Below are 72,089 nucleotides of genomic sequence, written 5' to 3' on the forward strand. Positions count from 1 at the left end.
AAAGGGACTGTTTGTGCAATTTTTCGAAGCGTTACAAAACGTGCGGATCCTTCCCCGAATCGGGTCACCGCGCGGGTTACTGAGGCTAAACAGGAAATACGGCACCATTTTAGAGCCACTAAAACATGCCTAAAATAGTGTCGTTTTATGCACAATATAAACCACTTAAAACCCCTAAAATAAGAACACTTTTTATTTACATTAACTATCAGGAAAAAAACTAAACCCTCTCTGCCCTCTGTCGCTTTAGCGATCTGAAACTCTGCCCGACTCCGATTGCGACGGAGTAGGCAAAGCCAAGTAGATTTCTCATCTCCTAACTCTTCTTTTCTTTTTAATATAAGATTAATAAAAAATAGAAAAGTAAAAACATAACGAAAAAATATAGAAGAAAAAGTGAAAAAATCACCTTCTTTAAAACTTTTTGATTTCTCTTTTTCCCTCCCTTTACACTGATTTTTTTCTCTTTACACTGACTTTTCCCCTTTACACTGATTTCCTCCCTTTTTTATGAATACCGAAATCCCCCTATAAAACAGAAACTCGGGCTCTTTTTATAGCCCAAAAATACAACTTATTTTTTATTTTTCTCTATTTTTACACTGTGTTTTTGTTGCTATTGGAATCTTTTTTATTTGTTTGGTCTATTTTAATTGAGGGCCCGAGCTGAAATTGGGTATTAGAGCTGCCCCTCTTTGCTCGTTATCGTGTAACAGGAACAGAGCAAAGACTTTAGAAATGACCAATTTTGCTCGGTCATGCTAGACTTTGGTGCGCTTCTTCTTGAAGCAGCCTCATTCTAACCTACTGCATCTTCAGAGGTATAAGAATTGGTGCTTCGATCCACTCCACTACAACATCAGGGAGATAGGATTTGTAACCCGTAGCTTTTTAAGAGAACAAAATTTGCTATCTTCAGTCTGCTCCACTACAACTTCAGCGAGATAAGACTTGTAGCGATCTTCTCTACTGCAACTTCAGAGAGATAAGATCCATCATTTTGATCTGATTCACTGCAACTTCAGAGAGATAGATTTTTGGTTTTAATCTGCTCCACTGCAACTTCAGGGAGATAAGATTGGTTTATTTCGTCTGCTCCACTGCAACTTTAGGAAGATAAGACCTGATGCGATCTGCTCTACTACAACTTCGGAGAGATAAGATCCATCACTTTAATCCGCTCCACTGCAACTTCAGAGAGATAGGATTATTTTATTCAATCTGCTCCACTGCAACTTCAAGGAGATAAGATTGGTTTATTCAGTCTGCTCTACTGCAACTTCAGGGAGATAAGACTGGATGTGATCTGCTCTACTGCAACTTCAGAGAGATAAGATCTAGCATTTTAATCTGCTCCACTGCAACTTCAGGGAGATAGGATTATTGGCTTCAATCTGCTCCGCTGCAACTTTAGGGATATAAGATTCACCATCTTTAGTCTGCCCCACTGCAACTTCAAAGAGATAAGACTGGATGCGATCTGCTCTCTACAACTTCAGAGAGATAAGATCTATGTTTTAATCCGCTCCACTGCAACTTCAAGGAGATAGGATTGGTTTCTTCAATCTGCTCCACTGCAACTTCAGGGAGATGAGACTAGATGTGATCTGCTCTACTGCAACTTCAGATAGATAAGATCTGTGGTTTTAATCCGCTCCACTGCAACTTCAGGGAGATAGGATTGGTTTCTTCGATCTGTTCTCTGGGGAACATGACCTGTAGAATTCATTTTATGAACCTAATTATGCCTAGTGATTAGGATATCATGATTAAAATGAATCAAATGCTCCCAACTAGACATGGATGACTAACATTTGAATAAATGCAGAATGTCATTTTTCTGAGAATGATCCCTCTTTAACACTTAGGTTGTCATTACTCAAAGTTTATTAAGGTTTTATCGCTGACGTGCTACAACACCTTCTTGCCCGACTGGCGTCTCCAAAGAAATACTTAATCAGATTGCCCCTACTGTAAACTTCAAATTTCAATCCATTGGGACGTAAAATTTATATCATCTTTCTCCCACTGTAACCCAAGGGTAGAAAAATCTAGTTTTTTTCTCAATCCTCTCCTATTGCAAATCAATGATACAAACTATGAAGCTCTTTGGTTTTTTACCCCATTCCCAAGGTGTCATACCAAATGCTTATGGACCAATGAAGAATTCTTTTTTCCAAGGAAACCTCTTCTTATTGCTTGGTAATTATTGCTTGCTTGTTCATTTAAGCTTTGTCACCAACCTGTCATCTTGTCTTTTTGTTCAATCAATGTTTTTGACAAAAAAATCCAAAGAGGAAATCCTAATTTAGACTCTTCCTTCTTAGATTTCCAACCTTTAAACTTGGTGCGTTCTAAACAATAGTCTTGTTTCAGGTTACTGTATTATTTAGAAACTTTTAGAGTAATATACAAAACTTCCCTTGTGAAAGTGTTATTAGTCTATTAATCATTATTCTAATGCAACATGCTTGCAAAAAGAACAAAACTATGGATAAAATAGAATTGATTTGAGAGTGTGGCTTGAAATGCATAAATTATCAAGAATATCGAGAATAAAAGAGGAATTGACTCGTATCTTGAAAAAGAATGAAGTATTCCAAGAACAAGTAATTCAATATAAATAGTATGAAGACTAGGTACCCCAGATATCACAGCTTGAACTTCTCTGTACAAACTTCCTGAAGACTATTCTGAGTTTGACATGTGTTTAAGAGATCTATAGTACTCTGTCAATGCCCCAAGATGTCCCATACCCCTTATTGATTCAGGTATGTCGAGACCACCACATGCCCCATTCTGATCAATATTAGAGCTGCTCTAATCATCTCATGCCCTATTTTGATCAACATTTGAGCCGCCCTTTTTGGGTTTTCAACTCAAATCCCCTTTGGTCTCAAGGCGCCCTTTGCGGGTTTTCACCTTGGCCTCTCCATTTTTTTTCTTTATTTTTTATTTTTATCTTTTGGACTCAAAGCGCGCTTTGCGGGTTTTCACATTGGTCTTTTTTTTTAAGGACTCAAAGTGCCCTTTGCGGGTTTTCACCTTGGTCCCTTCTCCTTCTTCAGGTGAAGTATTTTTTTGACTGAATCTGAGTTTACGTGATTTGGAAAATTTTTACCATCCATCTTACTCAAGATCAATGCTCCTCCAGAAAAGGCCTTCTTTATGACATAAGGACCTTCCCGATTTGGCATCTATTTTCCTCTAAAATCCTTTTGTATTGGAAAGATCTTTTCAACACTAGGTCCTTCTCGTGGAATTCTCTTGGACAAACCTTTTTTGTTGTAGGCCCATATCATTCGTCTTTAATACATCTGACCATGCTGAATAGCTTTTAACCTTTTCCTAGATTCAACTGATCACATCGCGATTGGATCCATTCTGCTTCATCCAACTCTAGCTCAACTAATACCCGAAGAGAAGGGATTTCAATGGGTAAAACTACCTCTATCCCGTAAACGAAAGAGAAAAGTATTGCCCCTGTAGAAGTCTTGATAAATATTCGATAAGCAAGGAGGGTAAATGGTAATTTCCCATGCTAGCCCTTGTAAGTCTCAGTCATTTTCTTGCAATCTTCTTAATATTCATTTCTGGGTGATACAACGATGAATCGTGGTGTCTAATTTTGAATTAATTACAAACCTCAGCTATCGCGCTATCATTCAAGTTCAACGCGTTTTCCGATGTTGTTTTCTCTAGAATTTTATATCAGCATATGATCATATTGACGTATGAAGCAGCCTCTATCCATTTGATGAAGTAATTAATGATCTCAACAATGAAGCAATGCCCATTAGAAGCCTTCGATGATGATGACGTCCAGACCCCATTTTGCTCAAAATTTGAGTTGCCCTTTTTGGGTTTTCAACTCAAATCCACCTTTGGTCACGAAGCGCCCTTTACAGGTTTTCGCCTTGGCCTCTCCTTTTTCTGTTCTTTCTTTTTCCTTATTTTTTTCATTTTCATTTTTGATTTTGATGACTTTTTATTTTGATTTTGATGTTTTTTTCTCTTTTTTTTCCTTTTTTGATTTTTTGATTTTTTTTTATTGAATCTGAACTCATAGGATTAGGCAAGTCCTTGTTATCCCTTTCAATCAGAATCAATGTTTTTCAGATAAAGTCTTTCACATAAGATCTTCCACTTTCATCTTGTATGCGAAAGATCTTCCTTGATATCAAATTTCTCTCATAGAACCTTCTGGGGCGAAACTTAACTATGACCAAAAAACTTTGGACCTTCCTATTCAATTAGGATGAAATCCAACCAAAATTCGAAGAGATAGAAACTCGACTTCAATGGGCAAAGCTATGATAGGTCAAAGAGAAAGGCATTGCCCCTATAAAGAATTTTCACTACATTGTTCATTATGTTAATCTTGAACATACTGCAAATTTCTGATATCGTGCTGTTGTTCAGATTACAATGTTAGTGCTTAACCCGGGCATATCCTATTATGACCATGCGAAGACATCTTTGAACTCTTGAGGTAACTTAATGAGGTCTTGCTTCGTCTTTAAGGTAATGTTAATTCCAATGTCCACCGAGCTCACAATCTCCAACGATTCCTTATGAAGTAGGATCTGTCTATCCTCTTGTTCTACCATCCTCAACAAGTCCGGTCATCTTCAAAGTCATGAGATCCCTCTAAACACATGCCTCGCTCAAAAGGAGATTCTAAGTCTGTAGCAGAGTTACTCATGTCATTGATATCTAGGGACCTATAATAGGTACCAAGAAATATACAAAGAATGTATGAATTTATGAATACTTATTTGTACAATATGATTATGAATAAATAAAAGAATGATGTGGAAGAAAATCCAAAATAACAAAAAAATAAAAAATAATTACTCGTATGGAAAGAATGAAAGAATATTTGCTCAAAAGAATTGCAAAGATGTACTTCTTTAAAATAATGACGTTTAGACATGAGCCTATTCCATAAAGGAGTTCTTATTGCCTTTAGGCTAAAAGTAACAAGTGTGTTCTGAATATTACTCTGAGTAAGCTCTAAATACTACAGAGATTTCTTCTGCAGTCCAATTATTTAGAACACTCCCAAGTTTATAAGGGTGAATATCTAACAAGGTCCCTTTTCCAATTGCTTTCATGTATGGCATTGATGTGAACTTTTCTTTTTTTTATTACCTCTTTACAAAGCTCCATCTCTTTATTGTCCATCATCTCTTATCGGACCTTAGCTAACTGCTCTTGCATTTGTAGTTGTAGTTGGTCTTGCCTCTCCCTTCAGAGTTGTCCAAGTTTTTCAAATATTTGGTCCATGTCTTTTGTTTTTTGCTCGGGTACTGCAATGGTGTTTGGTTAGTAGGTTGGTTTCCAAATTAACCGAGGAATGATTTTAATCAATTAGGATCTTTTAATATTTTTTAATGCATATGATGCGATGCAAATGCATGAAATGAATGCAAAAAGGTGTTGATTCCAATTTAATTCCATTTAGAAAACTTTACTAGAAAACAAATTTCTTTACATAAAACGAATGCATGTACAACCTCGCCCTCATACTCCAAGAGGCTACGTTAATCTTTTTCTTCATCTAGATGTTTTAAGATAAATCTCGCAAATTTCTAATGGATGCCACTACTAGCTCCTTTTTGCTTGATCCTGATCGCGACTCCTTGCTCACTCATGCTTATTAGCTTCTTTAAAAAGGTTGGGATGTTTGACGACTCCTGAATAATCTTTGTCAACTTGAATCTTCGGGCAACGCAGCAAAGTCGTATACTTCTCTATAACCCTTCTTTTGTCGTGTTTCTTGGAATATATTCGGGCAGCCGTATTTCTTCCACTTTATCAAGAAATTCGTTTTCCATGACAAGCTCTCTAATTTACTAATCAAACTTGAATCAACACCCTTTTTTTAAAGATGAAATGTCATGCAGTCAAAATACCGTGCAGTCAAAACGAAACACAACAAGTTAGTATCAGGTATAAACATAGAATCTAATACAATCAATAAATAATAAAACACCTATTCGGGTATCTACTAGGGCTTGGCGTAGTTCTACCTAGGGCGAGCTCCTAAAGTTCACTATATGAGGTTTGGATTCTAGGGCAAAGGTACTCGAACTAGTAGATTCCTCGATCCTCGCCCATTATAGGCTCATATGGACTAAGTTCAGTTCAGGGGAATACATTTCCCTATGGCTGCACGGAGATAAAAATCTCATGAAGACATAGGTATGGATGTATCCCGAAAATGATCCACTATCTTGCACGGAGGTGAAAACCTCACGAAGGACTAGTTTCTCACTCCCACTTAGAGGGGTAAAATTGACCAACCTATGCAATGCAAAATGCAAATACACATTAACATATTTGGACCAACCAAACAAATATATTATGATCAAAATCATGAAAATAATACATAAAGAGGAATCGTGATTTTTAAAAAAAATTTGATTTCTCGACCAAAAACCAAAAATTAATCAATTTACGGCTCGACTCTCTAACCAGTCCTCAGTGGAGTCGCCAAGCTGTCGAAACCATTTTTATTTTACAAAAACGGGGTCGACTTTTAAAACAAAAAAAATGGAGCCGCCACAGATCTTTTATTGAGGTGTGATCGGATCACCTTTAAAACGATTTTAGGTCTACGAATTTTGAGAAAATAGGTTCGGGAGTCGGTTAGGCACGAGGAAGGGTTAGCACCCTCATAACGCCCAAAATTGGTACCGAATTGATTTATTAGTGTCTTAAAGTCGAACGTCAAAAATTTGAAAAGATTGGAAACGATTCCCCTTTTATTAATTCCATATTTTAAAACAATGCTTGGATAGACTTGAACGAATGTGAAAGGGTTTCTCATCCCGAGGCAACAAGATGTCGTATCCCATAAGTTAGGATGTAACGTTTGAATTCCCGAGCATAAGCTAACCTTTTAAAAATCTTTATTGAAACTTTGTCATTTGAAAACTAAAATGTTTAGTCGTTTTAGTTCGATGAGAAAATCGAAACCCCGTAAGTTGGACCACGATTTCTCATCGTTCCAAAGACGACATATTGCAAACTTCATTTTCCCTTTTTTTATGAAATTGGATCAAAGCGAAAGTTTAATGCAATATTAACAATGATATAAATTTGATTTATTCGAAATGAAAAGAAATGAAATAATCAAATTTTGGGAAATAAATCAGAAATTTTAACTATGATGTAATGTTCGGAACTGAAAAGCAAATGTATGAACATGGAATAATATGCATGGGTAGAATACTAAACAATATGCACGTACAAACCCCAAACACACATAATAATTATCGAACTTGAAATAATATATAAAACAAACTTAATTCCAAAGAAAGGGTACATAAACAAAACAACATGAAGTAATAGGCTAAAAAATCTATTATGCAAATCAATTTAAGATAAAATGAATACATGAAATGAATTGAAATAAATCATTTAATAAATCATTTAAAACAACTAATAAAACATAATATACAAAAATATTTAAGCAAATAAAGTATGAAGAAAAATTAAAATATACATTATATAGAAAAATAATAAAATAATTAAAAAATAAGTAATATGTATAATTCAAAATAAATAGTATGTATATGGATGAAGTTTAAAACAATACATGAATTAAAACAAATAATATATATGAATGTACAATTTAATACAAATAATATCTACAATTTGAAATGAATTGGATAATTTACAATAAATAATATATAATAAATTTGAAATAATAATACATATAAAATTTAAAAATTTTGATGATGATTCTAGAATAATCATACATGATAAATCCAAAATGATAGTATATAATAAATTTAAAAATATTAATGATAAATTTGAAATAAATATACAGGATAAATTTAAAATAATGTTAACGATGAATTTAAAATAATAATATTGATAAATTACAAATAATAAAACATGATAAATCTAAAATAATAATATACAATAAACTTAGATAATATTAATGATTAATTTAATGATAATAAGTATAAACATTCAAATAATATCAGATTTAAATTTTTTTTTTTAAAATAGCATAATAATCAATACTTAAATAAATAAAACACAAGCAAAGTAAATCAAACCAATGAGGACTAAATTGAATTTAAAGCAAAATTAAAAGGAAAAAATGAGAATAAAACAAAAATGAGGGCCAAAATATGACGCGCGGATAACATGAGGACCGAATGGGTAATATTCCCTTCCCTCAAAACGCAACATCTTGACACGGATCAAATTGGAATGAAACTTAAAAAGCGTGACCAATTTTAAATGAAATAAAAGATTCGACTTGAAATACCCTGCGAAAGAAAAGGGACTGTTTGCGTAATTTTCCGAAGCGTTACAAAACGCGTGGATCCTTCCCCGAGTCGGGTTACCACGCAGGTTATTAAGGCTAAACAGCAAATACGACACCGTTTTAGAGCCACTGAAAGAGGCCCTAAATGGTGTCATTTTATGCATAATATAAACCACTTAAAACCCTAAAATCAGAACACTTTTTATTTACATTAACTATTAGGAAAAAAACTAAACCTTCTCGCCTCTCCGCTTCAAAGAATCTAAAACTCTCGCCCAATTCGATTATGATTTGAGTAGGCAAAGCCAAGTAGATTTCTCATCTCCTAACTCTTCTTTTCTTTTTCATATAAGATTAATAAAAAATAGAAAAGTAAAAACATAACGAAAAAATATAGAAGAAAAAGTGAAAAAATCACCTTCTTTAAAACTTTTTGATTTTTTTTCCTCCCTTTACACTGATTTTTTTCTTTTTACACTAACTTTTCCCCTTTACACTGATTTCCTCCCTTTTTTATGAATATTGAATTCCCCCTTATAAAATAGAAAATCGGGCTCTTTTTATAGCCCGAAAATACAACTTATTTTCTATTTTTCTCTATTTTTACACTATGTTTTTGTTGCTATTGGACTCTTTTTTATTTGTTTGGTTTATTTTAATTGCGGGCCTAGGCTAAAATTGGGTATTACAATAGATATATTATGGCTGCAAACACCAATACACTCTCATTGCGATCGATCCTTGAGAAGGACAAATTGAATGGTTTGAACTTTCTTGACTGGTTTCGTAACTTGAGGATTGTCCTCAAACAAGAACAGAAATTATATGTCATTGAACAACCACTTCCTAATGAACCACCCCCTAATGCCTCGAGAGCTGATAAAGATGATTACAAGAAGCATCTCGATGACATGGTAGACTTGGATGTCTTATGCTTGCCACTATGAATCCTGAGCTTCAGAAGCAACATAAGGACATGGTTGCTTATGATATGATCGAGCACCTGAAAGAACTTTATCAGGGGCAAGCACGGCAAGAGAGGTTCGATACCTCTAAGGCCCTATTCCAATGTAAGTTGGCTGAAGGAAGCCCAGTAGGACCTTGTGTCCTTAAGATGATTGGCTATATTAAAAACCTGTCTAAGTTCGGGTTTCCATTGAGTCAAGAGTTGGCCACTGATGTTATTCTGCAATCGTTGCTGGATAGCTACAGCTAGTTTGTCCTCAATTTCAATATGAATGAAATTGACAAGACTCTGCCACAGTTGCTCAGTATGTTACGAACTGCTGAAGGCAACATGAAAAAGGTTGGACCTAAGCCCATACTGATGGTCTGTAACAACAAGGGCAAGGGAAACGCCAAAGTTCAGACAAAGCCCAAGGGCAAAGGTAGGCCCAAGCCTGGTAAAGGAAAGAATGCACTGAAACCTAAAGGCGGGGTGTTTAAGGAAGAAAACTGCTTTCATTGTAGTGTGACTGGATATTGGAAGCGGAATTGCCCTATTTATCTTGAAGAAGTCAAGAAGGCCAAAACAAACGGAACGTCTGCTTCAGGTATTTTTGTTATTGATATTAATTTATCAACTACTACTTCTTGGGTATTAGATACTAGTTGTGGTTCTCATATTTGTACTTCTGTAAATGGACTAAAAAGGAGTATGACTTTAGCTAGAGGAGATGTGGACCTACGAGTTGCAAATGGAGCAAAAGTTGTTGCATTAGCTATGGGAACATATACTTTATCTTTGCCTAGTGGACTTGATTTATGTTTAGAGGATTGTTATTTTGTGCCCAGTTTGACTAAAAATGTTATTTCAATTTCTTGTTTAGACAAAATTGGTTTTGAGATAATTATTAAGAATAATTGTTTTTCCTTTTATCTCAATAATGTTTTCTATGGTTTGACACAATTGATTAATGACCTCTATATGTTAAATCAAATGAATCCCATTTAAAACATAAATACTAAAAGATCTAAAATAAATGACTCAAATCAAACTTATCTATGGCATTGTCGTTTGGGCCACATAAGTGAGAGACGCATATCCAAACTCCATAAAGATGGTCTCTTGGATTCATTTGTTTTTGAACAATTTGAGGTATGTAAATCTTGCTTATTAGGAAAAATGACTAAATCTCCTTTTACTGGTAAAAGTGAACGAGCTAGTGATTTATTAGGCCTAATACATTCTGATGTATGTGGACCAATAAATACACAGGCTAGAGGTGGATTTCAATACATCATTACTTTCACTGATGATTTCAGTAGATATGGGTATGTTTATCTCATGCGCCATAAGTCTGAGTCCCTTGAAAAGTTCAAGGAATTCGAAATGAAGTACAAAATCAACTAGGCAAAACTATCAAGACACTTCGATCTGATCGAGGTGGAGAGTATTTGAGCCTAGAGTTTAATAATCTTTTGAAGGAATGTGGGATTGTCTCACAACTTACTCCTCCTGGTACTCCTCAATGAAATGGAGTTTCTGAGAGAAGAAATCAAATCTGTTAGACATGGTTCGATCCATGATGAGTCATGCTGATCTACCGACTTCCTTTTGGGGACATGCACTTGAGACAACTACTTTCACACTAAATCGTGTTCCATTTAAATCGGTTCAAAAGACGCCATATGAGATGTAGACTGGGAAACGTCCCAGTATGTCTTTTATGAAAATTTGGGGTTGCGAAGCTTATGTTAAACGTCAGACGTCTATTAAGCTTGAACCCAAATCTGAAAGGTGTATTTTTATGGGGTATCTAAAAGAAACCAAATGATATTATTTCTTTAATTCCACTGAGAACAAAATGTTTGTTGCTCGGACTGGTGTCTTCCTAGAGAAAAAATTTGTTTCTAGAAAAGGAAGTTGGAAAAAGATTGAACTTGAAGAAATTCGAGAATCACAAGATACCACTAAACCAGAGATAGAACAACAGTAAATTCCACAAAAAATTGAGGAACAAGTAACTGCTGTAGAAACACAACCACGGCACAGATTTTTAAGAGAACGCCATGCACCTGAGAGATATGGATTTCTCATTACAACCATGGTGACGTTCTTCTTATAGATCAAGATGAGCCTAGGACTTATCAAGAAGTAGTGATGAGCCCAGAATCTGAGAAATGGCTTGAGGCCATGAGATCTGAGATGGATTCCGTGTATGAAAATCAAGTATGAAATTTGATTGACCCACCCGAAGGGGTTAAACCTATAGGGTGCAAGTGGGTTTTCAAAAAGAAAATCGACATGGATGGTAATGTACAAACATACAAGGGGAGATTAGTCGCTAAAGGTTTTCGCCAAATTTATGGTGTTGACTATGATGAAACCTTTTCTCTTGTAGCTATGTTTAAATCCATCAGGATTTTGCTCGCCATAGCTGCATTTCATGACTATGAAATCTGGCAGATGGACGTCAAAACAGCTTTCCTTAACGAGAAACTTGAAGAGGATGTGTACATGACACAACCTGAAGGTTTTTTCAATCCAAAGGATGCTAGAAAGATATGTAAGCTACAAAGATCCATTTATGGATTAAAGCAAGCTTCTCGAAGTTAGAATCTTCGTTTTAATGATGCAATCAAAGAGTTTGGTTTTATCAAAAATGAAGATGAACCATGTGTTTACAAGAAAGTTAGTGGGAGTACTATGACATTCTTAGTACTGTATGTGGATGACATACTTATCATGGGAAATGACAGTCTATTAAGACTTGGTTAGGAAGTTGATTTTCTATGAAGGACTTGGGCGAAGCCACTTACTTCTTAGGAGTCAAGATTTATAGAGATAGATCAAGACAACTACTAGGTCTAAGCCAAAGTACATACATAGATAAAGTACTGAAAAGGTTCAGTATGGAAGAATCTAAGAGAGGATTCCTACCTATGAGACATGGTATTTCACTTTCGAAGGAAATGTGTCATTCAACTCCACAAGAGAGAGAATGCATGAGTAAAATTCCATATGCTTCAGCTATTGGATCTATCATGTATGCCATGTTATGTACTCGTCCAGATGTCTCATATGCCTTAAGTATGACGAGCAGGTACCAAGTAGGTCTCGGTGAAAGTCACTGGACCACAGTCAAGAATATCCTTAAGTACTTAAGAAGAACTAAGGATAAGTTCCTAATATGTGGAGGTGAGGAAGAGTTAAGTGTAAAAGGTTACACTGATGTTAGCTTCCAAACCAACAAGGACGATTCTCGATCACAATCAGGTTTTGTGTTTTGCCTTAATGATGGTGTTGTGAGCTGGAAGAGTTCAAAGCAAAATACAGTAGTCGATTCTACAACAGAGGCTGAGTATATTGCAGCCAGTGAGGCAGCAAAGGAAGCGATTTGGATCAAGAAGTTCATTACTGAACTAGGGGTTATGCCTAGCATATCAGATGCTATAGAACTCCGATGTGATAACAATGGAGCCATTGCACAAGCTAAAGAACTAAGATCTCACCAGTGATCCAAACATATACTTAGGCGCTACCATCTTATTCGAGAGATTATCGATCGAGGGGATGTAGAGATATGCAGAGTACCTACAGATGATAACGTTGTTGATCCCTTGACCAAGCCTTTGACACAGTAGAAGCATGATCGTCACACTAAGTCGCTTGGTATTAGATATATGAGTGATTGATCTTAGTGCTAGTGGGAGATTGTAAGAGTATGCCCAAAGATCAATCATGAGATGATTATAATAACATACTTGATTTACCATGTTTATTAATATAAGACGTTGCCATTATTATTTTAGTTTCTTTTCTGTGTGTATAAATAAATTGTTTTATAATAATGTCCTGAGAATAGTATGATTATTCTTAAAAGATCCTTAGTCAAGTATTATTGTTGATTAGGACAACAATAATGCATTAAGACTAACATGTAGTTGATTGATGATAAAGAGTTGTCATTAATATGGAGTGTCAAAATCAATGCATGAATATATGTGTTAGAGAACAACATATTGGACTGATCCGCTATGAGTATGTTTCTTGGATTATTATGTAATTGTCACAACATTACTCATAGTGATTAATATGTATATGATCCTCAGACTTGAGATCATCATTATCCCAACATCGTGAGTTGTATATTTTGATACAGTCAAACGTACACCGTAACTGGTTGTTCTATAAAGGCTGATGTTGTATATACCACAACCTATGTAGGAGGATATGGTTGATCAATATAGGATAAGCCCCTCCTACATAATGAGAGTAATATCTTAGGCCACTTGATTGAGTGAGACTAGAAATGCATGACCATGCTCAAATAGGTTGATATGAGATGTCATACTTATTTATATCTCATAGTCTACTCAAGATATCAAGGAACATGGGATGGACTATGCAAATGTGACTATTCCATGACTTGTGTCCATTCCAGAAATAAAGGACTTAAGGATTAATGTATGAAAGGTTAATCACAAAAAGTTATGTCGAATCATGACTTCTTGTAACTTAGGTAGCAATGATGCATTGCTAGATGCCACTCATTGTTTGTAACATTAGAATCGTTCTAGTATTACTGCTAACGTTACAAGAACCTACAGGGTCACACCCTATGGTTGAAATGAACGGAATAAAACATAGTTGGTATTGTGTTTGATTGTCACATGAGTTAAATTAATTATAGAATTAATTTAATTGAGAAATCAAATATCGAACATATTATATGTACAAGGATGTTGTACACATAATGAGAACATAGTTCTATTAATATATGAATTTGGTTCGTATATAAATTTAAATAAATATAGTTTACCGAAATCCTTGTTATAATTAATGTAATTATAATTTTCAGTTAAAAAAATTATTATATTTATTTATTTTTATTATGTTCGGATAAAAATTTTATGAATTATGATTCATTATATATATACCAATTATAGAAGGGTGAATGAGTGAGAGTTTTTTAAAAAACCCTAAAAAAAAAGAAGAAAATTTTACTTGTGAGGTCTAGCAGTCGTCAAGCAAAGAATTCTCCAAAAACAGTTTTGTAGATTTTTTTCGTTCATTGTCAAACTGGGTGGATTACGTAGAGGTCGGAATCATAAAAGGTTGCGGCTTGGTTCGATAGTAGATCAGAATTCTCATTGCCGAGGTGTTGTTGTCTACTCAGATTGAAATTACGGTAATTTCAAAACCATTATTTCACCCCGATTCGTTCCTCGCACATGGATCCATAGGTTGGATCACCGGAATTATTTTTTGATTATTTTTGCTGCGCCATGGGGTACCGGCATTCCAACATGAATGCCATGAATTGAATTATTTGACATATGTTAGCATTTAATTGTAAAATTGTTTCTGTTATGAAGTTAAATGTTATGTTTTGCTCGGAACATTTCATAACTCTAATTCGGTAATGGAGACGGGTTAGGAGTGTTACAAAATCAAGCCCCCATGAGCATATATCTATAAAAATTTGAAGAAAAAGGCTTATTACCCTTTGTAATTGATGGTCGAACGTTTGAATCAGCTTAAACATTTATTTATTTGTTTTTCTTAAACATGGATGGTTGAATAGTTGCTATCTAGGTTCTAAAGTCTTTTCTAAAATTAAAACATAAGAGCAATTGGACTACTAAAAATCGGGTTGTTGCATGGCAAATAACTTCCACTATGCTCCTAACCTTGGCTCCCACGCTATTGGCTCTGCGGTAGCTTAATCCAGCCCAGACGAACACTACAATGTCGGCATCACCACTTGCAGCACACAATTGCAACTGGGAGACATGATTTCTGGCTCTAAAACCAATTGATATGGACCTTTAGTAAACCATAACCCAAAGGCTAGCTATTGAAGTTGGAGAATCTAGGTCCATATAAACCTCACTAGAAAATTTCATATTTTCTTATGTGGGATCCAAGTCCCATACCTTACAGTTGACACATAACAGAGCCTTCTTCAAAAATGACCAAACAAAACTTGAGCTCCTTAAGTTTTAAAATCACCTGTCTACTAAAATGAAGAATCATTTCCCTGAATGGGTCATCACCGATGAAAGTAACAGATCAAAATCCTAATGTTTTTCTATATTTTTCTGGTATAAGAATATGCTTTGCTAATTTCAGCATATTTATTGATATCTATTGGATATAAGAAACCAGATTTCAGTCTCCAGGATTGTTGAAAGGTGTTGAATTGAATTCGGGTTCATCTTGTAGACATTTTTGGAAATTTAATTGAATTTGGGTTCTTCTGTTTGAATCTGCTTTGCAAAATTGAAGGAAAAGAAAATTGAAGAACGTAAAAAACTAGGTTCATTTTGTAGTTACGTCTGGGAATTTAATTGTAAATACCAATACATTTCCAACATAAAAGGGAAAGAAAAACGTTACAGGCATTAAAGAATTGAACTGGTTAGTTCAATTTTGGAGTTAAATTTTTTGGAGAACATAAAAATAGAAGGAAAAAGGAAAAACATTTGAAATTTGAGAATATAAAATATCAGTATTTGTTTCTGTTCTTTTCTTTTCTGGTAGAAAATATTAAGGGTTATTTAATTTCTGGTCCCTAATATATTTTAAATTATAAAAATTGATAAGTGATCCGTGTCACCATTTAAGTGACTCAAGTGTTCTGTTAAGTTAAAAATTAAAACTATTAGCCATAAGGTACATATTAATAAAAAAACTAAAGCTTTAAGTAACAAAATTGACTTTTGAAAGTTTAACTATCACATTAAAAATTTATAAAATTCAGATAACAAATATAAAATTAAAATTATATTTATTTTAAAGTTGATTAAAATGAAAAATAGGTGGCCTGAAAATAAAGTCGATTGAATCCGCATTTTGCTAACCTAAATAAAAATAGATTATGTGATGAGTTCAATACTCTATCAGATTTTGAAAATAATGGTGAAAAAACCACGTTCTTTCTCTCTCTGCAAACCATTTGTTTGTTGTTGCATAGCGTCAAAGAGAAATCAAATTTAGGGTGTTTTCATTCTTTTCTAAATTCTTTTGGAGATAAATCGATATTTTAAATTCTGAAAAAAAATCGTTTTTCATAGTTGTTTCGACGGTTATTTTTCTCGCATGTTTCAAAATCGAGGAAATTACTCTAGAGCTGAATTTGAACCCTCTATTTTAATGATTCTTAGCAGTAGTAAATGGCTGGATTTCACTTTCGTTTATGCTTCTCGTTAAGGGTGAGCATTCGATTGAATCGAATCGAATCGAATTAAAAATTTTCGAGTTAATCGAGTTTTCGAATCTCATTTTATCATCCTAACTTTATTTAAAGTTTTATCGAATCGAGTCGAGTGAGATGGAATTCGAATCGAATCGAATATATTTGTTCGAGTTAAATTTTAAAAAATAATTTTGGGTCCTTGTAACCACTGTCACCCATCATAATAAAATTTGTCCACCTTAATCAATTTTTTTATTAACTTTCATCACCTCATAATTTATTTATTAATTTTTTATATATTGGTTAGCTTCTTTACTTACTTAGTTGTTTCAATTATCTTCAGATTCTTGTCACTATGTATTTTGGAATTAAAAAGATATTAAATGTAAAAATATTATTTTTTAATAAAAGTTATTTTAAAAATAAAATGTGAAATTGATACCAATATAAAATTTTAACACGAATGTTTTATGGCATAATTAACAATTCAATTTTAATATAAATATTTAATATGACTAAACAATTCAATAATATAAATAATATAAAATGTAAAATTTAATTTAATAATATAAATAGTAGATATAAATAAAATTATTACTATTTATATTTAATGAATTTTTTTTGGATAATTTTGATTTTTTATTTGAGAGTAAAGGGTGAGAAGTAAAAGTTTAGGGGGAAAATAAAAAGTTTTGAGAATAAAAGTTTGAGAGAAAGTAAATAGGGGGAGTAAAATTTTGGAGGTAAAATATTAAAAAAAATTGGAGGGGGGAGGGTTTGGGGTAGATGAGAGGTGCGATGGGAAGAGAATAGAAGTTTTAGGTAAAAAGTGGGAGGAAGTAAAAATTTTAGGGGAAAATAAAAGGTTTTCAGGGTTTTTTGGAGTAAAATTTTGAGAAAAAGTAAATGAGAGAGTAAAATTTTGGTGAGAAATGAATTTTGGGTAGATTGGGGGGTTGGGAGGGGAGGGGAGTAAAAGTTTTGGGGGGAAAGTGGGAAGGAGTAAAAGTTTTAAGGGAAAAGTAAAAAGGTTTGAGAGTTTGGGGTAAAAATATAAAATATTATAGTTTGATATTCGAATTATTCGAATTATTCGAATTATTCGAGTTATTCGAATTCTAAAACTCAACTCAATTCGAACTCGAAATTTGAAAAAAAAATTCGTGTTGATTCGAATAACTCGATTCGTTTAACTCGAAATTTAAATTTTTTTTCGATTTTTTCGAGTCGAATCGAGTTTTGCTCACTCCTACTTCTCGTATTTTCTAAGTCCATTGAGATTCAGTTCTTCACCTTTTTAATACACTAATCTTCCTAATTAAAATGTGCAATACGCTTTCTATGAATAATGGTTTAAACGTTTTTACCAAAAATATCAACTTTGTTTAAAAAAGTGAATCAATTCTTCTAAAGAGGGGAAGGTTGAAAAAGAAGCTTTCAACCACAAGAAATCCACATGTTAGGACCCTCGACGTGGCGCTACATTAACCGCACCAGAGTTCCTCACCCAAGCCTATTTTTAACGTATATCGTATACCGTGTGCTCAGAGTTCTTTTCAATTCACAAGCATCCTTGTCATACACCTCGTACGTGCACGTTAGCCGACATCTCTGCCTCCCACATTTAAGGCGCCAACTTACCCAACGGTCCAAAACCGCAATTTTGTTGTCTTATGAAATGAAACCTCCACTTTCTCTACTGAATCCCAGCATGCTATCCGGGTCGGGTTCGTTAATGTGGTTCCGAAAGGGGCTCCGGGTCCACGACAATCCGGCGCTCGAGTATGCTTCCAGAGGATCCACTTGTGTTTACCCTTTGTTCGTCATCGACCCTCACTATATGGTGCTGGACCCAAACGCCTACTCCCCAGGATCCACCCGTGCGGGTATAAACAGGATCCGGTTCTTATTGGAGAGCCTCGCTGACCTTGACTCAAGTTTGAAGAAACTCGGGTCGAGGTTGTTGGTGTTGAAGGGTGAGCCTAGTGAGGTTTTGATTCGTTGCTTAAACGAGGTGATTTTCTCTTTATAATTTACATGTATTGTTTTTTTTCTCTTTTTGATATCTATAATTTACATATATTGTTTGTTTGTTTAAAGTTAAACTTAAAACTATGAAGAATTGTCTTTTTCTTTTTTATAATGCTTGTTTGATTTTTGGGTTTTTGGCAGTGGGATGTTAGAAAGCTTTGCTTTGAGTATGACACTGATCCATATTATCAAGCTTTGGATGATAAAGCTAAGGTAAAACTGTGCTTTTTTTTTTCCCCCTATCTTTCAAGAACAATACTTAACTTTCCTTGAGTTTTTCAAATATTAGTGTTATATCAAATAAAAATGGGCTTCCACCAACATTATAGTCCAACGGCAAAACTTGGTATTTTCAATTAGTTTGAGGTTTCATGTTTGAGTTCCAGGGAGGATGTTCAATTCATGTGCTGCAGTTGCTGTAAGCTTTTTCTTGTACTAAACATACATATCTATATTATTTGGAGTTGGGTGTGTATTGGATATGGATACGTGTCTGAAACAAGTAGCTTTTCTATGTATTTGGGATCATATCCGCGTACCTAGATCCAAAAATATATCAGACACAAGGGTACTTCAAGAAAAATAAAAAGTTGGAGCAACGTAGGAACATATTACTTTTAGCTAAGTTAGCAATTCATATGCTTATATTCTTTATAGTAAATAAAGATTGCCTTTGTTTCTACAGAATTATGCTTCTGCAGCTGGAATCGAGGTTTTCTCTCCAGTGAGTCATACCATCTTCGATCCTGCAGATATTATAGAGAAGGTAAGCCAGAAGTTGGTATCAACAGAGTTGGAAGCTTTTACGCCAAGTTTCTAGTTTTTTCATACCAAGGATGCTATCTTTTTTATTCTAATTGATTGCTACTATTCATGAATGCAACTAACGGCTACAATAGAATGGGGGAAGACCACCATTGAGTTATCAATCCTTTTTAAAGCTTGCTGGGGAACCATCTTTCTCACTTTCAGTTGAACTTTCTTGGATGCCTCCTGTTGGAGATGTTGGAAGATGTGAGATTTTACAAGTTCCGACACTAAAGGAACTCGGGTATGTGGAAAAGCATCAGGTATGAAGCCATCAATGTTTCAGAAATGTGCCATTGCTTGACGGAGCTCTTTATAAAGAAGGATTCCTTGTGCAGGATGAGTTCACTCCCTTTAGAGGTGGTGAGTCAGAAGCATTGAGGAGGTTGAGAGAATCCCTAAGTGACAAGGTATGTTGTGACCTTTTGATATTGAGCATTGAATTAGCAATAGCAATATTATGACATTGAAGTTTTGGGAAAAGGCATTCCTTTGGAGGATGGTGAACTGCTATATGTAAATTGGTAATACATAAATGTAGATATATGACAGATTATTGTATCGATTATAGGCTTAATTTGTGGTTTTTTGACAACCATGGAAAACTTTTGCTCCACTTTCTTCTTTCAGTTTACTTAGTTTCTGTTAATTTCTAACCGAGTTCCCTGTAACAAAGCTTGGATCCATTTGAGTCAATGAGTTAAGTTAATGACCTGTATGATGAGAAGAGGTGCATTGGGTCGGTCAGTTAAGTCCATTGAACTTAGGTTGGTCTATATGAATATGAAGCTTGTGAAATGTTCTGGATCAAGCTGAGGTGAAAAATGTTGGCTGCACTACTGTTATTTTGATATTTCATCATTTCCTTGAGAAGAAGTTGTGATTTGTAAGTGTCTAGTCAGAAAATACAAAGATGCTTCTGGTTATTTTGTGATTAGTTCATCTGTAATTTTCCTTCTAATGGCTTTGTGACAACAATTCTAAGTTCCTGCCAAAATGTGAAATCTCCTTTGGTTTGTCATTAAGTGAACCTGATTTCTTGCAAAATGCCTTAAGTTATCTTATCAGTTTTCCCATGTTTACTTCTGTTGTATCTTTTTAAGGATCAGTTGTTTATGGCACTTGTATTGATATGACTGCTTTCTTCTACTTCAGGAATGGGTGGCCAATTTTGAGAAACCTAAGGGTGACCCTTCTGCTTATATAAAACCAGCAACAACTGTTCTATCACCTTATTTGAAAGTGAGTGACAAAAAGATTGATACTGGTTTTGGAGCATATCTTTGAATGATTGTACAAATTTTGTAATATGGAGATAAAAAATCATTAAGAGAGATCTCAGCCTTGCGTATGTTCATTCTTTTTTCATAATCCTTGTGGCAGTTTGGGTGTCTCTCTTCCAGGTATTTTTACCAATGCCTTAAAGATGTCTATAAAAATGTTAAGAGGCATACATCACCACCAGTTTCTCTTGTCGGGCAGGTTGGTTGCCTATTAATTCTTCATTGATATTGCAGTGAATTATTTATTGTTTGATCTACTTTCTTTCAAAGAATTGAAAGCTATATTCTATCTCTGCAGTTGCTATGGCGCGAATTTTTCTATACCGTGGCCTTTGGAACTCCTAATTTTGACGAAATGAAGGGTAACAAAATATGCAAGCAGGTCGGTGCATTTAATGTACCAAACGGAACAGTTTATTTTACCTAAATCTGATTCTGTTCTTCTTTCTCCTTGCTTTCTCTTAGAACTGTAGAAAAATAAAAGGAAAGGAAACAAATAAATAGAACCATGTGATTTTTTTTTTTTTTTGGGTACTTGAAGTTGTCCGACCTTGAATCTTGATTGATCATTGAAGCTAAGAGTCCAGCACTATACCAAAATATCACACAATTGTTAGCCTAAGAACTACCTGATATTATAACTATAGATGACAACTTTTAAAGTGAGCAGCACTTTCCTATGGGCTTAAAACTCTTCTGTATTCATTTGAACCATGTTTCTGAACTTGAATTGTTTCGCTGTAAGTTCCAAACAAACTGGTTATGTTTACCTAAAATTGATACCATCAGGTTTCTGGTGATGAAAGCACCGAAATTTCTAGATGGTTGTGCTTAAAAGGGGAACAAGGACAGAATGGTTGTGATTGTAACTTAATTCTTGTAGGATGAGGTCCTCTTTGCTTAGACCAGTGTTTTCATAAGTTCTCTCACCTCTGTGATACTTGGATTAGATTAGATCGGGCTATATTGAAATTATTCAGTGGTTTTCCACGTGTTTTTTGCCATCTATAACACTTGAATATTGTATCACCTCACGTTCAAAATAAATCATTGACTAATCTTACATGAGCTGTAACTGACATGTATTGGACTCTCAATTCTATATATAAAGCTTTGATGTTAGTCAGTTTTGTGATTTCAGATTCCATGGAATGATGATGACAAACTCCTAGCTGCTTGGAGAGAGGCTAGAACAGGTTACCCTTGGATTGATGCTATCATGGTCCAGGTTTCGTGGCATAACTTGATACCTTTATTTAATATTTTGCACATTTGGTTTCATATTTGTGCTTTTAATTTTATAAACATGGGTCATTGTAGCTGAGGAAGTGGGGTTGGATGCACCATCTCGCACGCCATTCTGTTGCTTGTTTCCTCACTCGTGGAGATCTAGTATGTTTCCTCTATGCTTCAGCACATTTCTTTCTTCTTTCTATCATTTTCTCTTGTCATAAATTGCAATTTCTTTTTCCTAGTTTGTTCATTGGGAAAAAGGACGTGATATCTTTGAGAGGCTTCTGATTGATTCAGATTGGGCAATTAATAATGGGAATTGGCTCTGGCTATCATGCTCATCATTCTTTTACCAGGTTTGAATCATCTATACATGTATCATTTTCAAAGTCTCTTAATGGAGAGTGACTGGCAACTCAAAACAATTTCTTTTGCAACATAGCTAGACCTTACTATATCAGTTTTAGCAGAGTATGTAGGCCGAATTTGATACTATATATTGTAAAATGTCAGTGTAATTAGTTGTCTGGATTATCTTATGGATAAATGATCTGGGCATGTCCGAGATATGTTTACTAAGTGATATTAAATGTAGGTTGTTTATTTCACCAAAAAAAAAAAAAAGTAGGCTGTTTATAGTAGCTGTTAGTTGCTTGAGGTCTAAGTTCTTAGAGTTATAATTTCTTTCTAGAATTGCTGCCAAATTTGCTGTTTACATAACTCGCTTTTCAACATGAGTGATTGTTGTTTTCAACAGTACAACCGCATATACTCACCAATATCATTTGGAAGGAAATATGATCCGAATGGTAATTATATTAGGCATTTTCTCCCCATACTAAAAGGTATGTTTAGTTTCCACCCTCTTCTTCATCATCATCTTTTGGCAAGCTTTAATGTGCTAACATCTAACATAAGCGGATATCAGACATGCCAAAGGAATACATATATGAGCCGTGGACAGCTCCACTAAGCGTGCAAAGTAAAGCAAAGTGCATTATTGGAAGAGATTATCCCAAACCAGGTTTGTTATCTCATTGTGAGGGATGAGTTTGAAGTTCAATCTCATGAATGATACCATCCCTACTCTTATCTTAGTGTTCAATCTACAACTTTGGTCATTAGTCTTGCATACTATTTCAGATAAGAACTGTAGTGACAGATCATAGTAAGAATTCAACAATTTAATGCCTATGTTACTTAACTCGGGTGTGTGCATTGGATACAGTATGTTTTCAATATGGATTCATTCAAAATTTTGAAAGTTTTTCTATATATCTAGAGGGTATTTGGAGGGTCATATTCCCATACTTATGTCCGAACATATGTCAAACATAAGCGTCCGACATGGATACATTAGGAAAAATAAGAATTGGAGCATCATAGTTTGATGCTAACAACTTGGGTTGTTTACTATGCTAGATTCGGGTATGAATATTGGATATGGGTAGTGTCTTGACAATGATATATTCAAAATTTCCAGTTTAGGAGGGTCATATCCAAATAGCCTTATCCAGATAGACGTTGGAATATGGATATCAAACAAGTATACTTAAAAAAATGGAGAGTTGGAGCAATGCAGGTTTAAATACAATTTACTTTAAAAGTTAGATATAGGGCAATCTTTTCTTATACCCTTGCGATGAATTTCAGTGGTTTTGCATGATACTGCAAGCAATGAATGCAGAAAGAAAATGGGGCAAGCTTATGCACTTAACCAGAGACTCAATGGACGTGTAAGTGAAGAAGATTTAAGGAAGTTGAGAAGAAAATTTGATGAAGATGAAGATAAGCAGGAACCCAAACCCAGAAGGCAGAGACAAAAGCTGATAAAATGAGCTGCAAAATCTACTTTTTCATCCATCCATATCTTTTTTTCTTTTTTAAACTTTAACTTGATAACTTAGAACTTGTTATTCTGTTACATGTTTGGCACGTAATATAAATTGATAACTTGGAACTTTTTTTTTTTTTTGCATAAAAAGCTAATATTCATTTAATAGGTGTTTGGCTCAAGAAAGTATGATATATTAACACACTACAAGGAAATGAAAAGACTCTAAAATTAAAAGGCCAACCATCAAAGCAAAATAAAGCACACAGAAAGTAGAAAACCATTAACTCTAGAAAACACCCAAAACTAAACACTAAAAAACTCATTAGAGAATACCAACCATTATTCTCATCTTCCACAACAATTACTCTGTATAGCCAAATCGGAAGAAGGATATTGCCTTGAAAATCAACCATGGAGATTCCTCTGAACTTTTTCGATCTTCAAAGCTTAACAAAGATTTCTCAGTGTTATTGTAGCCGAATGATGCGATCACGCCCTGCGAACGACTTTGGCCAAGCTTCCCAAGCGAGCATTGCAATCTTTTTCTAGTTGATCAGCTCGATCCTAGCTTATTGAGCTTGATTCAGCTCGAATTTCAGTTTCTTGAGCTCAATTCAGCTCAATCTTATCTCATTGAGCTCAATGTTATTTTATTTAATTTCATACATTTTAAGTTGCTGGAATAAATTTAGTTGTTTAATTAAGTTAGTTAACTTAATTTCAGCTTATTAATATGTTTTAATTTGAACTTAATTAATTTTGTGTTAATTTTAATGCATGTTAATTAGTACAGCATTTTAATGTGTCTTAAGCTGAACATTTCTTAGTTATTATCAACTTTAATGTGCCCTAGCCGAATGCATCATTTTAATGTGTTTTTAGTTGCTGAATTTATTTAGTGCAGGTACATGTACAAGGGACGGCATAAGTGCATGAATGAAGATTAATGAAAAGTGTGCTAGTGATTGGCTTCTCCCAGTGACCATTTGGCCAAATTCAGTTAGTGCATGGACGGTATTAATGAGCACATGTATTTGGAGCTGGAGCAATTAAGCTGAATTAAAAGTCAACATCAGTTTTTAGCTTCTCCAAGTGGCTGTTCGTGGAGTCCAATAGCCAAGATGCTATTCACATTGAACCTATTCAGCTAGCAACGTTTTTCACACATTGGTGGCTGCTCAAATCACCCTTTTTCACACCTCAAGGCCGATTGAATTCAAGTGTTCACACAAGGGACTGTTTGTGCGCCTAAGTTGTCTTTATTATGGCTGCTGCTTGTTGGGCTGCCCAGGAAGAATTGAAAGCTGATCATAACTCCTTGGCTGATCAAATGTAGCTCCATTTAGCTCATTCTTCACTCCAATTAATCAAGCTGGTCTAGGAAGCATTAAAGGACGTTTTTAAGAAGGAGTTAAGAAGTTTCAGTCATTAATCAACTTAATTAAACTCCAGCTGAATGTAGGCTTTTAGATGATCTCCATTGGTGTCTCCCATGCTAGGAAACTTCAAGGAAGATTCCCAGGACATTCAAGAAACTTCAAGGAAATTTCCAGCCTCTTTTAGCTTTAATTTGCTGTCCACTCAGCACCTTTAATTGCCTATTCGGCTATCCCATGTAAAGGCTATAAATATGTAGCTCAATTCACTTTGTAGGAACTTTTTGCCAATTTGTTAAATGAAACTTTGTTTCTATGAGGTTAACTTCCTCTCCAATTTCGTACGAGTCTCGAGTGACTTATCTAGCGTGCTAGTGGTGTCATCCCGAACTTGTTTTCTGAACTTATTACCAATCTTTTGGTGTGGCGTTCTCCTATCCATCTACCAACCATCTTCCACCTTAAGCCATATAAAACTCAGGGCTATACTCGTTATAGTATCGAATCTTTCTTGACGCTTAAGTTCTATCATTCATCTCCATCACTTACCTTATCTTACTTTCTTGTTAAACCGAGCCCATCCAAATTTATTCCATTTAAAATACATCTATCTTTTAGCCACCACGAACTTATTTCGACATATATTTCCATACTTAACCAAATTCGTCCGTTTACGAAACCGAACGATACTTCCTCGACGACGATCGGGCAAATTAGATCGACTCGACAATCAACACCGGGCCAAATCGTATCACCAAACAATCCAGTCCTCGTCAGCCACCTTTTCAACTTAATCTGATGCCTCCTCAACCTAAAAGCAAGATGTTTAGCATCGACATCCTTCCAATGCCAGATTATGTGCCGCGTTGTTAGCTTCTCTTAGAGCAAAATGGTAAGTAACTTCCACAAAGTGACTTTCTAATAGTCGAATACTTTGAGAAATCGGTCTGAGAATGGATTTATCCTCCCCATCTGATTTGAGTTTTTTAATGATCGACAGAGAATCCCCTTCCAGTAGCATTCTCCTAAAACCCATTTCAATCGCAAACAACAGAGCCCTTTCATGGGCCCTAGCTTCTACGACAAAGGCATCTACGACTCCCTCATATGGGAAAGTACACGCCCCCATGATTTTTCCTTCGTTATTTCGAGCTAAAACTGATGTAGCGGAGATTTTAGAATCATCTTGAAAAGAAACATCAAAATTTAATTTAATAATACCAGTATTAGGGGGTCGCCACAACTCTTTCAGCATAGTTCTATATGAGGAAAAAGAGACTCGACTCAAAGTTATCTCCTGTATATAACCTTGAATAAAACCCAAAAGTTCCTGCATGGATATCTTAAGACCTTCATGTACCATTTTATTTCTTCTATGACACAAAGCCCAAAAGGAAATAATTAAAAGTTGTCTAGTACTTTCATCTACTGCATTAAAAATATTTACTAACCAGTCTTTGCAATTCGAGGTAATCCCTGCTAGAGCAATTGTGATATTCAGATAAGCCCAAAGCTGTTGCAATACACGACGAAACCACATCAAATGGTCAAAATCCTCCGAAGCGTCCTTACACAGTGGACAAGCTTCATCAACATATAGCCTTCGCTTAATGAGATTGCTAAAATGAGGCACATAATTATTGAATAACCTCCACATATGTATTTTCACTTTAGTTGGTAGGTGCAAAGCCCAAATTTATTTGTAAAAATCCTTGTACTTGTCTGCTGTAGAAAGGTTGTAATCTGTAATCTGTAATTTTTTTGTAATTAAAACCCTATACCCACTCTTCACAGAATACTCCCAATGGCTTCGCGTCTCCAAACCAACATATCATGAGATCTGGAACTATCGAGAGGAATGTTGAAAATGCGTTTCGCTTGGTCTCTGTCAACAAGTATGCAAATCACCTCCTTATTCCAAGTATTTGACTCAACATCAATTAACTGGTTCACAGTAATCCAATAAGGATTTATATTCTGAACTGATAATCTACTACTTCCAGGACTAGGTAGCCATGGATCATTTCAAATATTCACACCCTCATTGCTACCAATACGCCAAATTAACCCTTCTACATTCAGATCCTGAGCACTACAAATACTCCTCTAGGTAACCGAAGGGTAAGAACCAACTTTTGTTGACAAAATACAGAGAATGGATAATAAAGAGCTTTTAGAACTTTTGCTAAAAGGCAATTGGGCTGGGAAAATAACTGCCAAACTTGTTTTGCTAATAAATCTTTATTGAACAAAAAAAGATCCCGAAGTCTCAGCCCACCAACAACTTTGGGTTTACACAATGCACTCTAATTACTCCAATGAATGGCTTTAGTTAATTTGTTATTAGACCACCAAAATTTATTCAATATACCCTCTAACTAAAACCTTCGGCAAAGCAAAACACTGCATAACATATACGAGAATTGCTTGTAAAATTGACTTAATGAATACTTCCTTACCCCCATCGAAAGATAGTGCAAATTCCACCCATCAATTCTTCTTCTGAACCAATCAACAAAATTTGCAAAAGCCCACCTCTTCTTTCTTTTGACCATCATTAGCAGACCCAAATACTTACACCAAAATAAATAAGTAACTGACTCCCTTACATTAGACTCCACACTTACACCAAAATAAATAAGTGATTTATCAAAGTTAACCTGTTGCCCCAAAACTCGCTCATATTCCAAAATAGTGTTTCGAACTGTATTTTCTCCCTTACATGAGGCATCACCAAAAAGAAGACAATCGCCTGCAAGAAATAGATGATTAATCGAGAGCCTTTCCCTTCCAATTGGAGCACCCCACATCAGATCTTTCTACTTTGCCTCATGTAATAGTGTAGAAAAACCCTCTGCACATATTAATAATAGATAAGGACTAAGTGGATCTCCTTGTCTCAACCCTCTCGAAGGTGAAAACCAATCGCTAGAATCCCCATTGATACCCACTGTATAGCAAACAAAAAAGACATAATGAAAACAACCCAATCAGTATGAAAACCCAACCTAAGCATCATTCTAGCCAAAAAATCCCACTTAACATGATCATACACTTTACTCATATCGAGCTTAAGCGCAAAATTCCCTTTTCTACTTTTCTTTTTCATTTTAAGGGAATGTAAGACCTCATAAGCGATTAAAACATTATCCGAAATATGTCTTCCTAGGATAAAATACCTTTGGGCTTCATTAATACAACATCCCAACATTGCACTCATACGCTCCACCAAGACTTTCACAATAATTTTGTAAACCACATTACATAAACTTATAGGTCTAAATTGTGAAAGATTTTTCGATTCCTCAACTTTAGGAATTAAAACGATATGGGTTGATCTCACTCATTTCAATCTCACCTTTCAAAAGAGACAAGCAATAACTAGAAATCTCAGGTCCAACAAAATGCTAAAACCTTTGATAAAATATTGTTGGAAAACTATCGATCTTCGGGGCCTTTAGGGGTGCCATCATCTTAACTGCATGCCAATTTCCTTCTCAGTGAAAGGTTTGAGCAGCTCATCATTCATGCTCTTTGTGATCTATTTCTCCACCAAGCCAAGCAACCTTTCATTATCACCTGTCTCTAAGGCCGAGAACAAATTTTCAAAATACTTTATAGCAATCTGTAACATCTCCTTATCTTTTAAAGCCCAACGTCCATCCTTCCCTTCCAATCCGGTCATCCGACTACGATTTTGGTGAGTAACAACTACTTTGTGAAAGAAACTTGTATTCCGATCCCTATTTTTCAACCAATTGACTCGGGCCTATTGTTCTCAATAGATCTCCTTTTTATCAGCCTCCAGATTAAGGCCTAACTAAACATCTGTAATTTTAACCAAAATCTCATCAGATGGATCCCTGTCATAAAGTCCAAGCAACCGTTCCTCTAAATTCATTCGGGTTTTCCTTTGCTCCTTGGTCCTTAAGCGATTCTATTGTTGGAATTATTGTCCCACTTTCGTTAGCTTAATCAGAATACTAACAGATGAATCAACCCAATTCCTTTTTACTTCCTCTTCGAAAGATTATTCTAAACACCATCTGGCCTCAAAACGAAAATGATTAGCCCCATATCTCTTATCATCCCTTCGCTTTCCAATTGTGTCAAAAAGAACCGGACAGTGGTCCGAAAAAGTATGACTTAAATGCTCTACTTGATAGCCTGAAAAAAGATTCATCCATTCCAAACTCGTGACTCCCCTATCATGTCTTTCCCTTTTATTAGTTGACAAGAATCTTTCTCTTTCCCATGTAAACCACATACCAATGAAACACAAATCATTAAGCCCGCAGTCATCCAAAACGCTTCGAAACTCAGCCATCTGTCGTTCTGATCTAAAACATCTACCCTTCTTTTCAAAGGAGCTTATGATCTCATTGAAATCCCCAATCACAAGCCAAGGGACCATTTGATCATGTCCCAATTGTCTAAGCAGCTCCCATGACCTCTGCCTACTTCGTTCATCAGAATTCCCATAAAAACCCGTTAACCTCCAAGATTCACCACATTCATTATCATGAATATCAACATTAATGTGGTAATGAGAATAACTTTTAAGCATAATCAAAGAGTTACCTTTCCAACCCAAAGATAAACCTCCTTTTGATCCAATCGCCCCTATATCAACACCGTTTTCAAAACCACATTTCAATCTAACTATTTTCATCTTTTTTGAATTTAATTTTGTTTCCATAAGAAACAAAATCTGAGGATTAATGGCCCTCGACTTATTTTTGAGCCTATTAACAGTCCATGGTCTCCCCAATCCACGGACATTCCAGCTTAGAAGTTTCATTGCATTTGACTGCTCCGCCCTGTAGAGCTAGTCGTTATATCGTGAAGACCTCCTTCAATGTTATTCCCGAAGAAATTGTCGTATCACCCACTACCCATTGTCGTTTCTTTCCTTCCATAGAAAGTAGTGGATCATTTTCATCAGTCAACACCAAATCCATAGGCCCATTATCACTATCAACCCCATTTAACTCCTTACTATCCATGTTTTGCCAGTTGCCAATCCCTGTAGTTAATATCTTTTGTCTAGATCCTAAAGGAATAAAATTAGGATTTAGATACGATTTCTCAACATCACCCCTGTTGTTATGCCCAGTATCCCTCTCTTCCCCTGAAATTCGACCTTTAGTGTCTCTTTCCATATCCATGGTCTACACTCTGAATTGTCTACTTCACGGAGCTATTTGCTAACAGTTGCGTTCTGCCATCACACCACTACACGCAGTGAAATATCCCACCAAAGACTATTTTTGAAGGCTCAATTCGAGTCTGAAATGGGAAAAAACTCTCCCCATGACCAAGTTTACCACAGATAAAGAAAAATAAACTTTGTATCTCATACTGATAACGAGCATAGACAGTCCGATCTGAATCTTCTTCTTTCTTTTCAATGGAATTGTCATATCCAAACGAATTCGAATGCGCATAAATTTTTTGGTTCATATTGTCAAGCATCGTCCTACCAAACTGAATTGATAGTTCTAATCCACCACCATAGCCTCCTTACGAAACGCACCCTCCTCCTCATCAATTAAATTCAGATTAGCCAGTTCTTCCTCCATCACTCAAGAATAAAGAAAAACTGTCATACCAAAACTAATAGAGGGTTGCGCGTGGACCAAGATCGAGTTGTCAAGTCACGGGAAACTCCTACGAAGAACGCTAAACACTTGGATCTGAAACGAAGCAGAAAGATCAAATCTTAGAATTTCTAGATCTGAAATAAAAACTCTAAAACAGCAAAGAATAAACCAAGAATCGAAACACTTATTATTAGTAGAGACTATATCAATCAATTAGAAAATTTATGAACCGAAACTACCAAATAATCCTAATTTGCACTAGGAGTCCAAAAATAACGAGACACCAATTGATTTGTGTCGCACCGAGGAAGAATGTGCACACTTTTAAATCCTACTAACACAAGAAACAAGAAGGTGTTAGACAGTGTAAAGGAATAGTAAAGGCAAAACAAATGAAAACCTACAGCTAAGAATCAATAAAAATTGCTAAAATCGAAAAACCTGAAAAACTGCGGAGTAACTTGACAACTTCGTTCGAGGTGTTCCCGATCTCCAAAAATCACGAAATTTAAACTGGAATGTCCTTAAATATTGTATATTTGATTTGGACAGTTTCGGCACTAAACTCAACCCGCTGAGTATTTTTTAATTTTTTTCTTGATTTCGTATTTTTTAATTTTTTTGACTTTTTCTACTGATTTTTTTGCGGGAAATATTTTTTAATAATCTATCACAGTGCCACAAATATGCATATAAAATTTAAGACCAACCTTTCATTAAACTTCAAGAATCATGCAAACATGTTCATGGAAAAACCCTAATCCTTTAAAAAATTTTCAAATTAGTCCCTGGGCTAGCTAGGTTAAGCTACAACGATCCTGAAAACATAAAAATCATTAAAAACGAAATCAAAACACATACCATGCAAGCAAAAAATGCAATGGTCGAAACCTAGCTATCCTCCCATGGTGAAAACCAGTTGAAGATGAAGATAGGAAGATGATATCTCATTTCTTTCTTTTGTTTTTATTATATTAACCTTTATTTACTTAACTACATTTTTAACCTTTTAAAACATTCATAATTACAACAAAACCAATCCATGAATATGAACTAACTATATAAATGGTCTATTTACCATCTAAGTCCTCTTATTTTAAATTTTCATAGCTATTAGATACCTCTAACTTATAGAACTCTACTTTTGCACCTTTTACGATTTAGTCCTTTTTATTTAATTAAGCATGCAAACGTCAAAAGTTCTTAACGAAATTTTTATACGACACTACTAACATACTATAGACATTAAAATAATATTGAAACTAAAAATTTACTCGTCAGATTTGTGGTCTCAAAACCACTATTTTGATTTTACTAAAAACGGGATATTATAACTAAACCAAACACTTCCTTGTTCTCAAACTTGCGCCACTAATAATAAAAAATATGGGATGTGACAGTTAGCATCAGTGATTCCTTTTTCGAGGATAATCGAGATTATAAAAATATTAAATCTAAAAAAATGTCCAGAAGATTAGAGAGCCAAAAAGTGGAAGTAATTCAAGGACTCCCCATACCAAGGACAATGCTGGTCCAAGAAAATTGTGAAGTCTCTACATAATAAGATTACGAATTAGAACCATTTTCGAATATCACAAGTATTGAGCCTATTGAAGCCGAGAGCATAGAAGAACTTCAACCGCTCTCTACACAAGACATGGGCAAATTAACTATTGACGAAGAGGATAATGACTTGCGTGAAAACATGGAAATTCAGTTAGCGCCTGAGTATGTGCATCAACTTGATTGGTGGAAACACTACAAAGAGCCTTTAGGGCCTCTTGAAGATCTGTCTGAGAAAATGATTCCTTCAATAATTAGACCTCCTGCACATGAGTTGAAACCTTTGCCTGGAGGTTTGAAGTATGGGCATTTGGGAGAACACAACACTCTTCCCGTTATTATCTCTGCCCAATTAAGGACGGAAAGAGAAGTTGCACTCCTTCATGTGTTGAAAGCACATAAAAAGACGATTGGGTGGACAATTTTTAATATTAAGGGAATAAGCTCATCCCTCTACCAACATAAAATATTCTTAGAAGAGGGGAAAAAACATGTAGTAGATGCCCAATGACACCTCAACCCGATAATGAAAGAAGTCGTGAAGAAAGAGCAGGACACGATTCGCAACTACTTTCCCAAAGTTAATATTCTTTTAGAAATAATATAAAATTTTAATACCTTCTATAATTTTCTCTAGAAGTAAAAGGGACTTATTTTGTTTTTATTATAAGTGATTACTAAAAAGAATATGATCTCTAATGATGGATGGTAGGAAGTAAGAAAATTTGAAAAAAGGTCTAGCAACCAATTTTTTTTAATTCTCTCTGAAAAGTTTTATAGAGTATTATTGTTCGTGCTTAACTGGGTGGACTACGTAGAGGCCGAGACAATTCGTTACGGCTTGGAATCAACATTGTGAAGGAAATCAAATCCTAAAGGTATATTTTTTACTCATTTTCAACTTAACTCGTTCCTCATACATGGATCCTTGGCTGATGATCGTCAGAAATTTTTTCTATTGCGCCATGAGGCATATCAACAATCCAACACCAGCTTGCTGGTTTCCTTACTTTTCTAACTCCATCTTCATGAAGCCTGCTCCATGTAGAACCTTCTATGGCTTCTCATTCTTTGAGCTACTGAAAACAATGAAGAATAGGAGAACATGAAACAAATTCGGGAAGAAAATCAACCCTGGGAATCCATTTCCTATCTATTTATAACCCTTCTCGTGCTATTACCAATCCCATGAGAATTGTCCATTGCTAACTATGATGTCTCCCATTAAGGAACCGGTTGGTTCCACTCTAACCGAACCAGAATTGGATCTCAATCATGTCCAATTTGGTTTGCAACTTTCCTATCTCTTTCAATATAGGCCGCTAACTTGTGGTCTTTTTCAATTGAGTCCTTTAATTGTCCTTAATTTCGGGTTACTACAAATCTAGGTGTTATAGTTGCCCTGAAGAACCTATATATCATTTACACGGTGTCACCCCGAAGGACCTGTATATCATCCACATGATGTCACCTTGAAGGAATAGTAGATAACCATTCCACGATGCAAATCCAATGATGTACAATGATTATCGAGCCCCGTTTGAACATTAGGTATATAGGATACAAATTACATGTCATTAGGGTTACCATGTTTCGAGTGTTGCCTTGAATGTCCTATTGACGGCTGTGTTCCTGCATTTGTTGCAGATGCTCATTAGCTTGTGTGAACAGCGTCGTGTAGCTTATATTTCGACCGTCTACTTGTGTGAGCAGACCCATTTTATGGCTCGAGTGAGCATCGATGTAAAGGAAAAGGAAAAGGAAAAGGAAAAGGAAAAGGAAAAGGAAAGGTTTCGACCATTTGTTTAGCACACTTTGTGTGAGCTTTCTCCGCGTAGTCGATATTATTCTAAGTGGTTCAAAGGGCATGTAAAGGGAAAGAACGATAAGTGTTCCTGTAATAGCCCCATTTTAAGTGAAATTGGAAAGTGGTTTTGGGACCACAAATCCAAAGTTGAAAAAGTTATTTTATTATGATTTTTTTCCTAGAGCATGATAGTAGTACTGCATACAAATTTCGTTAAGAAATTTTACCATTTACATGCTGAATTTGATAAAAAGGACTAAATCGCGTATAGTGCAAAAGTTGAGTTTTAATAGCTAAAGGTATTAAATAGCTATAGAAATTTAAAGTGGAAGTCCTTATATGGTAATTAAACCATTATAGTTGATAGTGGATTTTAATGGCTTGACATTTGTGTAATTTTTAAAGTTTTTAAAGGTTAATTAAGTAATTAAATAATAATTGATCAATTAAAATAAAACCAAATTAAGTATCATCTTTCTTTTCACCATTTTCAACCGAAACTAAAAGGAGAGAATAGCCATGGAAGAAGCTTGATTCGACCAACCTTAGTTGTCTAATTGTAAGTGATTTTTTAATCTGTTTTTAATGATTTCTATGTTTTCGGGATCGTTGTAGCTTAATTTAGCTAGCCTGGGGACTAATTTGTGAAATAGTTAAACTATTAGGGTTTTACAATTGATGCATGTACATTATTTTTGAAGCATGATGTTAGAAAATGGATGGTTGTTGTTAGATAAACAACTTTTGTAAAGGAATTTTTGGTGAAATTGTCAAATAGGGACTAAATTGAAAAATAAAGAATTATACATGGTGAAATTTGGAAATAAATGAAATATAGGGCATGCTAGGGACCAAGTTGATATTCAGCCATATTGGGTTATGGTGGAATTTCATGAATTTCCATTTTTATGAGCTAGGGACTAAATTGTAAAGAATTAAAAGTATAGGGGCAAAATAATAATTTTGGCAAAATATGATTTTGGGTTAAATTGAATGAAAAATATTTTGAATTGAGTTAAATTTATCTTTATAGATCAAGTCAGACCTCGTACGGAGTTAGATCTAGGCAAAGAGAAAGTCTCGGATTAATCACCTTAATATTTATGTATACTCCTCGAGATAAGTTTGTGTGATTAAATTGTGATTATATGTTTTATTTTGAAGTATGCATGAATTGTAATTATATATTTATGTATACTACCGAGCCCTATTTGAACCTTAGAGATTTGTAGGATACAAATGACATGTCATTAGGGTTTACATGATTCGAGTACTGGTCCTAAATGTCCTACCGATGGCTGAGGTCCTGCATGTGTTGCAGATACTCCACTGTTCATGTGAGCAGCATCATGTAGCTACGTTCCGACCTACAGTGCGTTAGAGCATACCGATCTACAGTTCGTGTGAGCATACCAATTTATAGCTCGTGAGAGCATACCGATCTATAGCTCGAGTGAGAAAACCGATTCACAGCTCGTATGAGCATACATGTACAGGATTTGATAGATTACAGTTATATGAGTTAGAGTGCGTGAGAGCATACTGATCTACAGCTCGTGTGAGCATACCAATTTACAGCTCGTGAGAGCATATCGATCTATAGCTCGAGTGAGAAAACCGATTCACAGCTCGTATGAGCATACATGTACAGGATTTGATAGATTACAGTTATATGAGTTAGCACACAATGTGTGAGCTATCCCGTGTATCCAACGGTATCCTAAATGGTTCAACGGGCAATATTCTGATATGAATTGGTAAGAGTTCGATACAGACTATTACAGGCATACATATGAATTACATAGAAATGTTGTTACACGCTATATGGAAAATGGAATTTGATGATACATGTATATGAAATTAATCATTTGATGTGCTCGTCCATGATTATTGGTTTAGATATGTATTTACATGGCTAACATGGTTGATGTATATGTGCTTAGGGATTTGGCCAAATTATGTTGGGATATGATTTGTTCTTACCTATTATGTGACTAAATGGTAAGTTTTATTCTATATTACACGAACTTACTAAGCTTAAATGCTTACTTTGTGTTATTTTCCATGTTTTAGTGAATCAAAAGCTCATTCAGGTTGGAAGCTTGTCACAGCTATATCACACTATCCATCGGCTCTTTTGGTACATTCGGTTGTTTAATTTTGCTTATAATGGCATGTATAGGTAGTTTTGTTGATGTTTTGGTCATTTAACTTAGCTTGTGATTTGGCATTTTGTTGATGAAATGATATAGATTGGTATGTTTATAAGTAGCTTAAAAATGGTCGATGATATGCTTGATATGGTTGGATGATGGAAGATGAAATGATAGTTGAATGTGCATATTGTATAAGTCTTGCAAGTTGTTGTGAATTGGTACTTTGATATGCATGATCTAATTGGTTATTTGATGCTAGTTATTGAATGACATTTTGGTACCAAATGGTTGTGTTTTGGTAAGTAAATTTTATGGTATATATTGATGCAAACATGCATACAAGTTAGTTGATTATTTGGTCAAATAGATTACATGGTTAGACATGTTTATATATTGTCATTTGAGGTGCCTAAGGGTATATTGGTTGTATGATGTTATACCATATGTTTATGGCTTGTTTATGCTTGATTTGGATGCCTTGTTATGGCCTGTAAATATATGTAATGTTGATTGTAGGTACATGCCTAATTGGGTGAGAAAAATAGCTTCTAAAATGACTTATTTTCGTCCACACGGGCAGAGACATGGGAGTGTGTCTCAGCCATGTGTGACACATGACCGTGTTTCCCCTGTAGTTTTCAAAGGGTTGCAAGTCAGACTGTTACACGGCCTGGCACACGGGCATATGGCTTGGCTGTGTGACCAAGTCAGTGAGTTACACGGGTATGGGCACGAGCTGGGACATGGCCGTGTGTCCCTACTTCGAATGCCCACGCGGCCTGAGCAACAGGTGTGTCTACTGGCCGTGTGAGTCATACGGCTTGGCCACACAGCCGTTTGACCCTTGCACTGTCGAAGATTTGCACTATTTTGTGAAAAATTCTTTGAGTTTCTGATTTAGTCCCAACTTGTTTCTAACGCATCTTTAGGGCCTCAAGGGCTCGTATGAGGAACAATATGTATGATATGACTTGGTTTTAATATGCTTATTTCTATGATATGAAATGTTTTAAATTTCTGTCTGTTTGAATTGTAAACTCCGGTAATGCTCTGTAACCGTGTTTCGGCAATGGACACGGGTTAAGGGTGTTACATTTATTGGTATAAGAGCTACGGTTTAGTCGATTCTCGGACTAAACGTAGCATGTACAAGTCTAGCTATACATGCCATTATATAACCTGTGATAGTGTGATATCTTCTCACCATTTTAAAACATGTTTTCATATAGCAATGACATCCAACTTAGTTGATTCCAATGAAGTAAAGAGTAACATTCAAGCCTTCGTTAATGAGTAGCATCGAGATATACAAGGTCCGTATTTGAGGGCCAGGATTAGAGGCTAAGGAAGCCTTCTTCCAGATGATGAGTGAATGGTTCACCAAATTCGTACGGACGAACCCGACTGCTCAACAACCTCCACCCCCACCTGCTCCCCAACTGGTTCTTGTTATTGTAATAGCCCGATTTTAGGCCTAGTCAGAACAGTGGTTTCAGGACCACAAATTCGATGAGGAAAAATTTACTTTTTATTATATTTTTATGGTCTACAATTTCACGGAATGATTTTGTGAAAATTTCGTTCAAAAATTTCGACGTTTGGGCACTCAATTTACCAAAAGGACTAAATTGTACAAAGTGCAAAAGTTGAGTTCTACATGTTAGAAGTGTCCAATTTTAAATTGGAGGTCCTTAAATGGTAATTAGACCATTGGTTAACTTGTTGGACAAAAATGGACAAGAGATAAGTGAAATAGGGAATTTTTAAGTTGGGGGCATTTTGGTCATTTAGTAATTAAAAGAATTAAAAAGGCCAAAATAGCCAAAAATTTGTCCATCTTCTCCATGGTGAACGAAATCAGCAAGGGGGAAGCCATATTTAGGGTTTTCAAGCTTCCAAGCTCCATAGTAAGTGATTCCAAGCCCTGTTTTTAATGTTCTTTACGTTTTTAGTCCCGGTAACTTGATTTAGTTTATTATAGCAATAATTTAACCTAGGGTTCGTATTTGGAAAAATAACCATAGGTGAAATGTGTTTATTTTGATGTTTTATGGTAGAATATGAAGCTTGAAATTATGTTAAATAACTTTTGCTAGCCGATTTTAAGTGAAAACGAGTAAATTGACATAATTGGTAAAAATACCTAATGTTCATAAGTAAGTGTTAGAGTGAGAATTTGATGTTGCCATAGAAGGGAAAAATGTTCAGAATTTCATAAAACATAAGAAAAAGGAATAAAATTTAATTTCCGAGCCTAGGGGAAAATCATAATTTTGTGAAACTTTAGGGGCAAAAATGTAATTTTTTTAAAATGTGATTTTTGGACTGGATTGAATAATGTGAGTGTTAAATAAGTTAAATATGTTATTATAAGTCAAGAAAGACAAGGAATTGACTTTGATTAATGAAAAAGAAAAAAATGAGAAAAAGTGAGAAATTTCCCGATTGAACATTCGGAATAAAAAGGGATACGAATGAAGTGACAGAAATGATCACATGTGTGGCATGGACTGTGTGTAGGCCACTATGTGAAAGTGAAAGTGAAAGTGATGGTCACATGTGTAGTACTATGTGTAGGCTACTACGTGTACCAGAATGATAGGTCGCATCTGTAGTACTATGTGCAGGCTACTATGCAACCCGGATAGCTTCAATCACGTGTGTAGTACTATGTGTAGGCTATTACATGTACCAGAATGATAGGTCGCATCTGTAGTACTATGTGCAAGCTACTATGCAACCCGGATAACTTCAATCACGTGTGTAGTACTATGTGTAGGCTACTACGTGTATCGGATAGTGATGGTCACATGTGTAGTACTATGTGCAGGCTACTATGTGAACCGGTATCATTAATTATAAGGTGGTTGCTATGTGCTGAACCCACCGGATATCATTGATTACAAAGGGTGGTTGTTGTGTGCTGAATCCACCGTGTATCTGTTATTATTCCGAAGTGTTAATCGGGAAATTGACTAAGTGAAAATACATGAGATCATGTAACGATTAAGTGTGATTGAATGATGAATATATGTGTGAATTGAATTGAATAATGATTGAAAGTGAAAAGTGAAATTATGAAAAGTAAAATTAGCAACAAAACAGTTGTGGACAAGAATAATACTGTGATTTTGAAAATCACCAAAAATAGTGAAAATTGAATTAGAGAGTGAATAAGATATGAAATGAAAGCTTAATGAGTATATTTTTATATAAAAGAAACAAAGAAAGCAAAAGAGTTATATATTTTGAGATATTTTAAGGTTAGTGAGGTAGGGTCGGATTGATTTTGGAATCCCTATTCGACTTTGGAAAATAATTAAAATTTTAAAAAATAATTATGAGTTATAATTTATATCCTTAGAATCCTTAATGAGTTTATTTTCAAATTAAATAAACAGAAATATCATCTGAATTCTGTACAATGAGATCATTCATTTTTAGTGAAGAGAGGTCAGAGATGTTGAGCAGTGAAACAAGGGTGACTTTAAAGAATAAACTGTACTAATTGGATAATCCAAAAATTCTCAAAATTTTATGGTAAGAAGATATGTGAGTCTAGTTTTGGGTAAAATTAGCAGAACTTAATTTGAAGCTTTGTAGATCAGGATAAAAATAATTTAGTGATTGTAACTCGACTAGACAGCTTTGAATTTAAATATAAGTGAATAGTAAAATTATGTATAATGCTATTTAAGCATGTTATATACATAAAGGATGTGGGATGGAGAGGAGGAGGAGGAAAATAAAGTATATGAATGAATTGTGTATAATTGGTTAAATGTCTGATTATAATCGATAAATGTTGAAATAGGAGTGATGCTTATATTGGTGCATTACTGGTCATGGTAAGCTCATGAGAGAAAATAAAGTTTCAGAGCATATGCGTGTGGTATATTTGGCATGAAATGATGTCATGAGTGGCTCTTGAATTAACTCATGTTGGTAAGTTGATGTATAATTATAGTATTCAAATATATACATATTTGTAATATTTTGCTATGTGATTCGGAAAAAGGGGAATAAATAACATACTGAAAATTCGGCCATGGTGCTAGTTTATGTTAAAGGAGTGCTTTATGGCATATCTTAAGTATTGAAATGTTATGAATTTTGATATTAAATTGCTAGTCAAATAAATGACAAATGAATTGATTGCGTATTCGTAATTTTGACATATGCTTGGTATATGAAACGTAATAATATATGCTTGAATAAACTTTAAGTATTCGAATGACATGGATTTGATGGTGATAAGATTTGAAAATTGAATTCATGAAGCATAGGTGATGTATTATTGTTGTGTGATAGCTTGGTTCGAGAAATTGGTTAGGTAAATTGTAAGTGAAAGCATTTATGGATATAGAAGAAAATTTTGAGTGAATATGAAATTTAGCTAAATTAAATGATTTCATCAATTAAACATTGTGTATACCGAATGTGTTAGTGAATTACATATTCGTAAATTGACATTCGAAGTTCAGTTAGTGATATATGAAAATAAGATGAAAAGATTTATGATTGTGATTAATATTGATTCTTACTTAAAGTGGATTCTTCAATATTGGATTGATTTAACGGATATATTGAGCATATGAATGGGTATGTATTGGGCCTCGTAAACCCTAATTAGCAACTCGAAAATAATAATTTGGAAGTTTTTAATTTGGATGAAATTTTATAACTCGGTTTAATATGTTTATAAGTGTATTTATTCTGGTAATGCCTCGTACCTTATTCTAGCGTAGAATACGGGTAAGGGGTGTTACAATGTGACATTCGCAGATTTGGCCCTAATGTTTAGGCCGGGTTTGGGGTGTTACAGTTATTCCTCAAGGTATTGAACCAATCCGAGTTAGTAAGTCGCCTGTTGATATGATACGTAAGTGCGGGGCTGAAGAATTTTAAGCTACTGTTGAAGATAATCCCGAGAATGCTGAATTCTGGTTAGAGAATACAATCAAGGTTTTTGATGAGCAATCCTGTTCACCGACTGAATGTGTTAAATGTGTAGCATCTTTGTTGAAAGATTTGGCTTACCAGTGGTGGAACACGTTAATTTCTGTTGTGCCGAGAGAGTGAATCACCTCGGAATTTTTCCAAACCTAATTCCAAAAGAAATATATTAGTTAGAGGTTTCTGGATCAGAAACGTAAAAAATTTCTCGAGCTCAAATAGGCTCGTATGTTTGTAACAGAGTACAATTGAGAATTTGTTAAACTGAGTAAATATGCCCGGGAATGTATTCCGACCGAGACTGCTATGTGTAAAAGATTTGAAGAAGGGTTAAATGAAGACATAAAGCTATTAGTTGAAATTCTTGAACTAAAATAATTTGTTGTATTGGTCGACCGAGCACATAAAGCTGAGGATCTGAGTAAAGAAAAAAGACATGCTGATTTTGAAGCTAGAGACTCGAGAAAGAGATTGACTGGGATGTCATATCAGTCGGCATCAAAGAGATCAAAATAACATCACAACCGTTCTATAGCTTCAGTGGGGTACTCTAGTAGAGACAAAGGCAATCAACGTTCGAGTACAAAATCTCAGGCTACATCCATAGCAAGTGTGGGTAGTGTTAGAGGTGTTTGGCCCGAGTGCAAGCACTATAAAAGACTACATTATGGTGTGTGTCGATTAAAGAATGGAGCATGTTTTAGGTGTGGTTCTTTAGACCACTATCTTAGAGATTGCCTAGAGAAATCCGAGAAAGAGAAAGTTCAGACTACGAGGTCGAGCAACATTGCTGTGAGAGGTAGACCATTTCGTAATCCTAGAAATGTGAGTGGTAGCCGTGGTGTAACAAAAGACTCTACTGTGAGATCCGAGGCATGAGCACCAGCCAGGGCTTATGCTATTCGAGCACGAGAGGATGCTTCTGCGCTAGATGTTATTACTGATACTTTCTCTATTTTTGATACTGATGTAACTACTTTGATTGATCCGGGATCAACCCATTTTTATGTTTGCACAAATTTAGTATCTAGTAAGAATTTACTTGTTGAGTCTACTAAATTTGTGGTTAAAGTATCGAACCGCCTAGGTCAATATATACTAGTTGATGAAGTCTGATTTGATGTTGTTACTGTTTGATGAATTTGACGTGATTTTGGGCATGGACTGGCTAATTTTACACGACGCTATTGTAAACTGTAGAAGAAAGCTTATTGTATTGAAATGTCTGAATAGTGAGACGCTTCGTATCGAATCAGATAGTCCAAGTGGGTTGCCGGTTGTTATATCAGCTATGTCAGCACAGAAATATGTGAGAAAAGGTTGTAATGCTTACCTTGCTTATGTATTAGATACTAAAGTGTTTGAATCGAAGCTTGAAATAGTGAAAGTGGTTTGCGAGTATCCTAATGTGTTTCCAGAGGAATTACCTGGGTTACTGTCGATCAGAGAGGTTGAATTTTCTATTGAACTTGTACCAGGATCATCACCGATATCCATAGCACCTTACAGAATGGCTCCTACAGAGTTAAAAGAGTTGAAAGCACAGCTGCAAGAGTTGACAGATAGGGGTTTTGCTCAACCTAGTTTCTCAGCTTGGGGTGCACCGGTTCTATTCATTATGAAAAAGGATGGGTCAATGAGATTGTGTATTGATTATCATAAGCTTCACAAGGTTACAATCAAGAATAAATATCCACTGCCTCAAATTAACAATATTTTCGGTCAGTTGAAAGGTGTCACAGTATTCTCGAAGATTGATCTTCGTTCTAGTTATTGACAGCTTTGAGTGAAAGATTCGAATGTGCCAAAAACTGCATTCAAAACCAGGTATGGACACTATGAATTTGTTGTGATGTCGTTTGGTTTAACTAATGCACCTGCAATATTCATGGATTTAATGAACAGAATATTCAGATCGTATTTAGATAGATTTGTTGTGGCATTTATTGATGACATTCTGATATATTCACGAGATGAGTCCGAGCATGCTGAAAATTTGTGAACTGTGTTGCAAACCCTGTGTGATAAACAAATTTTTTGCTAAATTCAGCAAATGTGAGTTTTGGCTCCGAGAAGTCGATTTTTTGGGACATATAGTATTGGCTGAAGGAATCAGAGTTGATCCGAGTAAAACTTCAGCAGTTGTTGACTGGAAACCACTGAGAAATGTAACCGAAGTCAAAAGTGTTCTAGGATTAGCTAGTTATTATCGAAGGTTTCCTCAAAGGGTTCTCGATGATAGCTACACCTATGGCACAACTCTTACAGAAGGATGTGAAATTTGAATGGTCCGAAAAATGTCAGCAAAGTTTCAATCAATTGAAAGCACTGTTAACCAAAGCACTAGTTTTGGTTCAGCCTGAATCGGGTAAAGAATTTTTAATTTTCAATGATGCATCTTTAAATGGTTTAGGCTGTGTTTTGATGCAGGAAGGCAAAGTAATAGCTTATGCTTCCAGACAGTTAAAGTCACATGAAAAATACTATCTAACTCAGGACCTAGAGTTAGCAGCTATTGTGTTTGTGTTAAAAATTTGGCGACATCATTTGTCCGGTAAAAAATGTCATATTTTTACCGATCATAAGAGTTTGAAGTACTTAATGTCGTAGAAATACTTGAATTTGAGACTGTGTGGATGGTTCAAACTATTAAAAGATTATAAGTTGATCATTTATTATTATCCGAGAAAAGCAAATGTAGTTGCTGATGCTTTGAGTAGAAAATCTTTATTTGCTCTGTGAGCAATGAACACGTGACTGACATTATCTGACAATGGTTCGATCCTAGTCAAGTTGAAAGCTAAATCGATATTTTTACAGCACATCTATGAAGCTAAAAAATGTAATGATGAGTTGTTAGCTAAACGAGCACAGTGTGAGTCGACTTCTGATTCAGAATTTCAGATAGGACCCAATGATTGTTTATTGTTCAGAGGTAGAGTTTGTGTACCGAAGAATCTAGAGCTCATTCAGAGAGTCCTGCACGAAGGTCATAGTGGTAGCTTGTCTGCTCATCCGGGAAGTAATAAGATGTAAAGTGATTTGAAACAGATGTACTGGTGACTGGGAATGAAACGCGAGATTTCTGACTTTGTATTGAGATGTTTAGTATGTCAGGAAGTTAAAGCTAAACATCAGGTACCTTCTGGATTGTTACAAGTAGTGGTGATACCGTAGTGGAAATGGGATCGAGTTACTATAGACTTCGTATCGGGTTTACCCCTATCTCCGAGAAAGAAAGATGCCATTTGGGTTATCATTGATCTTTAATGAAGTCTGGACATTTTATTCCGGCACGTACAGATTTCTCCCTTGACAGATTAACTGAATTATATGTTTTTGAGATTGTGAAATTACACAAGATGCCAGTTTCTATCATTTCGGATAGAGATCCACAGTTTACATCGTGATTCTAGAGAAAGTTACAGGAAACTCTTGGTTTGCATTACATTTTAGTACTGCATTTCATCCTCAGACCGATGGTTAGTTTGAGCGAGTAATTCAAATTCTCGAGGATATGTTTTGTTGTTGTGTTTTAGAATTTGAAGACAATTGGGAGAAATATTTACCGTTGGTTGAATTTGCGTATAACAATAGTTTCCAATCGAGTATAAAAATGGCACCGTATGAGGCTTTGTATGGTTGTAAATGCCGAACTCCATTATACTAGACTGAGCTCAGTGAGAAAAAGATACACGGGGTTGATTTGATTCGTGAGACTGAAGAAAAAATAAAAATAATTTGAGATAGTTTGAAATCAGCTTTATATTGTCAGAAATCATCTGCGGATATTAAATGTAAGGACATAGAATTTCAAGTCGATGATAGAGTATTCTTGAAGAAAGTTCTTCGATTCGGTCGTAAAGGAAAGCTAAGTCCACGATTTATCGGGCCGTGTGAGATTACTGAAAGAATAGGACCTGTTGCGTATCGATTAGCTTTACGGTCAGGATTAGAAAAGATTCATAATGTCTTTCACGTGTCTATGTTATGACAGTACCGATCTGACCCTTCACATGTTATCTCCCCAATGGATGTCGAGATTCAACCTGATATGTCATAAAGTAAAAAACTGATTAGAATTCTGGCATAAGAGGTGAAAGAATTGAGAAACAAGAACATAGCTTTAGTAAAAGTTCTCTAGCAGTGACACGGAATAGAAGAAGCCACCTGAGAACCCGAGGAAGCTATGAGAAAACAATATTCGAACCTCTTTTCTGGTAAGATTTTCGGGGACAAAAATCCCTTTAGGGCGGAGAGTTGTAACAACCTAATTTTGGTGAAATTGAAATAGTAGTTTTGAGACCACAAATCCAAAGTCAAAAAAATTATATTATTATTATTTTATTTCCTACAGCATGATAGTAGTACCGCATAAAAATTTCGTTAACAAATTTTACCGTTTACATGCTCAATTTGATAAAAAGGACTAAATCGCGTAAAGTGCAAAAGTTGAGTTTTAATAGCTAAAGGTATTAAATAGCTATAAAAATTTAAAGTGGAATTCCTTATATGGTAATTAGAACATTAGTGTTGATAGTGGATTTTAATGGCTTGGAATTTGTGTAATTATTAAAGTTTTTAAAGGTTAATTAAGTAATTAAGTAATAATTGATAAATTAAAATAAAACCAAATTAAGTATCATCTTTATTTTCACCATTTTCAACTAAAACTAAAAGAAGAGAATAGCCAATGAAGAAGCTTGATTCATCCAACCCTAGTTTGTCTAATTGTAAGTGATTTTTTAATCTGTTTTTAATGATTTCTACGTTTTTGGGATCATTGTAGCTTAATTTAGCTAGCCCGGGGACTAATTTGTGAAACTGTTAAACTATTAGGGTTTTACCATTGATGCATGTACATGAGTTTTGAAGTATGATGTTAGAGAAGGGATGGTTGTTGTTAGATAAACATGTTAGAGTATGCCCAAAGATCAATCATGAGATAGTTGTAATAACATACTTGATTTATCATGTTTATTAATATAAGGCGTTACCATTATTATTTCAGTTTCTTTTACGTGTGTATAAATAAAATGTTTTATAATAATGTCCCGAGAATAATATGATTATTCTTAAAGTCCTTACTCAAGTATTATTGTTGGATATAACAACAATAATGCATTAAGACTAACATATAGTTGATTGATGATAAAGAGTTGTCATTGATATGGAATGTCAAAATGGATGCACAAATATGTGTATTAGAGAACATTATATTGGACTGACCCGTTATGAGTATGTTTCATGGATTATTATGTAATTGTCACAACATTACTCATAGTGACTGATATGTATATGATCCTCAGACTTGAGATCATCATAATCCTAACATCGTGAGTTGTATATTTTGATACAGTCAAACGTACACCATAACTGGTTGTTCTATAAAGGCTGATGTTGGATATACCACGATCTATGTAGAGGGGTATGGTTGATCGATATAGGATAAGTCCCTCCTACATAATGGGAGTAATATCTTAGGCCACTTGATTGAGTGAGACTAGAAATGCATGGCCATGCTCAAATAAGCTGATATGAGATGTCATACTTATTTGTATATCATAGTCTAGTTAAGATATCAAGGAGCATGGAATGAACTATGCAAGTGTGACTATTCCATGACTTGTGTCCAATCTAGAGATAAAGGACTTAAGGATTATTGCATGAAAGGTTAATCATAAAAAGGTTATGTCGAATTATGATTTCTTGTGACTTAGGTAGCAATGATGCAGTGCTAGGTGCCAATCATTGTTTGTAACATTGGGATCATTCTAGTATTACTGCTAACGTTACAAGAACCTACAGGGTCACACCCTATAGTTGAAATGAACGGAATAAAACATAGTTGGTATTGTGTTTGGTTGTCGCTAGAATTAAATTAATTATAGAATTAATTTAATTGGGTTATTAAATATCGAACACATTATGTACAAGGTTGTTGTACGCATAATGAGAACACGAATTTGGTTAGTATATAAATTCAAATAAATATATAGTTTACCGAAATCATTATTATAATTAATGTAATTATAATTTTTGGTTTAGATTATTGTTATATTTATTTAATTTCTAGAAACCTTAAAAATAAATATAAAAATCCCAATTTTTCTTTGCTTGGGGTCTAGCAGCCGTCAAAGTAAAGTCTTTTCCAAAATAGTTTTAGGGATTCCTTCCGTTCATTGTCAACTGGGTGGATTACGCAGAGGTCGAAGTCACGATAGATTGCGGCTTGGTTCGATAGTAGATCAGATTACTCGTTGCTGAGGCGCTATTGTCTACTTAGAATAAAGATTCGGTAATTTCGAAACCTTTATTTCACACCAATTCGTACCTCACACATGAATCCATGGTTAGGATCACTGAATGTTTTATTTTTTCGCTGCGTCGTTGGGGTACCGGCATTCCAACAAAACAACTTTTGTAAAGGAATTTTTGGTGAAATTGTCAAATAAGGACTAAATTGAAAAATAGAAAATTATACATGGTGAAATTATGAAATAAATGAAATATAGGGCATGATAAGGACCTAATTAATATTCGTCCATAGTGGGTTTTGGTGAAAGTTCAGGAATTTCCATTTTGTTGAGCTAAGGACTAAATTGGAAAGAATTAAAAGTATAAGGGCAAAATGGTAATTTTGCCAAAATATGATTTTGGGTTAAATTGAATGAAAAATATATTGAATTGAGTTAAATTTATCTGTATAGATCAAGTCAGACCTCGTATGGAGTTAGATCGAGGCAAAGAGAAAGTCTCAAATTAATCGCCTCAATATCTACGTATACTCTTCGAGGAAAGTTCGTGTGATTAAATTGTGGTTATATGTTTTATTTTGAAATATGCATGATTTGTAAATTTGCTACTTGTATACACAGTTACATATCCAACTGCATATGACTACTGAGTCCCATTTGAACCTTAGGAATTTGTAGGATACAAATGACATGTTATTAGGGTTTACATGATTCAGGTACTGGTCTTAAACATCCTACCAATGGCTGAGGTCCTTCATGTGTTGCGGATACTCCACTGCTCGTATGAGCAGCATCATGGAGCTACGTTCCGACTCACAGCTCGTGTGAGCATACTGATCTACAGCTCGTGTGAGCATACCAATTTACAGCTCGTGAGAGCATACCTATCTACAGCTCGAGTGGGCATATTGATTCACAGCTCGTATGAGCATACATGTACAGGATTTGATTGCTTATAGTTGTACAAACCATTTTTTGAAAAACAAAAAACCAAAAAAAATTAATTGGTTGTCGACTTAAAAATTGAAAATTTGGAGTCGCCACCGATCCTTTATTGAGGTGTGATCGGCTCACCTTGAAAAAGATTTTGAGTCTGCGAATTTTGAGAAAATAGCTTCGGGAGTCAGTTACGCACGAGGAAGGGTTAGCACCCTCATGACGCCCAAAATTGGTACCGAATTGATTATTTAATGTCTTAGTGTCAAAATTTTGAAAAGATTTTAAAATACGATCCTTTCTTTTTATTTATGTTAATTTTATAAAAGATGCTTGGATAGATCGAGGCGAATGCTCAAGACCCTCTCGTCTCGGAGTAATAAAATGTCATACCCAATATATTAGGACACGACATTTTTAGCTCTCGAGAACAAGCTTGTCTTTTGATTTTCAAAAGGCTTACGATGAGGTTAAAAAAGGATATTCAATTGCTTGAAGTCAAATGAAAAATCGAAACCCAATACGTTAGGGCACGATTCTTCAAAATTCCTAGCATTGAACATAACCCTTATTTTTCTAAATCTTCATTTCGAGAAAATGACATGTCACATCCAATACATTAGGACATGTCGTACCAAATTCCTTAGAATGAGTTTTTATTTATGCGTTTTGATTATAGAAAATTTTTTGATTATTTAGATTCAACGAGGAAAATTGGAACCCAATACGCTAGGGCTCCATTCTCTCGAGGATTCCAAATTTCGAGTATTTGCGTTATTTTTGAAAACTTTTGTAAAAATAAAAAGTTATAATGCTTTAATAAAACTAAATATTTTAGATTAAAACGATGGGATGTTAATATACAACACAAAACAATAATTGACGAGCTAAAGTATATACTAATAATCATCAATAAGCAACAAATACTAATAAGTAATATAATACATGTGCAGCAATAATCCAACACACATCATGCAAACACAAATATCAACATTCAACAACTAAATGAGTTAATCGTTAAATTTGGAAGAAGAGGTAAGCGAAATAACATAAATAAAATGTTATAAGTTTTGAATAAATAAAATGAATATTGAAATATATCAAAAGGTTAGAAATGAATACAATGTGAAATAATAATATATAAAAGAACTTTTAAGTAAATATTTCATGAAAAGAAACTCAAAATATATATAGATATGCTAATTTAAATAAACGATACATGCAAAATGAAAAGAAAACTTTATAACAGATTTGTATGCTAAATTTATTTAATACTAATTTAAAATAATAGTATATTATATTATTTAAAAAATTCTAATGATGAACTTTAAAACTATATTAAAACTTTAATATTAAAATAATACTAGGTTTATAAGTAAATATATATACTAAAGACAGCAAAATAGAAATAAAATTTTTAGAAAATGAATAAATTAAATTATGGATTAAATTAAAATAAAAATGGAATTAAAAGGAATAAATGAAAATAAAATAAAGCAGGAGGGGCGAATGCAACATACGGATAACTTGGTGGACCAAGTGGGAAATAATCCCCGTCCCTCCAAAACGCAGGGCATAATCTTGGCCTGGATGAAACAAAAGCAAAATGCAGCGTGAAATTCACAAAATAAAGAAAAATTGATTTGAAAACGCCACGTAAGAAGGGGGACCGAATACGCAAATAACCCTACCAAGGCCACAGCGCGCGGATCTCAGCCGCCTCAGGGTCTGGTCATCAGGTTGGAGATTAAACGGTTCCGTTTTGAGGGTTGTTAACCCTAGCTCAAAACGACGCCGTGTGACTATACTATTTAAACTAGAAAAATTTTTGTATCTCAGTTTGCTTAACAGAAAAATAAAAAGAAAGGGCCGCCCCCTTCTCTCGTTTGTGCTAGGGTTTCAACCCTAGCCTCATATCACCGAAAGCTCAACCGATTTCGGCCTCATAGCCCTTGCCCGAACTTCGATTGAGATGAAATGAGCGAGGTTTCGGTCGATGCCAACACAAAGGTCAGTCTTTCTTTCCCTATTTTTTATTTTACAACCGTTAATAGCAATAAACGAACATCGAAGAAATAGAAACGAAGAAAGAGGAGGAAGGAATCACCTTCAGCAAGCTTTTTTTATTTTTTTGATTTCTTCTGCTGTATTTTTTTGTAATTTTCTCTGTCTGTCTGTAAAAGTTTACGAAGGTTCCGACCTTTGCTTTATAGGCCGAAAAAGTAAACAAATTGAAAAAATGAAAAAAATATAGTTTTTTGCTTTTCTGCTGCGTTGTTTGCATCCCATTTACAGGTGTACGAGGGCAGAGGTCGACGTGGAGGTACAGAGGCAGAGGTGCAAGTGTACGGAGTCCTGTCACATGTGAAGGGGAGGGCCAAAAGCTTGTGCAGAGGAGATGCACGCGCGCAGAGGCGCAGTACGCGCGGGGGGAGCCTTGGGTTCGATTGCGGCACTGGAAGGAGGGCTGATGCTAGGGTTTCTTTTAGTTTTTGGGCCATATAGTAATTGGGCCGAGTGTAGTTGGGTATAAGCTTGGGCTAGGTTAATTGATTTGGGCCACGTTGGGCCCATGTATTTGGACTGTGGGCTGTTATTAATCTTTTGTTTGGTTTATATTTTTTTATTTTGATTTGATTTTTATATTATGGGCCCGGCAAATTGGGCCTATTACAACTGCCCCTCTTTGCTCGTTGTTGTGTAACGGGAACGAAGCAAAAACTCTAAAAATGGCCAATTTTGCCCGGTCGTGTTGGACCTTGGTGCTCTTCTTCTTCGAGTTGTCTTATTCCATCCACTGCATCTTCAGAGGTATAGGAATTGGTGTCTCGATCCACTCTACCGCAACGTCAGAGAGATAGGATTTGTAACTCGTAACTTTAATCTGTTTAACTGTGATGTCGAGGAAGCAAGATTCACTGTTGTAGCTTCAATCTGTTCCACTACACCGCCCGGGAAGTAAGATTGGCTGTTGTAGCTTTAATCTTTTTAACTGCAATGTCGGGGAAGCAAGATTCACCTTTGTGGCTTTAATCTGTTCCACTGCATCGCCTGGGGAGTAAGAATTGCTATTCTCAGTCTGGCCCACTGGAACTTCAGGGGGATAAGACTTGTCTTCTCTGTCTGCTCCACTGCAACCTCAGGGAGATAAGATTTATCATCTTCGATCTACCCCACTGCAACCTCAGGGGGATAAGACCTGCTATTTTCAACCTACTCCACTGCTGCTCAAGGAGACAAGGCTTGGTGGCTTAAATCTGCTTCCCACTATCTTGGAAAGATAAGATTTGTCGTCTTTGATATGCTCCACTACTGCTTAGGGAAACAAGGTTCGGTGGCTTAAATCTGCTTCCCACTATCTTGGAAAGATAAGATTTGTCGTCTTTGATCTGCTCCACTACTGCTTAGGGAGATAAGATCTACAATCTTCAACCTACTCTGCTGCTACTCAGGGAGACAAGGTTCGGTGGCTTAAATCTGCTTCCCACTATCTTGGAAAGATAAGATTTGCCGTCTTCGATATGCTCCACTACTGCTTAGGGAGATAAGATCTGCTATCTTCACTGATCTGCTCTCTAGGGAACATGACATGTGTAATGAACCTAATTATGCCTAACGACTAGGATGACATGATCAGAATGAATCAAATGCTCCTAACTAGACATGTGTGAATGGTATTTGCATGAATACAAGATTTATTTATTTTCGAGAATAATCTAACTTAGGTTGTAATTGCTTGAAGTTTATTAAGGCTTTGTTACTGAAGTGCTATAACATCTTCCTTCCTGGCTGGTGCCCTCAATGAAACACTTAATTAAATCGCCCCCGCTGTAAACCTCCAAGTTTGATTCACTGGGTTATGTTCAATATGCAACTCAAAAAATGAGGAGATCTGGTCTTTTCTCAATCTTTTCCCATCGCAATTGAAGGATACCAAACATGTAAATCTTTGGTTTTTATAACATTCTTAAAATGCCACATCAAATGCTTGTGCAAGAAGAATTTTCCTTCAAAGAGATCTCTTCTTTCTAACTCATGATTATTGTTGACATTTCGTTCAATTGATGCTTCTGTCAACAAAATCCAAAAGGGATTGTTTAAAATCAGACTCTTTTTTCCTAGATTTCTGACCTTTAAACCTGGTTCGTTCTAAACAATAGTCCTGTTTCAGGTTACTGTATTATTTAGAAACATTTTCAGAGTAATATGCAAAACTTCCTTTGTGAAAGTTTTAGTAGTCCATTAATCATTATTCCAATGCAACATGTTTGCTTGAAAGATCATAACAATGGATAAAAGTTGGTTCTGAGTATAGCTCGAAAGAGATAAATTATCGACAATAGAGAAAGATGAATAACAAAGAAGTTGATTGAGAATGTGTATCTTAGCAAAAAAGAAAAAGGTATTTTCAAGAATAACATATTCAATATAAATAAAATAAGAACTAGGTGCCCCAGTTATCGCAGCTTGAATTTCTCTGTACAAACTTTCTGAAGACTATTCTAAGTTTGACATGTGTTTAGGAGATCTGCAGTACTCTGTCAATGCTCCAAGATGTCGTAAACCCTTTCTTGTTGGTTCAGGTATAGTAAGATCATCATATGCCCCAATCAAAATTTGAGCAGCTTAAATCACCTCATGCCGCATTCTGGTCAATATTTGAGCCGCCCTTTTCAGGTTTTCGACTCAGATCCCCTTTGGTCTCAAGGCGCCCTTTGCGGGTTTTCTCCTTGGCCTCTCCAAATCTTTTTTTTAGCAAGCAAAGCGCCCTTTGCGGGTTTTCACTTTGGTTCCCTTTTCTTTCAAGTGAAGTATTTCTTGACAAAGTCTTCATTTACAGGATTTGGCAAACTTTTACCATCCATCTCACTTAGGATCAAAGCTCCACCGAAAAAGGCCTTCTTTACAACATAAGGACCCTCTCAATTTGGCATCCATTTTCCTCTAAAGTCCTTTTGCATAGGAAGAATCTTTTTTAGCACCAAGTCTTCTTCGCGAAATTCTCTGGGGCGAACCATTTTGTTATAGGCTCGCATCATTTGTTTCTGGTACATTTTCCCATGGTGGATAGCTCTTAACCTCTTTTCTTCTATTAGGTTCAACTGATCGTACTGAGATTGGACCCATTCAGCTTCGTCCAACTGTAGTTCAGATAACACCCGTAGAGAAGGGATCTCAACTTCAATGGGTAATTCTGCCTCCATTCCATAAACTAGAGAAAAAGGTGTTGCCCCGGTAGAACTTCTAACGGAGTTCGAGAAGCAAGGAGAGCAAATGATAACTTCTCATGATCTCCATTTGGGGATACCAAGACTGCCCCAATTCCATTACCCGTAGCATTTGAAGCTCCATCGAAATTTAACCTCCATATGTGATCCCTTCGAGGATTTTCTTCAGTGTTTGGCACATACATCAAGTCCTCATTCGGAAAATCGAAGTTCAAAGACTCATAATTCTCCAAGGCTCTACTAGCTAGGAAATCAGCTATTACACTCCCCTTTATGGCCTTCTGACTTACATATACGATGTCAAATTCAGAGAGCAGGATTTGTCATCTAGCCATTCTCCCGTTTAAAGCAGTTGATTCCATCATATACTTTAAAGGATCCAACTTTGAGATCAGCCAAGTCGTATGATACAACATATATTGCCTTAGTCTTCGTGTTGCCCAAATTAAAGCACAACACAATTTCTCAACTGATGAGTATCTCATTTCACAATCAGTGAATTTCTTGCTGAGATAGTTTATTGCCTTTTCTTTCTTCCCCGTTTCATCATGTCGGCCCAATACGCATCCCATGGAATTCTCAAACACCGTTAGATACAATATCAATGGCCTATCTGGACTTGATGGTGATAGTACTGGAGTATTAGCCAAGTATTATTTTATCTTGTCAAAAGCCCTTTGACATTCCACACCCCATTCACCCAGATTATGTTTCTTCAGAAGACGAAATACTGGATCACATTTCTCCGTTACTTGAGAAATGAACCGAGCAATGTAATTCAATCTCCCTAGGAAACCTCGAACTTCCTTTTGAGTGCGCGGCAGAGGTAAATCTCGCATTGCCTTTACTTTTTCTGGGTCAACCTCAATCCCCTTTCTTCTAACTATGAAGCCTAATAACTTTCCTGATCTGGCTCCAAACGTGCATTTTGCGGGGTTAAGCTTGAGTTGAAATTTCCTCAATCTCAAAAATAACTTTTTTCAAGACTTAAACATGCTCTTCTTCTATTCTAGACTTTGCAGTCATATCATTAACATAGACTTCGATCTCCTTATGCATCATGTCATGAAACAAAGTCACCATAGCTCTTTGATACGTTGCTCCCGCATTCTTCAATCTGAAGGGCATTACTTTGTAACAAAACGTTCCCCATAAGGTAATTAATGTGGTTTTTCCCATATCTTCGGGATGCATCTTTATTTGATTGTATCCAAAAAAGCCATCCATGAAAGAAAATAATGAGTAGCCTGCCGTATTATCTACCAAAGTATCAATGTGAGGCAACAGAAAATTGTCCTTTGGACTAGCCTTGTTCAAGTCCCTGTAATCCACGCACATTCGCACCTTTCCATCCTTCTTCGGAACAGGGACGATGTTTGTTACCCAATCTAAATATTTGCTCTCTTGTAAGAATCCAACATTGAACTGCCTTTTGACTTCTTCCTTTATTTTTAGCACAACATCAGGTCTCATCCTCCTGAGCTTCTGCTGAATTGGCTTACAATCTTCTTTTATGGGTAGACGATGTACCACAATGCTAGTACTTAGCCCAGGCATATCTTGGTATGACCACGCGAAAATATCTTTGAACTCTTGGAGCAATTCAATGAGGTCTTGTTTTGTCTCTGCGGTGATTTCAGTTCCAATTTTCACCTCTTTTCCTTCCTCTAGGCTCACGATTTCTAACGGTTCCTTATATGGTAGGATCTGTTTATCCTCTTGTTCCACCATTCTTAACAAGTCCGGAGATACACCACAGTCTTCGTCATTTCCAAAGTCATAAGATCCCTCAAAACACATGTCTTACTCAAAAAGAGGCTCCGTGTTTGAAGTAGCGTCACTCATGTCATTGATATCTGAGGACCTATGAGGGAATACATCAAAGAATATACCAAGAATATATAAATTTATGAATAATTACTTGTACAATAAGGTTACAGATGAAAGAATTATTTGGAAGACAATCAATCAAATGGAAAATATTTACTTGCATGGAAAGAAAAAGAATGATTGCTCGAAATGAATGTAAAGATGTATCAAAAAGGATTTCCTAACATTTCTAGGCTAAAAACAACAAGAATGTTCTGAGTATTACTCTGAATAAGCCCTAAAGACTACAGGGATTTCTTCCGCAGTCCAATTGTTTAGCTCGCTCCCAGGTTCGTAAATGCAGATCTCCAGCAAGGCCCTTTTCTTTGTTGTTTCTATGGCGTTGATATGAACGTCTTCCAACATTTCTTCAATGCCTTCGCTTCTGGACACTCCTCACTCAGGGTGAATAAAACCACCAGACACAAAAGATGTAGATATGTGAGGAAAGGTCAAAGGCTCCCACTTAACTTTATATCCGTTCAAACGTGCCCTTCTTCTCTCTTGTCTCTTCTCCACTTCTTTCTTCTTCTGCTTCATGTCTGGCTTGTACCCTAAGCCAAAACTATCGAACTTTTCCTTTAGCATTGGTGCTTCAATCCTTCCTTGAAGATATTTTCCCAATCCTTTTCCTGGTGAGGCTCCTCTTCCTATCATCAACTGCAACCCCATCTCTGTGGTCTTGGATGTTTTCGGTACCAGAATTCTACTTCCTTCAGCAATAAACATCACATTCACAAATTCTAATGACCGAAAAGAACATTCTGCTGCCTCATCATTGATTTCCACATAAGGTGCATCACTAGTTACTGTTGCGATGATATCTTCCTCCGTGTTTATTGTTATCAACCAACCCTCTAACATTAACCTAACCTTCTGATGTAGCGATGAAGGTACTGCCCCGGCTGAGTGTATCCATGGTCTCCCCAATAAACAGTTGTAGGAAGACTTAATATCCATTATCAGGAAGTCCACCTCATAAGTAGTTGGGCCAATCATCAACGGCACTTCAATTCTCCCCATAACCCTCCTTTCTGTTCCATCAAAGGCCCTTACTATGCTCTGGCATGCTTTCATGTGTGACCTGTCCACCGGTAGTCTGTTTAGGGTGGACAGGGGCAATGCATTCAATGCAGACCCATTATCAATCAAAACTCTCGGCAACGTATACCCTTTACAACGGGTGGTAATGTGCAAAGCTTTAGTTGAACCCCTACCTCCAGAAGGTATTTCATCATCATTGAAGAAGATAAAATTTTCAGCACTTATATTGTTGACCAACCGATCCAGCTTATTGACTGAAATGTCATTAGCTACATACGTCTCATTCAATACTTTCATCAACGCAGTTCGGTGTGCTTCTAAACTTAAGAGCAAATCTAACACCGATATAAGTGCTAGTTGTTTTTACAGTTGTTCTACAACACTATACTCGCTGTGTTTTAGAAATTTTAAGAATTCCTTAGCTTCTTCTTCTTTTATTGGCTCATTGATCAACGGTTCAGGCTCGATTGATTTTCCTCTCTTTTGCTTTTCTGTCAAAGCTTCTTCTTTCATTGGTTCTATTTGGGTGCTTAACAAGTCGTAGCGCTTCCCACTACGTGTGTAAAAACCTATACCCTGATCCCTTTCTACAGTACCAGCTGAAATTTCCTTTCCTGAGATGGTTGTGCTACACTCATACTTCCATGGGACTTTCCTGCTGTCCTTGTAAGAGAAGGTTGCAGGTTTTTGAATGATGACCTTTGGTGGCACCTGAACCCTAGCTTTATTATTCTTAGGGCGTGAGATGATAACCGTAGGATGATTTATTTTTAAGGTTCTCATTGTTGAGTCCGACACGCATATGCTTCTTCTTTCCTCTGCTTCTTCGTAGAACTCTATCTCTTTGTTATCCATCATGCTTTGGACCAGAGCTCTGAATTCTTCACATCTTTGGATTTCGTGTCTAGTTTCTTGATGGAATTGACAATAATTCTCAGTCTCCCAACCTTTCTTAGAACCTGAACTGACTAACCCCCTTCTTGCCATCTCTTTCCAGACCCATTTTAACGGAGTTTTGACTTCAGCAACGTTGGTCTTGACTTTTTTTCCCCTATTTTCACTCATCATATTCACTCCCTTATTGGTATGATTGGGTAGCGGATTTTCTGTGCTAGGTGAGTCATCAGGCTTGACAACACCCACGCTAATAAGTCTTTCGACTAGCTTCTTGAAGGCAGTACAATTTTCTATTGAGTGCCCTGTAATTCCCGCATGGTAGTCATATTGTGAACTCGCATCATACCATTTGGGATACGGGGGTTGTAAAGGGGTCAAGTAATAAGGAGAAACAACGTGTGCATTGAATAAACTCTGATACAGCTCCTTATACGACATCAGAATTGGCGTGAACTGGAGCTTCTCAGTACCTTGTCTCATACCAGATTCTTGTCTTGCTGAACCCTGCTGACTAGCAACCACCTTCCTTGGCTGGTTCACCGTAATTGACTTGTTGTACGTATTCATGTTGTTTACTTCATTTTCCTTTCTTCTCGAGGCTGACCTTTTGTTACTCTCTCCTGCTTCTATTTTCCCATTTCTTATGGCATTCTAAATCATTTCCCCATTCATTACTATATCTGAGAAACTTTTTGTTGCACTTCCCAGCATATGCGTGATGAATAGGGCTTTTAAGGTATTGATAAAGAGCATCGTGGTGTCTCTTTCTAGGAGCGGTGACTGGACTTGGATGGCAACTTCCCTCCATCTTTGTGCATACTGTCTGAAAGTCTCACCCGATTTCTTCTCCATATTTTGTAATGTAATTCTATCGGGGGTCATATCTGTTACATGAATGAACTGTTTCATGAATGCCTGTGCCAGGTCTCTCCATGAACCAATCTTGGCACGGCTCAACTGATTGTACCATTTAGACGCTGCCCCTACCAAACTGTCTTGGAAGCAGTGTATTAACAGCTGATCATTGTTAACGTAGCCAGTCATCCTTCTGCAGAACATGGTGATGTGGGCCTCGGGGCAACTGGTTCCATTTTATTTTTGAAATTCAGGAATTTTGAATTTGGGAGGAAGTACTAAGTCTGGGACTAAGCTTAGATCTTTAGCGTCAATTCCCTGATTACTATCAGCGCTTTCCAAGGCTTTGAATTTTTCCTCCAACCATTTGTACCTCTCTTCCCACTGTTTTGGCAATTCCGCGTTCGCCTTTCCTTCTTCAGCTGCTTCGTCAAAATCGGGAATGATAGGATTAATTGGGTTATCTCTTGGGCTTAAACTTGATCCTCCTGGGAAAATCATGGGAGCTGAGACACCAGTTTGATGCCTAATTGTGACGAATGGTCTCCTTGGGTATATTTCAGCTTGGGTCTGTACATTTGGTGGAGTAAAACCCAGAGGATATAACGGATCCTCATTACCTTCTCTAGGATTGGCCATAGGGCCTTTTCCCTTATCTACTCCTCCAGTCAGTAGGTGGGTCAATTCAGCCATCTCATCTTTTTGAGCTTTGATCAATTTTTTCGTCATGTTCTCTTGGATTTTATCTAGGAGCTCTTGCATTTGCACTTGTAATTGATCCTGCATATACTTTTGTTCTTGCTCCAGTTTCTCTAATCTTTGCTCCATTTCCTTAGTTTTCCAATGAGTAACGTATTAATGCTTAATCGGCGAGCTTTTATCGGTTTCTAGGTTAACTGTAATGATTTTAATAGGTCAGGATCTTTCGGTGGACCTTAATGCATGCTATGTAATGTAATACGAATACATGAGTCCAAAGAGGCGTCGATTCTGATTCAATTTCATGTAGAAAACTTTACTAGAAAACAAAATTCTTTACACAAAACAGGTTACATATATGCTCTTGCCCTAATGCTCAGAACTTTAGCTTTCCTAAGTAACGAAGCTAATTCTTGTCCCCGACTTGATTCCAGCTCATACTTTACGATGAGTGCATTGGCCTGTACAGTCAAAGTCTGTAGGTGATCAGCTACCTCCTGGATTTGAACCACGGCTTCTCCCATGATACGATCTCTATTTTCAACTTGATTCTAAATATGGTGAAGTTGCTCACTCTGATGACATTCATTGGTTTCCAAGTACTCAGTCCGGATCTCACAACTTCGTAATGTCGATTCCAACTCTTCTATTCTTCCTTTCATTTCTTCGATCTTGCTCAAGCTCGCCCTCAATTCCATTACAGAATTTCGACTTCGATACTGATGAAGAGATCTTTCTAACTCAGCCACTCTATCTTTTAGTTCGCATTTTTCCTTTTGGTTTTCTGACAAACTCTTTTCTAAAGCTCCATTTCACGTCTGAACCTCTCGGAATTTCTTTTCCCATCCATCAACCTTGATATTTTCTTCCTGAATCTCTTGACACCACTGTTCTGAAGTTTTCCCTAGCCCAGCAGTTCTTATTGATTATCTCAACTTCTTATAGTCTATCTTCAAACGGTCCAGGTCTTCCTCAGCCTTGATCTTACCTTTTCTTAATTTCTCGGTCTCTAACTTTTGAACATCCACATCTAATCCCTAGTGCATCTTTTCTTCTTCCAACTGCTCGATCTTCTTTTCCAGCTCTACATTCCTCTTCTCAAAATCTTGCTTCATAATTTCCAATTCGGAGGGAACAACTCTCAAATGTTCTTCTATTGACTGACTATCTCCTTGACTTGGCATTGGGATGTTATCATTGATTCTTCTAACCTACCATTCATTATATTCAGGAGTCGTTGTCGGGCCTACTGCTAATCTCTTCATCCGTTGAGTTTAGTCCCATGCACTGGTTATCTCTCGAATCTTCTTTTTATAGTCATTGTCTTTATACGAGAATTCAAACTCAGCTAAGCCTTGGGTTGTAGGTATAAACTGCCTTACCTGTACTGTCTTAGCACCATCAATGGAGCATAACCAACAGCTCCCCCAATTCCAAGTAACGGGACCCAATCAAAATTACCACATCGGTACAAGATCTCATACGAAAGCAACCACGGGGCTCTCCACTCGATGTCCTCGTCATGAAGATTCTGAAGAATGACCAACCATTTCTCTTCCGCGATGTCATCTATTCTTGGTGTAACTGCTATCTCTTTCAGTGGTGAATAATTTTCAGAGAAGACTCGATACGAAATTTTATCAATTTTCCAAAAATGACTGTGGAACCATGCAAGTAGAACCTGCACACATCCGATGAATCGACCTTCACCCATCCTCTGACATGCATTTAGTGACCTGAAAGTTTCTGCCAAAATTGCCGGAACTAGTGTAACCCTCTTATCAAGTTGGTCAAAGAGATCTGAGGTCACCTCATCTACGTGCCCCAGGGCCTTAGGAAAAATTACTAGCCCATAAATGCTCAGAGCAAAGCGTCGGCCTTTTTCCTCGCATCAGGGTGCGCCGAAATCAGCTCCTACAGGCTTTTCCAAGGGACGCATTTGCTTTCCCCCTTCTTCTTGACCCGTGTTGTGACCCACTGCTCACTCATTCCGGTGACGTTCATCAACTTATTTACAAAGGTTGGGACATTAACGGCTCTAGAGTAGACTTTATCAGCTTGGATCTTCGGGCAATGAAGCAAGTTGTATATTCCTCTATAGTGGGCACTAAATCAACCCTTCCGAAGGTAAAACAACTATATGCAGGGTTCCAATACTCAGCGAAGGCCTGAAACAGATGCTCATCTACCTTAATGTCGAGTAGATACGAAAAATCCCCATAACTAGAGTTGAACAATTGCTTAGCTTCGTCATTCCAATGATTCCATATTACCTTTAATTACTGAAGGTTATTTTGCGTTACACTGATGCATGTGTGGTCCCACAACTCCGACGTGTATCCCTTGGCTAGGCTATCTCCTTCTCTAATTGTGTTTTCTCCGACCACATACGGACAGCAGCATTGTCCTCTACTTTATCAAGAAATCTGTTCTCCATGTCAAGCTTCCTAATTTAGTAATCGAACTTGAATTGATGCTCTTTTGAATATGAAATGACATGCAAACATAGCAAAAATACCATAGGTTAGTGCAACATACAAAAACACAACTTCAAGTAAGTAAAAAAATCCAACACCTATCGGCGTAGCTGCTAGGGTTTCCGCCATACGATCAAGGGTGGGTTCCTAGTGTTTTCTATATGTAGTTCGGTTTTAAAATTGAGGTACCTGAACCAGCAGATTCCTCGATCTTCACCCATTATAGGCTCATACAGACCGAGTTTGATTTAGGGGAATACATTTCCCTATGGCTGCATGGAGATGAAAATCTCACGAAGACATAGGTACGGATGTATCCCGGAAGCGGTCCACTATCCTGCACGGAGGTGAAAACCTCACGAATGACTAGTTTCTCACTTCCACTTAAAAGGGTAAGACTAAATAGTCTTTATGCAATATGATGTCAAGATATAAAACTCAATTTACAACAATCACACCACACACAAATGCAATGAGAGGATCGTAAATTTTCAAACTAAATTTTCAATTTTCAATAATAACACAAGAACAATCAATTTTACGGCTTGACTTTCTTAAAGTCCCCAGCGGAGTCGCCAAGTTGTACAAACCATTTTTTGAAAAACAAAAAACAAAAAGAATTAATTGGTTATTGACTTAAAAGATGAAAATTTGGGGTCGCCACCGGTCCTTTATTGAGGTGTGATTGGCTCACCTTGAAAACGATTTTGAGTCTGCGAATTTTGAGGAAATAAGTTCGGGAGTCAGTTACGCATGAGGAAGGGTTAGCACCCTCGTGACGCCCAAAATTGGTACCGAATTGATTGTTTAATGTCTTAATGTCGAAATTGTGAAAAGATTTTAAAATACGATCCTTTCTTTTTATTTATTTTAATTTTATAAAAGATGCTTGGATAGATTGAGGCGAATGCTAAAGACCTTCTCGTCTCGGAGTAATAAAATGTCATAACCAATACATTAGGACACGACATTTTTAGTTCTAGAGAACAAGCTTGTCTTTTGATTTTCAAAAGGCTTACGATGAGGTTAAAAAGGGATATTCAATTGCATGAAGTCAGATGAAAAATTGAAACCCAATACGTTAGGGCACGATTCTTCAAAATTCCTAGCATTGAACATAACTCTTATTTTTTTAAATCTTCATTTCGAGAAAATGACATGTCACATCCAATACATTAGGACACGTACCAAATTCCCGAGAATGAGTTTTTATTTATGCATTTTGATTATAAATTTTTTTTCGATTATTTAGATTCAACGAGGAAAATTGGAACCCAATACGTTAGGGCTCCATTCTCTCGAGGATTCCAAATTTCGAGTATTTATGTTATTTTGAAAACTTTTGTAAAAAAAGTTATAATGCTTTAATAAAACTAAATATTTTAGATTAAAATGATGGGATGTTAATATACAACACAAAACAATAATTGACGAGCTAAAGTATATACTAATAATCATCAATAACCAACAAATACTAATAAATAATATAATACATATGCAGCAATAATCCAAGACATATCATGCAAACACAAATATCAACATTCAACAACTAAATGAGTTAATAGTCAAATTTGGAAGAAGAGCTAAGCGAAATAACATAAATAAAAGGATGATAAGTTTTCGAATAAATAAAATGAATATTGAAATATATCAAAAGGTTAGAAATGAATACTATGTGAAATAATAATATATAATTGAACTTTTAAGTAAATATTTCATGAAAAGAAACTCAAAATATATATACATATGCTAATTTAAATAAACGATACATGCAAAATGAAAAGAAAGCTTTATAACAAGATTTGTATGCTAAATTTATTTAATACTAATTTAAAATAATAGTATATTATATTATTTAAAAAATTCTAATGATGAACTTTAAAACTATATTAAAACTTTAATATTAAAATAATACTAGGTTTATAAGTAAATATATATACTAAAGACAACAAAATCGAAATAAAATTTTTAGAAAATGAATAAATTAAATTATGGATTAAATTAAAATAAAAATGGAATTAAAAGGAATAAATGAAAATAAAATAAAGCAGAGGGGGAGCGAATGCAACATACGGATAACTTGGGGGACCAAGTGGGAAATAATCCCCGTCCCTCCAAAACGCAGTGCATAATCTAGGCCCGGATGAAACAAAAGCAAAATGCAGCGTGAAATTCACAAAATAAAGAAAAATTGATTTGAAAACGCCACGGAAGAAAGGGGACCAAATACGCAAATAACCCTACCAAGGCCACAGCGCGCGGATCTCAGCCACCTCAGGGTCGGGTCATCGGGTTGGAGATTAAACGGTGCCGTTTTGAGGACTGTTAACCCTAGCTCAAAACGACGCCGTGTGACTATACTATTTAAACTAGAAAAATTTTTGTATCTCAGTTTGTTTAACAGAAAAATAAAAAGAAAGGGCCGCCCCCTTCTCTCGTCTGTGCTAGGGTTTCAACTCTAGCCTCATAGCACCGAAAGCTCCGCCGATTTCAGCCTCATAGGCCTCGCTCGAACTTTGATTGAGATGAAATGAGCGAGGTTTCGGTCGACGCCAACACAGAGGTCAGTTTTTCTTCCCCTATTTTTTATTTTACAACCGTTAATAGCAATAAACGAACATCGAAAAAATAGAAATGAGGAAAGAGGAGGAAGGAATCACCTTCAGCAAACTTTTTTCTTTTTTTGATTTATTTTGCTATATTTTTTTTTATTTTTCTCTGTCTGTCTGTAAATTTTTACAAAGGTCCCGACCTTTGCTTTATAGGCTGAAAAAGTAAACAAAATGAAAAAAAATGAAAAAATACATTTTTTTCCTTTTCTTCTGTGTTGTTTATGTCCCATTTGCAGGTGTACAAGGGCAGAGGTCGACGTGGAGGTACGGAGGCAGAGGCGCAAGCATACAGAGGCCTGTCACGTGTGAAGGGGAGGGCCAAAAGCGTGTGCGGAGGAGATGCACTTTCATGTGAGGCGCAAAGAATCATGGGAGCCTTGGGTTCATTGCAGACCTTGGAAGGAGGGCTGATGCTAGGGTTTATTTTAGTTTTTGGGCCACATAGTAATTGGGCCGGGTGTAGTTGGGTATAAGCTTGGGCTAGGTTAAATGATTTGGGCCACGTTGGGCCCATGTATTTAGACTGTGGACTGTTATTAATCTTTTGTTTGGTTTATATTTTTTTTATTTTGATTTGATTTTTATATTATGGGCCGGGTAAATTGGGCCTATTACAACAGTTATATGAGTTAGCACACTATGTGTGAGTCATCCCGTGTATCCAACGGTATTTTAAATGGTTCAACAGACAATATTCTGATACGAATTGGTAAGAGTTTGATACAAAATATTATAGGCATACATATGAATTACATGGAAATGTTGTTACAAGTTATATGGAAAATGGAATTTGATGATACATGTATATTAAATTAATCATTTGATGTGCTCATCCATGATTATTGGATTATATATGTATTTACATGGCTAATAACATGGTTGATGTATATGTGCTTAGGCATTCGACCAAATTATGTTGGGATATGATATGTTTACTTACCTATAATGTGACTAAATGGTAATTTTTATTCTATATTACACTAAATTATTAAGCTTAAATGCTTACTCTGTATTATTTTCCGTGTTTTATAGTGAATCAGAAGTTCGTTTGGGTTGGAAGCTTGTCGGAGCTATATTACACTATCTATTAGCTCTTTTGGTACATTCGATTCTTTAATTTTGGTTATAATGGTAGGTATAGGTATTTTGGTTGATTTTTGGTCATTTAACTTAGCTTGTGATTTGGCATTTTGTTGATGAAATGGTATAGATTAGTATGTTTGTAAGTAGCTTAAAAATGGTTGATGATATTCTTGATATGGTTGAATGATGGAAGATGAAATGATAGTTGGATTTTCATATTGTATAAGTCTTGCAACTTGTTGTGAATTGGTACTTTGATATACATGATCTAATTGGTTATTTTATGCTAGTTATTGAATGGCATTTTGGTACCAATTAGTTGTGTTTTGGTAAGTAAATTTTATGGTATGTATTGATGCAAATATCTATACAAGTTAGTTGATTATTTGGTCAAATAGATTACATGGTTAGCCATTTATATGTTGTCATTTGAGGTGCCTAAGTGCATATTGGTTGTATGATGTTATACCATATGTTTATGGCTTGTTTATCCTTGATTTGGATGCCTTGTTATGGCTTGTAAATATTTGCAATGTTGATTGTAGGTACATGCCTAATTGGATGAGAAGGTGGCTTCTAAAATAGCCTATTTTCGTCCACACGGGCAGAGACACAGGCGTGTGTCTTAGCCATGTGTGACACACGGGCATGTGTCTCAGTCATGTGTGACACACAGCCATGTGTCCCCTGTGGTTTTCAAAGGGTTGCAAGTCAGGCTGTTACATGACCTAGCACACGATCTGGCACATGAGCATGTGAGGTTATTCTGAAAGGTACATGGCTTGGCACATGGGCTTGTGGTTTGGCTGTGTGACCAAGTCGGTGAGTTACACAGGTACGAACACGGGTTGGGACACGGTCGTGTGCCCCTACTTCAAATGTCCACCCGGCTGTGTAACCCTTGTAATGTTGAAAATTTTTACTATTTTTTGAAAAATTCTCTGAGTTTTTGATTTAGTCTCGACTTGTTTCTAACGCATATTTAGGGCCTCGAGGGCTCGTATGAGGGACAACATGTATGATTTGACTTGGTTTTAATATGTTTATTGCTATGATATGAAATGTTTGAAATTTCTGTCCGTTTGAATTGTAAACTCTAATAATGCTCCATAACCCTATTCCGACGACAAACATGGTTAGGGGTGTTATAGTTCCAACCGACTATGTCATGAACTAATGGAAAGGTATGAAATGATAATGATCAATGTATGTATATCTATGTTTATGGAAAGTATGGATTCAATGGCACTATGTTCATGTATTCTACCTTACCATGTTATAACTATATTAAGTTATGTGTTGAAGCACTAACATGTGTTGTTGATGATGCTTAGGCTTGTGCCAAGCTTATGTTGGATTGAATCATGTTTCAATTTATAAGGTTATGCATTGAAATGGTAAGCTATATTAATTATTTACGAACTTACTAAGCATTATATGGTTATGTAGTTTTCTTTCATATGTTTTTAGATTATTGGAAGCTTGATTGGTTTGGAAGCTCGTTGGAGACCTATCACACTATCTAGCGATTATATCAGTAGATTTTGATGTTTTAGTCAAGGTTATAATGGCATGTATAGGTGGATTTGTGGTTTATGTTAATTGATAAGTTTGGCATGTAAATGTGTTATTATGGTTAGTACACCTTTGGGTACTTTTGGCATCTTGTTGATGTTTGTAAATATGGTTAAGTTGATGTATGTTCTCAATAGCTTGGTATGTGATGAAGTAGTTGCAATGTGGTCAAGTATGGTATGTTTGTGATGGAAATGAGCTAGATGTGTTTGAATGAAATATGGCCAATTATGTATAAGTTTAAGTCTGTTAGTTTGTTTACGATTGAGGTGCCTATATGGCATATTGGTTGAATGGAATTTGGTCATTTGAATTGGTCATTTTATGCATTCTTTGTTATGTTTTGATGCCTTGGTCAAGGGTGGAATTCACTTGTAGGTACATGCATGAAATGGGTGAATGAAATGGCTTGATTTTGGCCCATTTCTTGTCCACACGGCCTAAGACACGAGCGTGTGTCTCAGCCATGTATGACACATGGCCGTGTGACACAGCTGCGTGTCCCTTGTAGGTTTTAAAGGTTGCAGGTCAGGAAGTTACACAGCCTAGCACATGGCCTAGCACACGGGCATGTGAGGCCAGTTTAAGAGTTACATGGCCTGGCACACGGGCGTCTGGCTTGGCCGTGTGACCCAACTCAAAGAGTTACACGGGCATGAACATGGGCAAGGACGCGGCTGTGTGTTCCTATTTTGATTGTTACACGGCCTAAGACATAGGCGTGTGTCTCAGCCGTGTGAGGCACACGGCTTGGCCACACAGCCGTGTGACCCCTGCAGTTTAAAATTTCTAACTTTTTCTTGAATGTTTAAAATGTTTTCAATTTAGTCCCAAATCATTTCTATAGTGTTTCTAAGACCTTGAGGCCTTGATTAAGGGACAATATGCATGTATATGTATGGATTATGCTATGTTTATATTAATGTTTGGAAATGTATGTTTTATGTTACATTTTTACGGTGATGCTCCGTAACCCTATTCCAACAATGGATACAGGTGAGGGGTGTTACACTAGTGGTTTAAATGTTCATTAACTATCCTAGTGGTCGGAAGTTCAAGCCCTTATGTTTCTATGTGCGTTATGAGTTGCCATCCACCCCATAGTCACCATATTTATGAGGATTCCTTTCCTCCATTAAGAGTCAAATGTACCTTAAGTTGAGGGTGCATGATCCCCCTTCTCACTGCACTGTCTCCCACCCTTGCCAAAACTTCTCATCCTTGTCATAGAAGAGGTTCATTGAAACTACACCTTGTTGACCAACCTTTTCCCACACTCTCTAAACCCGACCGGGACAGAATGACTTGAATTTGAAGTTTTACAATAGCCACTGAAGCGACTCTCCAGTTAATGACCACCCGGCGCACACCCCAACCTTATAATACCTTATTTATGACCAATTAACTACCATTTATTAATGTGGAAGCAATTTGTGAACCATTTTTAAAAATTTTTCTAAGTATTTAAACCCAAGGGTATTTTGGTCATTTTACCATTTAAGGTTAAACTATCCCAATATTATTTCTAAATATTTACTAACCTTCTTTTAGTAAAATTATGCAAGCCCTAAAATTTTAACTTAATTCAAGTCCATTTACTATGTCTAATTCAAGTTTTATTATTAGTGACTAAATTATAACTTTTACAAACGTTTAGTACATTTTCCAAATTAAAAATTAAGAGTGTTTCTACCAAATATTAACAGTTACAAGTCTAATCCAAAAGTATTACCAAGTTTCCCTATCATTAAAGGCTTCAATTAATCTAATCAAGTTTTAGAACTAAATTATAAATTAAGCATATTAGAATACTAGATTACAAAAAACAAAAACCAAAAATCAAACCCCCCAAAACTCACACACTCGTGTGAAAAGACACACGCCCATGTGCAAACCACTGTACCTATTTTGTCAAAAATTCATTTTAATTACCTGATTTTACATATTTTACTTACCCATTAAATTTGAAATAGCTACAATTAATTACCATAAGCATCCACACATCTCCAATTTAATTTATTTACAGCAAATATACAATAATTAATCAAAATTTAACTCCCAATTACACGCTTAGCAAACACCAATTAATTCACAAAGCTACATACCTTAGTCGCAAGCAATCCATTCCATGGTAAGCTTTTATTAAACATTGTTAGTATAAAATTTATGCTTCATGCACCGTGTTATCAACTACCGTACGAACACTCATCAACATACCATAAATCAAACATCAATTAGACATAAAATCATGTTTTAACGCAATTATAAAATCACAAAAATTAAAGTCCAAAATTTAATGTCCAATGTCTTGTCCACGAATAGTGTTTTGGATGGTCGAGTTCTAGGAAAATCGATATGAGGTGCGTAGCGGAGATGGTAGGAACTTTTATAAAATGTGTATCATTTTCAAATATGCATCAATATGACTATGCATGAGTATCAGTGTTATAACTTATGAATATTATGATGTTTGATATGTCATGCTTGAAATACCTTGATATGTATGTGCATTTATTTGTGTTGATTTCACACTAGGCCTTTTAAAGCTCAGCCACTTTATTTAAGTGTTTTAGGTGATCCTCGTGGTTAGGACTCGGATTCAATCGTTGGTGATGCTCTCGAAAATGTTTCTTTTACTATTGTGGATTTTTCATATGTTTTGGACTTTTATGGACTTTATGACTCTTTACTGAGATTTTATTTTGGGATAGACTATTGAAACTATGGCATGATATTTTTTAAGCTTTGGACATCGAACAATTTGCATGGACTTTGATTATGGATTAAATAATTTGGTATTTTCTTAATAAAACCATTTTTCACAAAACTCAATTTATCGTATTTGAATTTAAAGATCATCAAGTTGTATTACAAATATTAAACTACGTTTCTTTCAAAATTTTATTAAAAACATCACGTATTAAAGAGAGATACTAGCAGTATTTTTCAAAGATTAAACCAACGTACTTCAACTCAAGTTTTTGCCATATCTATGTCCCATGTAACCGCTTAGATTGGATCGTAATGTCTAGGCCTGGTTTGAGGGGTTACACTAACATTCTCAAGCAGAATTGTTATTTCTCTCACTACTCTAGTCTTTATTCTTCCCCCAGAAATCACTTCAAATTTTGCCTTACATTGCAATTGTGCAGCTCTCTCTCTACCCTATTTCCGATAAGGTTTCTCAAAACCTTTTTAAAATTTTCCCATACTTACCCTAAAGTTTCAGTCTCTGTTTAATTGAACTTAAACAACTCTTTAAAAGCATTAAGTACAATCACAATGGGCATATTCTTCTTCAAGAACAACCGATGCAGTTCTTCCCATGTAGCGATAGTGTCAGGGGGCAACATATCCATCCATTCCCTCGCTTGCCTTCTAAGAGAAAAAGGAATCAAAAGAAATATAATGCTATCAGAATGAACCCCTTTATAGCTTACAATACTACATATGTGTTCAAACTTGCACAGAAAGTTCACTGGATTTTCATTGTCATTCCTATGAAATTGAAGATTACCTAAAATCCACAAAATAAGGGACGAATTAATCTTGAAATGTGGAATCTTAATATTAGTCATCATTATCCTAGGTCTTAACCATCTCCAATCATGAATCATAGTGTCAAGTAAGGAAGCCGTGAGTGATGACCTTGAAGATGATTCCCCTTACCAGAGAGCCCGATTCCCTACATAAAAAATACTAAGTCTATCACTTGGCCCACATAATCATTTTTGTGATAGTTGGATGAGTAAAATTAGCTAACAATTGCAGGTAAAATAAAAGCGAAGACGAAAAGTCATATCTATAGATCCTACTTTGGCTACTTATCTCCTTTGCCAATCAATTTTACCTCGCTCACCTTCCTCTAAAATAATCTTATGGATACAGAAGAGGGGCTTGTACCTCGTATGTCAGCTATGGTCCAATGAATTGCCTTTTCAAATTTTTTTAAAATAGAAATCAGTTGCTCTTCTTGATGTTCTATCAGTACTGCTGAAACAATCACATACAAAGTAGAACTATTACCTAAATAAACGTATTCTAAATGGGACGGAAGTACCTTTAGTTCAAGCTTAAGCAGTTCCTTGATTGGCAACTTGGGTTGTGTAAATTCCCAAACTTCCAAGTCTAGCAGTTCAAACCGCAGTGGTTGAACATAACTCCTTGGATTAGCTTCCATTAAAGCCATGTTTTCATTACCTTTTTCATCTTCCAAAGGTTCAGACCCTAAAGTGTTCTCCAACGGGTCTTCTTTAAAATTGCTCTCCCATTCCATAGAAACTAAGGTTTCTAATTCTACATTACTGAACATTCCTCCATCGGATCGGGGAATTTTATGGCCTTCAGAACGTTGAATGTTAACCGGTTGTCTTGAACTCTCATTGTGAATTTTTCTTTTCGCACATCTATCAATGTTCTTCTCGAGGCTAGGAAAGGTCTCCCTAGGATGATCTAAACTTCCTTATCTACTTCAAAGTCCAAGACAATAAAGTCACCAGAAAAAATAAATTTATCAACTCTTACCAAAACATTCTCGATCTTTCCCTCGGGATATTCTGAAGTGTCATAGTAGTGGGTCTTACTTGACCTATTCCCAATAGTTTGAAAATAGATTTGGGCTTCAAGTTGATGCTTGCTCCAAGGTCTCACAAAGCTTTATCGTAGTAAGATTCTCTGATGTTTCAAGGTATCGTAAAGCTTCTAGGATCCTTTAATTTTGGAGGTAGCTTGTTCTGTAAGAACACACTACACTCCTTCGTCAAAGAAACAATCTCATACTCACTAAGCCATTTTTTCTTGGCTAAAATATCCTTTATAAACTTCACGTAGTTGGGAATTTGCTCTAAAGCCTCCACCAACAGAATGTTGATGTGTAATTGCTTTAGAACATCCAAGAATTTCTGCTTATTCTACTGAAGTGTTTGAGGATATGGAACTCTAGGTTGATTCGGACAACTTTTCTTAGGAGGTAAATTTACAAAAGAAGGTGTTAGCTTATCAGAATTTACTAGTTTAGGGTTTACCTCATCAGATTTCTCAGTAACTAATTTTTCTAGTGTAGGAACTTCAACTGTTGGTTGACTTTCCTCCTTTTCAGTAGGCATGATTCAACACAATCTCTTTAGGTTCCAAAATCTTACGACTTCGTAATACAACTACCTTGCCATGTTCCTTCACAATCTCCTTGAATTTTTTGTATCACTCGGCAAGGTCCTTGTAGTTTACTATGAAGCTCAGTAGCTAAATGACCCATCTGGTTCTCCAAATTTTTTAGCGTTGCTGCTTGACTTTGGATCAAAGCGTCATTTTTTGCCATGTATGCCTTCAACAAGTCCTCCAAATTATTTGATGACTCAAATTGAGGTGGTTTTGGAGCTTATTGACTAAACCCTTGGGATTGGTTGGGTCTATGCTGCATATGTATGTTCGATCCTTTTCCTTGGTTACTCCATGAAAAGTTTGGATGATTC

The 72,089-nt window shown here is 35.8% G+C and overlaps 1 protein-coding gene across 1 annotated transcript; it reads left to right on the forward strand.

Moving 5' to 3' along the window:
- Positions 1–17,977: 17,977 nt before the first annotated feature.
- On the forward strand, positions 17,978–23,753 carry LOC105773503 ((6-4)DNA photolyase). The gene is made up of 14 exons (XM_012595477.2): positions 17,978–18,448; positions 18,607–18,678; positions 19,151–19,231; positions 19,365–19,535; positions 19,611–19,682; positions 20,428–20,514; positions 20,656–20,754; positions 20,854–20,937; positions 21,697–21,783; positions 21,876–21,947; positions 22,031–22,144; positions 22,546–22,633; positions 22,717–22,812; positions 23,442–23,753. Exons 1-14 carry the CDS (start codon positions 18,113–18,115, stop codon positions 23,624–23,626), a joined length of 1,644 nt encoding a protein of 547 aa, XP_012450931.1. The 5' UTR covers positions 17,978–18,112; the 3' UTR covers positions 23,627–23,753.
- The last annotated feature ends 48,336 nt before the right edge of the window (positions 23,754–72,089 follow it).

Source organism: Gossypium raimondii, chromosome 6 (genome assembly GCF_025698545.1).
Source record: "Gossypium raimondii isolate GPD5lz chromosome 6, ASM2569854v1, whole genome shotgun sequence".
In the NCBI taxonomy this organism is placed as follows: domain Eukaryota; kingdom Viridiplantae; phylum Streptophyta; class Magnoliopsida; order Malvales; family Malvaceae; genus Gossypium; species Gossypium raimondii.

Excerpts from the sequence above, each read along its gene's own strand:
- LOC105773503 (XM_012595477.2), top strand. The coding sequence starts at position 18,113 with ATGAAACCTCCACTTTCTCTACTGAATCCCAGCATGCTATCCGGGTCG. Across the intron at positions 22,145-22,545 it reads GCTCATCATTCTTTTACCAG|TACAACCGCATATACTCACC; the intron begins GTTTGAATCATC and ends TGTTTTCAACAG. Across the intron at positions 22,634-22,716 it reads TTTTCTCCCCATACTAAAAG|ACATGCCAAAGGAATACATA; the intron begins GTATGTTTAGTT and ends AGCGGATATCAG.